Here is a 70,887-nt window from a genome sequence, read left to right as displayed (position 1 = left end):
TTAAAACATGGTTCTAATGGACGAGTAAAAATTAATAAGGTTGAAATGGACACAAAGAAAATAGTAAGAATGAATTTGGATTCAAACTTAAAAAATTGCGAGAGTGAAACGTAACTGGATGCATCCGGATGTAAATTAAAAATAGAGAAAATATTTGAAAATGGATAGGATAAAATTGTTTACATCCTGGTTATTTTTACATTCTCGTCCATCTAAACAGTATTGAATTTTACATATTTTTTTCACCTAGTAATTGTCATTATTGGGTTAATTGACCAATTTTGATTACCGTATACTACTAAAATACTCCAAACAAAAATCTAAATGTTTTTTTTCTTCTAATTTTCAAAGCAATCTCTATAATGGCCAATTGCAACGGTGGGCTGAGCCAAGTTGATTCTTTGCTCATTGAAAAAAATAAGTGTGAAAAAAAAGGATCACTAGCCAGCAGCCACTATGGATTAAATTTTGCCATCCGTCTTCGATGTGTTCGCTAGTTATACAGCTTGGTTTGAATTTGCATAGTCATTGAGAGAAGTTATTTTTCATGATTGCTAATTGAAGTACCAGTTAATCGGCAGAGTACCAACATATTTCCATTTTAGATGATGTTTTAGGATTATTTTTGTGTTCGACAATACTTGAAGGTTTTCATATTTTTCCACAAAATTTCCAATGACACCCTAATATTTTATCTTGGAACTGTAAGTTTATTTTTAAATGCACTAATAGTAATTAATGTTTGATGTCTTTTCTCAAGGGTATAGATGGAAAATATTCATTTCTCTCCATTTCTTAATCTGCGTGAAAACTCCAAAAACATCATCTAAAGTGGAATGGAAGGAGTATATAATATAAGATAAATCGAAAAATGCTTTGTTTTACAAGGGGTGTTGTACTCTCCTCAGTAAGCCGATACCTCCATTAGCAATGTTGCTATTCTTGGCCAAGCTTGGCGGACGTTTTCTACTGTCGTAGCTTTTACGTTGAGGGCTTGTATAGTCGGTAAGAGCAACTGCAGTGGACGAGCAAACCTATAATTATGGTCCAGGGACGAGACGCAACGGGACGGAGTAAAGACTAAAATCTGGACCAAAACCAAATTCCAGACCATATTTGGTCTGGGACCAAGACCAAAACTATATATAGTGGAGCGGAGGTATAATCACCGTTTGGCATCGGGCGTGTGTATAATCTACGCCCATTGTGAAACGTACGTAAAGTCACCGCCCCATAAAGAGGCGTGTATATAAGTTACGCCCGGTTCAGGCGTTGATAAAATGTTCGCCCGTTGGGACGTTGCTAAAGTTTACGCCCCACGTCAGGCGTTCATAAAATTAACGCCCCATTCAGACGAAGATTATACAAACGCCCCAGCCCGGCGTTGATATTCTTAACGCCCCACACCAGGCGTATATATAGTTAACGCCCCACGCCAGGCGTTTATATAGTTAACGCCCCAGACAGGAGTTGATATAATTAACGCCCCACTCCAGGAGTTTATATAGTTAACGCCCCAGACAAGCGTTGATATAATTAACGCCCGACGCCAGGCGTTTATATAGTTAACGCCCCATCCCGGCGTTGATATAGTTAACGCCCCACTCCAGGCGTTTATATAGTTAACGCCCCAAGCTTGAGTTTAAAAAAAATAAATAAAATACTTAGACAAAATTGATTTTGAAATTTTTTTATACCGTTGGTAATTCGAACGTTGAAGAAAATGGAACGTTGGATAATTTGGAACGTTGGAAAGTTTGGAAGACATTTCGGAACGTTGAAAATTTCGGAAGAAACACCTATATATACACATGAGATCCTGTGACATTTTCCCACGACTAAATACTTCAAACTATCCACACCAATAAGAAGAAATATTGTTTCTGCTTTCAAATCAGTTGGAAAATTTTCACGGATTCGCTTACAATGGCACCAAGAGTAGCACGAGGTCCAAATTTTACGACAATCGAAGATGTAACAATGTGTAAAATTCATTTATCTATATCTCAAGATTCTAGTGTTGGAACTGATCAATCAGAGGCGACGTTGTGGACTCGTATCAAGGATGATATTGAACTTCATTTACCTAATAATCCAGAGCGGTCTTGGAGTTCTTGGCAAAAACGATATCAGGGAATAAGTAAAGATGTGGCGTTATTTTCGGCAAAAGAGGCAGAAGTTGAAGGTGAATATCATACTGGATGGGGTCCTGAAAAGAAGGTAAGCATTCTTGATTTTTCGAACAATTGTTTTCTAATATTTAATAAGCGCCCATGTACTTAAGTGTTTTAAAAAAATTAACAGCTTGAAGAAGTTAACAAGAGGTTCAAGGAATGCAACGATGGGAAAAAATTTAAGCACGAAGAGTGCTACCCAGTTGTGTTAGAAAATATAAAATATAATCGACGATCGACTTTTGTATTCGATACGACGCATGATTTGGACACTCATGAGAATAACGAGGAAGATGATGAAGGACCGCAAACAAAAACTCAAGGAGAGACCGGTAACGACACAGATGGGGGAGACATAGAGAACACATATCTTTGTAAGATGGGGAAAAAAGCAGCAAAAAGATTGAAGAAAACAGGGAGAGAGAAATCCAGTCACCAAGAGGAATTGATGGGAATAATTATTAAAGAACAACAAAATTTCAATACTCATTACCAAGCACAATCAAGATTCAAGATGGAACAAAGAGTAGCAGAGTTTGCAGCAAAACAAGCTGAACATGCGGCAAAAATAGCCAAGCAAGCTGAAGACGAAGAATTTCGCATCATTATGATGGATCTTGAAAAAATGGAACCTGTACAACAAGAGTACTTCCGACTTCGCAGGGCGGACATAGTTCAGAATAAAAGAAACCAATATTAACACAAAGGCGGAATAGTTCAAACCTTAATTATTTCTCCTATTTAGTGATTAGTAGTATTATTAGTATTATTATGTTATAAATTTCTTATTATCTGAACAATTAGCATTATTTTTATGTAATTTTTGGATTTTAAATTTAATTCCGTTGATATGAATTAAATTTCTACTTTTTTGAAACATACGACCTTAATTAAAACTTGAGGATGTTTAAAGAGATAATAGAAAGGAAATGACAAACGACAATTTTTAATTCCCATATTCTGCCTATATATATTAGATCAAGTCATCACGCAAGCGAATATGTGCATCTTTGTTACGCATTGCACGTCGGCGTTGCTGAGCTCTAATTTGGGAAAACTCGTCACTATTGCCTCTTAATATATTAACCGGTGCTGCGTTGGTACGTTGTTCATTATAAGTCTTTGCATTAGAAAAGAAAAAATGTCCCAAAACATACATGAAAAAGGCAATTGCTACTCTATGAGCAAGGGTTCTATCATTTTCAGCCGCAACCAACTTATCTTCGAAGAAATATGACCTTAAATATTTAATTGTAATTTAATTTGAAACCCACGACGGTGCTTTTGGACAGAGCGTGACATCTTGGATATCCGGAAAGATATGCTCACGAACATGTTCAAATTGGTACTTCCCCGAATCATAAGGAACATCAGGCCCATCACCGATACTCAGTCCAGTCAACATGAGCCAATCTAGGGGGTGAATCCCATCTCACCAAATGGGAAGTGAAAAGTGTTTGTTGTATCCCAAAACCGCTCAGCAATATAATCAACCATTGAATGGTTGGTTTCACTACATTGTATGTCCAGTAAATTTTGCCATCCCGCTTTTTCAATAATATATTTAGCTCTAGGACAGTGTTGTGAAATAGTTTGATAGTGATGAATTACCGATGCCAAAGATCCACGATGTTGATACTTCAATTTGTGCTCCCCTGTAAATGTGATGTCCGTAGTAGCGTGCGGTTTATCATCTTGCAGTATAGGAAACCTCCCTAACCGGGGAATATCAACCTCCTTAATTGTACCAGTATCGATTAAGTTATAATCCTCTTCGGCTACAGATTTTTGTTTCTTGTTCGTCTTCATGCGACCATTGAAACGCGCTGTGAATTTGTTCAACATCTGTGCACACACAATATAGATGCAGTTACATTATTAAAAGACCAACCCTCATTAACGAATATTTTTATTAGTCCATCACCATTTATATTCCAAATACTATAAATCCTTAACACAAACCATATCAATTCCAAATTCTATAATTCCAGAAACACAAATTAAATCGTCACCGATGCATTTCCAAAATCATTACAAGATTCCACAACCCATTTTAATCACTTCAAGATTCCATAAAAATCACTAAAAAATCAATTCCATACTCACGCAATTAGCTCTTCTACATATGTAACTCCCAAAATTTACATAACTACAATTTACATAATTAAAATTAATCACCTCAAAATTCAATAAAAAACAATACAAATTCAATTATTGGTAACCATATTCACATACAACATGCAGAAAACCAATAATTAATCCAATAGTTTACATAACTACAATAATTTACAATAATTTAAAATTAATCCAATAATTTTAAAATTAATCCAATAATTTACATAACTATAATTATTGATAACCATATTCACTAAAATTAATTACCAACAGACAACATGAAGAAAAACAATAAAAGGAAGCTCTCAATTGAAATGGGTTGATTGAAACAGATGAAGGGTGAGAACTATTTCCCACATAATCTACATAACCACGGATTTTTACAATACCCAAAAATTATAAATCAAATTTTTACAATACCACTGTGGAAGCTCTAATAAATTTTAGTGAATAGATTATAAATCAAATAAAAATTTACAATACCCACAAATCAAATTTTTACAATACCCACAAATAAATTTTTACAATACCACTGTGGAAGCTCTAATTAATCTAACTATTTTAAAAAAAAATTTAACCAAATTTACATAAGCATCAAATATGGTTTTTTTCACATACATATTAATCTCTAAAAAAACATAAAACACACATACCCAATTAAATTTAACCAATTTCATATTCATATTTGTTCGTTAAAACCAAATTTTAGATAAACTATTTTTAACAAATAAAACCCTAAATAAATTATACAACAATATGGATAAAACAAAAGAGATTAAGAAAAAAAAACATACCTCTTTTGTAACCCGGGTTCATCAAGTATCTCGTTTTTTTTTTACTGCTCGTTACTGTGATGTGTTGGTTTAGAAGCCCGTTACTGTGATGGGCGGTAGAAACAAAGAGGAGGTAGAAAAGGAAAGAAGAAGACGGAGAAGATTAGGGTAAAGGAAAAGTGAACACGTGGGCTATACGTGGTGGTTAGAGATTGTCCGGGCTTTAATGCCACACGTGCTAGATACGTGTGTTAATAGAAGTCCAACACTATACCTACGCCTGCCATGAGGCGTTGATTCCTTCATTCGCCTGAGTGAAACCAAGCGTTGATTATACGTACGCCTGAGAGAAGAGTGAGGCGTTGATTATACGTACGCCCTATCCCGGCGTTGATTATACGTTCGCCTGAAACAGGCGTTGATTATACGTACGCCTCAAAACAGGCGTTGATTATACGTTCGCCTGAAACAGGCGTTGATTATACGTTCGTCTGAAACAGGCGTTGATTATACGTACGCCTCAAAACAGGCGTTGATTATACGTACGCTTCATTCAGGCGTTGATTATACGTTCGCCACACCAGGCGTATGATTATACAAACGCCCCTTCTCCGAGCGTGAAATATATGTACGCCCCACAACAAGCGTATTCTTTACCAACGCCCCACAACCAGCGTTAACTATATCTCCGCCCGGCCCAAACGAAGATTATACCAACGCTCCACATGCAAGCGTGGATTATACATCCGCCCGACTAAATATACTCCACTGCCTTAACGTGACACTACAGACTAAACTCAAATTTGATCTTTGTTTTGGTCCTTGATCTTTGGTTTTGGTCGTACCACTGTGGACGCTCTAAAGAGACTATAGTTTGTTCATAATTTTGCACATAGTCCAACAATAAAGATATTTGGTCTACCTCCAAGGTGTGGTCTAGGCGTCTAGCTATTCTGTTAAAATCAATAAAAAATATTGACATTGACGAGTGGGTCAACAGAAATGAAAACAAGCTTCTGTCGTTTTCATTTTACTTTTCCCTTTATAAAACATAAAATTGGTTAAAAAGACCAAAATCAATAATTTCTGGATGAAAAAAACATGTAAAATTTGATACTGTTTAAATGGAATTTTTTTTAAAAATAGCCAGGATGTAAACAGTTTCATCCTGCCCATTTTCAAATATTTTTTCTTATTTTTAATTTACATCAGGATGCAACCAGTTTCATCCTCGCTCTTTTCTAAGTTTAAGCCAGGATGAATCCAGTTTCATTCTTCCTATTTTTTTTTGTCCATTTCACCCGTACTAAATTCTACTCGTCCATTTGAACTGTGTTTTAAAAATATTTGGACAAATGACCCATTTTCCGTTTATAAAATGAGGTTTCGTAGAATCTGCCGTTTTCATTTTACTTTTCCTTTTATAAAATGAGGTTTCGCAGAAGACGGATTCAAAAGAAAGCGCAATCGGGAATATGGAAACTAATTGGGGATATAGCTACATGACAAAATAGGGATCCTAATATCAAATCGGGTCACCCTTTATGTAATTATTTTTTTAATTCCTAATCTAGTCCTCACTAATCAGGTTTAGTGGTTAATAATAATTAGTAAAATCTTAAGTATTTGGGGGATAAATTAGTGTGTATTTTTATTTGAATTTGTGTGAGTGAGGTGAGAGTAGAAGGAGGGAAAATTATTTTCGGGTGGAATTTTTTTTGTGAAAATGAAAGATGATTGTGAGGAGAGAATTGCAGCTGCTGAATCTTTAGCTCAACTACAACAACAATCATATCTTCAATCTTCGGTTAATGATAACAACTCACAATTGGAGTTATATGATGAACCAACATCTTTGGATCGTGATTTTCGTGAGCATGAAGTGTTTTTTGAAGAACCAACCCAAGAAAGTAAACATGTTCAACATACAAGCAACCCCAACACACAGGTAATGCTGCTAAGAGGTCGAAAATTTGAAATTTGTTTTTGAAACCGCCATATTTTCTCTGAAAAAGCTTGGTGTCGGCATACACGTAGTATGAATACTACGCCGGAACTACCAAAACTGGCATGGTATTCATACTATTTGCATGCCGGCGCCTGTTATTCCCCATTTTGAAACAATTTCCGGCGTTGTCTTCAACCAAAAAAACCATGTCGGCACGCAGTTAACTTTTTACCTACCACCGAATATTCCCTGGAATATTCAAACCGGCATGGTTCTCTCCTAACTTTCCATGCGGTACCACAAGAAAAACATCCATGAGTTAATTGAATTTTGAACATAGGTATCGGCGTGGTATAAAAGGTATCGAGCACGCCGACACTAAATCCCGACATGGTTTGAAAATTAAGTATCATGCCGGAAATGGCTACCGGCTTGGGACCTTACATATTCAAGAATGCCGATACCACTAAAAAAACATTTAGAAATCAGTCATTTTGGTAGTAGTTTTCTGGCTTGGTGTTGAATTTATCGAGCATGCCGGCACCATGTTCCGGCTTCAATCCTTGTGGATCGTGTATGTCGGTATTATCTTTTCCGACATTAATATTCTGGAAAATACAATGCCGGTAGTTTTTAAAATTAGGTCCTCTTTTTCAAGTTTATTTACGAAATGCCGGAACATTATTCTTGAAGGCCGGCACTTGTTTCCGGCTTTGGTTATTTTGGCGGAAGTGTCGTCGAGCATGCCGGAACTAGTATAGTAATTTAATTTTTTTGTGAACTAATTCAAATTTCTTTTCATTCATTCCTTAGATTGTTCCCTACATTGATTCTAAAAATTCCAAACCGCTTGGTCCGGATACGTCCGAATACTATATAATACCTCCGGTATGTTACCAAACAATACTTTTCACCTGGTCTTTAAAACTTTATGTGAGGATTGCTTGTTATGAACCTTATAATCTTCCATTGTTGTCCTCATGTACTCAACGTTCAGATTATCGTTTTGAGATGGTTTGCGAGAGAAGTGGGAAATACAATAAGAAGGATAACCATAAGAGAAAGGGTTATGTATATCCAAAGAATACTAATAGGGTATACAAGTCTCATACGAGGAAGGATGATTGCCCCTTTAAGTTTGTATTCTATTTAAGAGACAAAAAAACCAATGAAAAGGAATGGGATTGTATGGGGTGATTTGGACGTCATAACCACCGGGATCCGAAAGATTTTGTTGGTCACTCCCTAGTTGCGAAGCTAAAACCTCATGAACTCGATGATGTAAAGAGAATGACCAAAGCATGTATCAAACCACGAGTGATTCTCAGAGGCTTCAAGGAAAAGGATAAGACGAATGTTTCTTCTCTAAGTACAATCTATCGCGCGCAAGCAATCATTAGAAGGGTGGAATGGGAAGGGAGGATCGTTATGCAAGAATTTGAGAAGATAGCTTGGGATCACAACTACACGCGTATCATTAAAAGAGGACCGGACAACAAGCCACTTCAAATATTCATTGTGCATCCTTTTCTTTCACAATTGGCTCATACATGTTGTGGTGTTCTTATGATGGATTGCACCTACAAGACAAACAAATACAACATGTCGTTTTTTAACATCGTGGGGCAAACATCGGACAAGGTATCATTCACATTGGCTTGGTGTTTAATGGAAAACGAGAGGGATTACAATTATCATTTGGCATTATGACAACTGAAATTATTGTTCCCAGAAAATCAATTTCCGAGGGTCATCATAACCGATCAAGATGACGCACTAATGAATGTTATATCCGACGTATTTCCGGATGCGCAAAATTTCCTATGTACGTATCATATAAGTCCAAATGTGACAAAACATTGTCATGCTTTGTTTGAACCCTCTAAGGAAGATATTAAGAAAAGAATGATTGCTAAACTAGAGGAAGATGTTCTCAAGAAGAAACTATCACCCGAACAAGAAGAAAATGAAAGAGGAAAGATTAAAGAGAGAGTGGACAAAGAACACAACGAAAATCATAAAAAGTGGTTGGAATTTCTAAAGGATTGGGAGAAAGTTTATTGGTCTCTTATCGAGGATATGTATGAAAATAGATTGAACATGTTTAGTGCCAAATATAACGAAGTGTATCCAAGTGTCGTTTCGTATTGTCAGGATACCGTGTTGTCTAAGTTCAAGGAAAGATTTGTGCGTGCATGGACAAATCGGTATAGACACTACGGGAATGAAGCAACTAATATTGTGAAGTCCGCTCATGGAAGATTTAAAGATCACATCAAGTCCGGCCAAGGAAACGTGGTTATGGTCACCGAGGCTTTTGAGCAATACTTTAAGTCAGATTTCGATGGGATCAAGAAGGCCTTTGTAAAAAACTCAATGGAAAGGATGACATCACATCTTCGATATGATTAAAGAAACATGTTTTCTCCGCACCGTCCCACCCATCAAACATGTTTTCTTCGTTTTCTCGTGTTTAAGGTTTTCTAAAACCAAAATAACAACTATTTAAAGCTCGAGCCGTACTATCTGTGCGCATGTTGCAGAAGGCATTTGATTAAATAAAAATGAACAAGTAAGAATTTCATTTTTAATTTATGAGATTATTTAAAATATTTTGTTGGGATCTTTGATCTATCTACAACATAATCAAACGTTTATAATATTTGTAAATACTGTATGAAATTTTTCTAAAATAACTAAATTAATTTTACATCTTAAAATGATTGATGATGATATTACTAGATTAAAAATGCTGAAACAATGCCCACATCTATTTCATTCTCACTCTGAAACTTTAGTCGAGCATTCCTGGTCAAACAACAAAGAAATTAGCTTTTAACAATAATTATAAATTCATTTGCTAAATAAAACATATATCCAAATTAACCAAACTGATTAAATGTTGTTTAATGTCTTTTAATTGTTGATACCGGTGCTGATAAATAACAAAATCACTTGAACACTGCTGATAATTATTCAATCCTCATCTTAAAATCCTGTTCAATTATTTTTGATCTAGTATCATCGCAATCAACCATTTATTATACTCGTAATGGTATAACATTTCTTAAGTAAAAAACCTGTCCACATTATACTCGTAAGGTTAAAATATTCCTTCCGTAAATAACCTAATGCCAAGCACTATGGTGAGGTGTTTCGCTACACTATCCTCTAATTGTAGCGAAATCCAACCACTATGATCTCCCATATGCCTTTAGAGAAGGGATATCCTTTAGCTACATTTCAAAACTAGACAGATCCGATAGACTTTCTAGCGTAGAGAAATCACACGGATACTGAGTATCCGTTTGATTTTTCACTTTACGGGAACTCAGTTTCCGTTTTTCAGTTAAAACGGATATTCAACATCCGTGACTTTTTTACACGGGAACTGACACTTAGATACATTTCAAAGTTGGAAAGATCTGATAGATTTTGTAGCGTAGAGAAATCACATGGATACTGAGTATCCATTTGACTTTGTAGCGTAGATATATCACATGGATACTGAGTATCCATTTGACTTTGTAGCGTAGAGAAATCACACGGATACTGGGTATCCATTTGATTTTCACTTTACGGATACTCAGTATCCGTGACTTTTTTACGCGGAAGCTGAATTCTCGTTCCGTAAATTTTATTTGTTTGACCTTTTTTCGTTTACACTCCACTCACACCAGATCATAACCATCCATAATTCTGACCGACTATTTTTTATTGGCCGTCGGATCCCAACAGTTATTTTTTCAAAATTTGAGAAAAATGTCTATATTTGAAATAGAAACTTATTTTTCTTATCAAACATCTTCCTACAACCATATTTTTTCCACTTAAATCTCTCAAATTTTCTTCTTTAACTTTAAAAAGTTGTCTTTTGTTTATTTTCTTGTTCATCTCTTTTGTTTGTAGACAGTAATGTCGCAACACCAAAAGGAGAAATCAAAACCCAGAAAGAGTTTCAGTATTCTAGAAGACCATCATATTTGTACTACGTTTTGTGCTCTACAGGGAAGGGAAATTTCCGAATATGCAAGTCCTTTATGTAAAACTTTTTGAAAAGTTTATCGTACCCTGTGGTGGAAATCCATATAATCGTACTACAAAAAGTGTCCGCAGTCGGTTTAGTATATTCGAGACAAAATGGATAAATTTATGAGTGTATTGCAAGAGTCGGTGCAATTAATCTGGGCTTAGACTCTAATATCCGGGTATATTATCAAATCATGTTCACAACACTTGTTGGAATCGTACAACACATCTCATTGACCTAAGATATCAACAGTATCATGAAAATCGAAAAAAAAAATTAACTTGAAACCCTAAAATTAGGATGACGTACCTACGATGATTTCGTGGATGGAATTCAAAAATGGAGGATGCATGGAATAACCTTTGAATATGGATCAAACACTTTTATTTTTAACCATAGAATCACACGAAATCACCATGAGAATCAAAAGGGGGAAAAAGAGTTTGGGAGAGTTTGAAAAGGTTTTCAGAGAAAGAGAAATATAGTGAAGAAATCAGTGCGTCTCCTAAATGTTTATACTTTAAAAACGTCAAGTCAAAGCCTTGAGACCCATTTCCTTAGCTCCACCAATTTACTTCTCTCAGGCACTGGAGTTTGCATTGGTTTGATACTAAGATTAATTTTGATGCTAAAAATTGTTTAATATTTATATAGTTATACTGTGGAAAATCTGGAAAGCACACTTTAGTGCTAGCATGGAAAACAAGCGACAATGTCCCGTCGTAACTATCCATCAAATCCAGATTTTGTTAGAGTCCCTGACTCAAACACAGAAGATTTATTTGAGTCTTCAGAAACCTTTTCTTGCTACTGAAACTACCTCTAATAAGCATCGTTTTCATTATTCAATGGTGCATCAATACCCTGACACTTGTTTAATGTTTGTAGATGCTTCATTGGGGAAATGTTCTTCTTCTGCAGGCTGTGGGATTGTCTTCTATAGAGCCAATGGTCGATTTGAAGCAGCCAGATACTGGAAAACACATGCGGAATAAATTCTAGAAGCTGAAGCTCAAGCACTGTTGACGGTTGCACAATGGTCTCAAGATATGCATGCTCAGAACATCAAAATCATCTCTGACAATCTTGCGCTTGTTAATGCCATCAATGGTAATCTTTCTATATCCCTTGGACACTTTTCTCTTATGTTCAGGATTGTAAAAACGGATTAACTTTATTAGGTAGTTCCCTATGTAAATATGTTTCGCGTAAAATAAATGAATCAGTAGATATTTTGGCTAAGTTAGCTAGGAAATCCCATGTAACTAGTGTTTGAGATAACACACCCCATGTATGTATTTCAGATAAGCTGCTTCCTATCTTGTAATCCCTGTACTCCTTTTTTGGTTTGGTTTTAATACAATGTTACTTTCAAAAAAAAAATAAAAAATACATAAGGTATAGTTGAGGGAAATTTGCAATAATGGAAAGGGAAAAACTTATCCTGTGCATGCAAGTTAGGAATCATGATAAAATCATCCACGTCTGCAATGCCTATGTACCAGATGAATTGTTTCAGAGTCCCAGTGGCAGTGACAGAAAGCATTGATAAAATGCAGTAGGATTTTTTCTGGGGGAAAAATGAGAATGGAAAAAAGGGGTTTTTCTAAAGGCTTGAATTGGAGTTTGTATACCAAACAGTATGAGAGGAATGGGATTTCTGAACCTAAGGGAGTTTGACTCGGCAATGCTAGCCAAAGTTAGTTGGAGATTGTTGAAGGAACCTAAAGGCCTGTGGGGGGCAATTTACAAAAGAAAGTATTTACTAGAGTCCAGTCTGCTGAACAAGAACTAAAATGTTCCGACAAGGATTCGTGGGTGTGGAAAAACTTAAGGAAGGAAGTGGGAAAGATAAGAGATAACGTTGAATGGAAGGTGGGGGATGGCAAAACTATCAGAGTGTGGGAGGATGTTTGGTACAAGGGGCAGCAACAACAGTTGGTAGAACCATTCCATCAAAACCAAAAGATCGTCTATGTGGAGGAACTAATGGATAAGTCGGGAGAGGAATGGAAGTGGGATACAATGAAAGTGGATTTGTACTTTGAACCACAAGTGTGTCTGAAAATTAAAGAAACAAAGATAACCTCAGGGAGAGAAGATGAAATAACTTGGAAACTTGAAAAGAATGGGAAGTTCAGTATTAAGTATCTGTATAGGAAGATAATGCAAAGGGGTCAACCAGAAGATATCCAAAGGAAACAATTATGGAGTAAGGTATGGAGAATGAACACAATACCAAGAGTGAAGACATTTGTCTGGAAATGTATCCACTACATACTGCCTTTGAACGAGAGGATTGCTAGGATTCTACCGTATATCAACAAGATCTACCCACTGTGTGGGAAGCAAGAGGAAACTCTCACACATATATTCATGAGTTGCGATTTCAAAATCGATGTCCCCAGTCATATGGGAATTAGACTCAATGTCTATACTAATAACCAAACTACCTTCCACTGCTGGATGAAGGACTGGTTCAATAGAGGTAGAAGTAACAGATTATGATCCATTGAGTGGACTGACTTCCTAGCAATTACTTGCTTGGAAATCTGGAAGAACAGATGCGACTTAGTGTTTAGAAAAGTTAAGCTTAACCCTAAGAGAACAGGTATGAGTATTAACAACTTGGTAAATCACAATAGAAGGATTAAAGAAGTAGAAAACCTGAATTCTAAGGTCGAAATAATAGACAATTCTAAACCCATAGTCATCAACATATTAGCTGTTAAGATTAGCATAACTTTGAGTATCAGTAATAATCACTTGGAAGGAGGAATTCCCCTAATTCTATCAGATCATACAGGAAATATTTCTGAAGCAAGATGCCAGTACCTTGAAGCAGGTACAGAAGAAGATCTAGCAGATGAAGCAGCTTCCATGACAATCCGATGGGCTCACCAGCTGAACCACACGCAGGTAGAAGTTGAAGAAGACAATGAGAAAGTCCCTGAAACAGTTAAGAATATCAATACCAAGATCTAGCCGATGAAGCAGACAATACAGCTTCATACACTGTTTCTAAGGGGTGTTCCCTTTAGGCTTAGTCTTATGGGATAGATTGGATGGAGAGATTGGGTGAAAAGTGTTGCAAATTCTGATAAAGCTGTTGGGAAAGTGTTGAAGGAAAATATAGATAGTTCTCTCTCCTAGCGATTGCTCGCAGGTGAAGTAGCTGCGAGATAGAAACGCCGAACCATTAGGCGCTCAAAAAGTTCCCCAAACGCCGAATGAAACGGCGCTGAAGGAAAATTCTGAAAATTAACGCTGGATGGTTCGGCGTTGGACACCAACGCCGAATGGAACGGCGTGGAAGCCAACGCCGAACCGTCCAGCGCTTGACCTTTTTTTTTTCCCCAACTCTTCCTGAACTCTATTTACGTTATGTTCCGATCGTATTTTGTTTCAAAATTTGGAAATTTCGCCTATGTTTTCCAGAATTCGATTTATACATTGCAATTTATTTCAATCGTATTTTGTTTAAAGAATTGGGTTTGTTTCAATCGTATTTTGTTTCAAAATTAGGAAATTTATGAAAGTAAAAATAGTCTTTTGAGGATTTGTAATCTTCCATTACATTGTAAAACAATGTTACAATTTTTTTTTGACATTAAAATCCGACTAACTTAAAACATAAAAAATTACATTTAAATTGAAATCTTACTAGTAAATAACTTAAATTATCACTTTAGTTTAGGGGATAGGGTCCAAACCATAACGGGATAAAATCTCGTTCTTCTATATTTTGTAGATGGGTCTCTCACATTCTTGTAATTCATCCAAGGGTTGTTGTAGGATTTTCATTTCCGAATCTCTTTGCTGCGTTTGTGCCAAGATTGTAGAGCTTTCCAAGTTCTTCCTTAGATACTCTTCCTCTCTTTCATATTTGGCCTCTCTTTGTGCTTGTGTGTTTTCAAGAAGATCGATGAGTTTATCCATTTTTTCATCTGATTTGTGCGATGCTTTAGCCTCATGAGCCCTTTTTTTTTGCTTGATCTCTACCTTCACTTCTAACATCATCAGTTACTTCAAAAAAGCGACTTCTGTTTGATAAATCAGAGGATTCAGAATTAGATGAACTTCCACCAAACCTTGCCATATTTTGGAAATCTTGATCCAAATTATCATCTTCATTTTCTTCAGTAGCTTGAGTTTGTTGACTAGGTTGCGTGGAAGTACCGACCCCATCATCATTATTCACCGCGGGGTTGTAATCGGGTTGATAAGTCTTCAATATCTGGAAAACCGAATCGTACTTCCAAAGTTTTCCAGTCGATGCTTCATAATTCTGTTTTCCACGATGATACTGGGAAAATAATAAAATGAAAAACTTAGAGAAAGAAAGAAAGAGAACAAAATGGAAGAAAGAAAACATTAAAAAACTATCATTCTTACATAATCCGCCTCGGTCATTTCCAGCCGATAACATTAAAAATTATAATAAAATGATACTGCGCTCCATTTCCGGCCGTTGATCCACTAAAACCAAGTTCTCGAATTCCCAACGCCGAACCGTTCGGCGCGGTCAATATGGTTGACCAAATCAAGCGTCGAACGGTTCAGCGTTGGACGCCGAACCAAGCAGCGTTCCGCTGCGGTTCTAGCAACGCCATAAGACTTAATAGCTCTGCCTGGGTGAGCTGGATGACCAATCTAGCTGCTAGATTGGCCACCCATAAGACTAAGCCTTAGAATAGATAAGGTGATTGGCAGGTGAAGCAAATATTTCCCGAATTTAGTAATTTAAAATTCAAAACATCCCACTTGCACCGTAAATCATGTGAGACAGAGTTTTTTCTGACACATAAATCCAAACATATATTTTCTCTATCCTAATAAGAAACGAGTCATCAACTTCTCTGTCATTGCTGTCACCTATCCATCCCCGTACTAGAGTACTTAAAACGTGTCAAACCACAATTAGATCTACAAACCAAAAGAACCGAACTCTATAAACCAGCATCCATTGGATCAAAAACCAATTGGGATTTCTTCTGGTTCCAGCTATAATCTACAGGGAGAGAAAACAAAAATATAATAACGGTTCACAGTTGTTGGTGGGGTTAGGCGATGAACGAATCAGATTTGGTCTTACTATTCATACAGAGCGGATGATGTTGAAAATATAAAGCAAGCAGGAGGTTTTGGGGTTTCAACTTTTCATTCCAGAAAACCAAGAAGAAGAAAGAAAAAGAGAGATTGAACCTATTTTCTTTCCTGAAAATTCTCACGATTTGAAAGAAATTCTCGCAGAATCCGTTAAGGTACGATCTCTCAATCTCTCTAAAATAGGTGTTTCAGTTTTGTACAAATCTTGTCTGAAAACCATGAATATCTCCTGTTTTATCTCTGTATAATCATGATTTTGACCTTATCCGTTTTAACATAAACTAGGTTAATTATTAGGATTTTTTGTGAATTTTTTTTTGGATTTCTGAAATTTTGTGATTCTGATCCAATTCCAAATGTCAATCTATGGATGGAAAAATTGGGTTAAGAATTATTCAAATCCCGGATGTTGATTTTGTGAGGTTTTATGGTAACAAAGACCAATTTTTGTGTACTAGGATGTTTTGAACCATTAGATAGGTGATCTGGAAAAGTAAGGGATTCAGATCTTTTGCCTTATCCAGAAGACTTTGTCCTTTTAATCATTTGATGTTAGACTTTGGGATGTTTTTAATGTTTAATGTCAGAATGAATGGATTCATGTGATTCACAAACATATTGGAAGTATTGAGATTAAAAGAAACTAGTGGTGTTAGTCTGTCTATCTTGTTAATTTGATGCTGCTGTTGAGCTTGTGTAATCTTATATATACTGACCTATCAATCTTACTAGATACGTCGAAATGGCTATGACCTCCATTCAAGTAATGGGAATATGATGAATGTTGTAGGATTAGTAAAGAATTCCTCATAATTTTGCGTATTATGGAGCAGTTTATAGGCCCAATTCCAGGTTTATATTCCCCGAAACAATTAGTCATCCGTATAAGAAACGAAAATACATCATTCGGAAGTATGTGTGCAATGTTAAAAGTGATCATAATCTTATCCAAATGTATCTAAAGTGGTTTACTTTCACAAAATTGGCTATGACCTCAGATTTCAACTTATGGAAATATGGTCGCTGTTGAGATTAGAACAAATTTCCTCGTAATCTTCTTTTATGCGGTATTACAGAGCATTCTTCATAAAACCAATTAATTGTATCATTAAGGGTAGACAACTCTGAGTTTAACTAAGTCCTGGTTAAGCTTCGTGCTAAAGTTGCTCTCGGGTTGTGAAGAATTTCACTTTTACTACTCGTTAAGTCATTATGGGTGATTCATATTAGCATTCAACTAATTATTCTGGTTACTACAATAGAGAACTGGATTTTTGAGTGCCTTCAGTTTCTCGCAGGGGTATTGGTTAGAGCTCTGTTTTTGGGCATAGAGGAGATTAGCTAGAGGCTCTACTTTATGTTAGTGAACCCTCCTTCAACACCCTGTTTTTTGCATTAATTCTATTATTTCTTGGTACTGAGGACTTTCTTTTAGCCTCCTCTTGACCCTTATCTGTGCCGAGAGACAAGTTTGGGACCTGTATGGCATTGACAGTTTTTTATAGATGCCAACATCCCTTGAAGTTTGCTGGCTTCCATTCCTCAAGCTGATGTTCATGTACTGTATATACATGCCTGGTCTGATGTGTCTTTGGGTATTTAGGTCACTATTGAAGTTGCTATTTTGTATACGACATCTACTGTTAGGAAACATCTAATATATGGAATTTGTATTGGTTTAGGAAATGGACTATTGCCTGAGATTTGTGTTTCTAATATTAGAGTTTGGTCTATAAATAGAGGGTGCACCTTAGAAAATTAGGGGTGACTGCAAGTTGTATCGTAGGGTAAAAAGAATTGAAAGTTGGGAGGTGTACAAACCCCGAGAGGATTATGTGAGCAAAACAGAGAAAACAAAGGATTGAAAAGGAGTGTGTAAATTCTAGTGTTGATGTTAGTGGAAAATAGTTGTTCACCAGCGGTGAACGTAGCTGTTGAAGTGTGTGAACTGTTCTTTATTTTTTCTTATGTTAGTAATTGTCATTCAAGTTAGTAGATCATGGGTATACAAATTGTTCTCCAAATATATTTTTTTTGACATGTAATTACGGTCTTTACTATTGTTGCTGAACTATTTGTGAATTGAACTCTCGTGTCTACAGGACAGAGAGTATCGTCATTGTATGGATACCAAATCACCGTGCAAAGTGGTGTCATCCAAGGAGCTGACTAGGGAGTCGCTTATTGCCATCTCCGAGTCCATTCCTGATCAGACCGAGTTAATTCCTGATCAGAGTCTGCCGACTAGGGAGTCTCTTATTGCCATCTCTGACTCCATTCCTGAAAACGATTTTGCCTCGAAAATTTCATCTGAAGACTTCACAAGACCTGAAATTTCATCTGAAGACTTCGCAAGACCTAATGGGATTGTCGTGAAAGACGGTGATGGGGCTGATGGTTATAGGTCTAAGCTGATTTCATTATCTTACACACCGTCACCAGATAATTAAGGTTTTCCTGTTGCAGTTGGTCACATTGAAGATTAGCCACTCGAAGTAACTCATAATCTATGTTTTTATTGTGCTTGAACCGTTTAGGCATACACTTGATGTTTGGTTATAAAGCTGGTCTTGGTGTAAACAAAGACATTAAAATAAAACTAATCTACAAATGTATAGATGTATGATCTTTTATAAGACTTCCTCAGTAGAAAATACATCAGATTTGTTAAACTTGGATCGATTACTTTCCTTTGTTTATAGTCTTTCATGGATGTTATTGCTCTTCAAATTTCTGGGTGAGCAGTCCTATTTATATATAGTGATCTGTGGCTGCAATGAGAAATTCATATCCATATTCAAATTCATTCTTTCAGAGTACGTTCAGTAGAGTTTTATCAGCTATTTTGCATTTGTTCCGCTTGATTAAGCCGATTATCACTGTCACAATTGATTAAGCTGAAGTTACTTAGACTAGCTAATAGACTCTGGTAAAACTACAAACACAAGTTAGAAGGTTTCTGAATTGAAACAATAAACTAAAATGTGCACATTACTGGCAAGAAAACAAGCTAACTGTAATTTCAAAAAGAAGTTCATGAAAATTTCTGTCCAATTAATTCATCTTACTATTCTTCAATTTCATTTGGAAGTTTTTTCTACACATGCCCCGTTAAATTACTGTTCGTGTATGCCCCTTCTGAATTTTTGTTCTGGATTGGACTCAATCCAGTTTTTCTACCAACACCATAAACTGTTTTTCAATGATGATTATCACCGTTATGAGCTTCTTCATAAGTCCCGGTGACCTTTTTCCCTTTTCCGTTTTCTTTCCAGACGTCGTTTGTGTCTTTAATATCTTCTTCCCATAGTAAGTGCCCGTATTAAGGGAAACTAAGCTCTCTACATAAGTTGCTGATTCCAAAACTCTCCTATAACAACGCCCATTAGGGCTATTACAGAGAATGTTCACCTTTCTAAGCCCTCCTACTTCCTTTGGCTTGCATACAACAGATTCCAAGATATTGTTTGCAAGAATATCACCATCCTTAAATGCCAAAACAGGACACCAAATAGCTCTCGGCATGTATTGAATAATTGTAAACTGTTTAGTCCAAGATTCTATCGCTCCATAATCCTTCATCACCCATACATCAACAGTTTTCCAAGCGTCTTCACTATAGACTAAACAAAGACAACCTTCCAACAAACCCACATTTGCCCCCACCTCACCGGTCCTATCTATTGGGTGTGGCAGTGTTGCTTCTGGTAATGGTATTTCCACGATTCTGTCATTGCTTAGATTGAAAGACATGATAACCTCAACAGAGCTTTCTTGGACTCGCCAAACCAATGAAGGGCTCCTTTAAAAAGCAAACCGTTACATTTAGAAATAGAGGGAAACCAGTAAGGCAATTTTTGCACATTATTCCACGAATCTGATTCTAATGTGTAGACTTGAATGTTATAATGATTTGATTCTTCAGTCTCGTGGATCTTTACCAACTTGTTGTCGTCATTAGCACCATCATAACCAAACCCATACACGGCATCCTCAATTTTCTCAGAACCGTCGTTTATAAATAATGGTATTTTCTTATATTCTCTAGTCGACGGATTCCATATACAAATAATACGTTTATCATAATCGTAATGGCAACTGCAAGATGAAACTTAGCTTATATAAAGACAACTTTCTTTATTGATGTTTAGAAAATCTCTCAAAACTAAACACAAGCTCTAATCTTGCTCATATGATCAACCACAACTTTGGTGATCATATATATATATATAGAACTATGAATTCCTTTTCCTAGTCCTATTACCTTATTACATGTCTTTCCTTTTCTTAGAACTAGATGACTTCTAATTCCCTTAGGATTACATCAATTTCCTAATCTTGTCCTAACCAGCTTGTTAGTGACTTCTATGTTGAAGTTTAACCAACATTCTCCCCGTTAAGCTTCAACCTTACCCGTGACATATCTTGTACTCCAATCAATTGTCTCATTTCTTCAAACTTGATCCGAGCTAATGCCTTTGTCAATATATCTGCTTTCTGCTCAGTTCCTGGTATGTGTTCAACGTTGATGATCTCCTTCTCGATACATTCTCTTATGAAATGATACCTTTTGTGAATGTGTTTCGTCTTCCCATGAAACACTGAATTTTTAGTGAGTGCAATTGCAGACTTATTATCAATCTTGATGAGAACTTTTTCAGGTTCTCTTCCTTTGATTTCACCCAACAGTTCTTGAAGCCATATTGATTGTTTAGCTGCTTCTGTTGCAGCCATAAACTTAGCTTCACAGGATGAGAGAGCTACAGTGTCTTGCTTCTGTGAACACCATGTAATAGGTGCTTCTCCTAGATAAAATATATGACAAGTTGTACTTTTTCCATCATCTTGGTCAATATTATGACTGCTGTCACTATACCCAACAATTCCTTTTGATCCTCCTCGACCATACTTCAATTCATAGCTGATTGTTCCTCTTAGATATCTCAATATCTACTTTATTACATCACCATGAGACTTGCGTGGACTCTGCATATAACGACTTTCTACTCCCACAGAGAAAGCCAAGTCTGGTCTTGTGTGTAACAAGTATCTAAGGCATCCAACATTTCTTCTATAACTCGTTGAATCAATCTCTGCTTCTTCTTGTGCCTTTGAAACTTTAAGTCCAAACTCCATTGATATCTTAGTTGGATTAGAAGTTTCAAGTTCTGCTTCTTTCAGAATTCTCCTTGCATAAGCTTCTTGTTTAATCTGAATCCCATTGGTATTGATGATTATGGGTCCTTTGCCTTCATCAATTACTTGACCCCATCTCATGTGAAACATTCCTGGATCCGTACTTGGTCCATCATTAGTTTCTTTCCAGTTCCAGTTTGTTTTTTCATCGAATACCACATCTCGACTCACTATTACTCTTTTCGTTGTTGGATTGAATAATCTGTAAGATTTGGATCCAGACTCAATTCCTAGATTCACAAGAGTCTGAGATCGATCATCCAGTTTCTTAAGAGTTGCAGAATCAACTTTTGCGTATGCTTTGCAACCAAACACTCTTAAATGATTTATGTTTGGTTTTCTCTTTCGCAAACTTTCATATGGAGTCATGTCTTTCAGAGCTTTCGTAGGTATCCTGTTTATTAGGTATGTGGAGTGTCGTACAGCTTCTCCCCATAGATAATTAGGTACCTGCATAGCCTTTAAAGAACTTATTGTCATCTCCATTAGAGTCATGTTTCTCCTCTCCACCACTCTGTTTTGTTGTGGTAGCCCTCGAACCATCTTGTTCTGAGACATAGTTTTTAAGGTTCTGAAACTTATGTGTCCTAACCTTGCGTGCCACTTCCATGTCTGATCTTTCGCTCTCATATTCAGACACAATGGCCTTCCAATCATGAGACTTATCTTGTAGAGTCTATTCTGTGAGCGTGAGACTCTAAATAAAAGTCTTCCACTTGGGTCATGAACTGTTAGATAATCTTGTCGCATTCTAACATCACATCCAACTTCTGTAGCTTGTACTAAACTTAGAATGTTGCTTTGTAAGTTTGGGATGAAGTAGATGTTTGTGACAAGCTTCTGTTCTCTGGTCTTTCTCTGAAATAGAATTGATCCTTTCCCTTCAATTTCTACAGAAGATCCATCCCCAAACTTCACTTGTCCTTTGATTTTCTCATTGAGTTCAGAAAAGTAGTGTCTCTTACCAGTCATGTGATTGCTGGCTCCATTATCTAAATACCATACTCCTTCTTCACTATTCTTTGTTTCATAGTTCTTTGGTATTAATTTCTCTTCGTTTAAGAATACCACTTCGTTCATGAAAAGAGCAGTATCGGCTTCCCTTGTTTCGTTCTTGTTTGCTTCTTCCATATTTTGTATTCTTTCAGGGCATACAGAGGAGAAGTGTCCTGGTTTATCAAATTTGTAACAAATAATGTTTGATCTATCCTTGTTTTCTTTCCCTTGGTTTTGATCATTCTGACTTGTTGTTCTATCTTGTGAGTTAAACCTTCCTCCCCTTCCTCGGCCTCTGTTTCCTCTACCACCTCTTCCACGACCTCTTCCTCTTGTCGCAGAGTTTTGTTGGTAAGAGTTTGTGTACAAGAGTTTTCCTTGAGTTTCTCCATTGTTTTCTTCATCAAGGATTCTCTCTTCATATGCTTTCAATCTTCCAATTATATCTTCATAGCTAGTCTTCTTTAAATCTAAGACTTGTTCGAGAGAGGCTATGATATGAATATACTTGGATCTTGGTAAACTATTGAGAAACTTATTTACCAATTTATCTTCATCAATGGATTGTCCAAGTGACGCAGCTTTTGAGGCTATCTCTGATAGCTTTCCTGCTAAGCTATCAATAGTCTCATTGTCTTTCATCTTCATTCTTTCAAATTCAGACATTAAGGTTTGCAGACGGGCTTCTTTAACTCGATCAGCTCCGAGATTACGTGCCTTTATTGCATCCCAAATTTTCTTTGAAGTTTCCTGTTCACCAACTTGTAGAACAAGACATTCTGGTATTGCTTGAAAGAGTAATCCAATGGCAACATTGTTTTTGTCTGAGTCCAATGTACCAGGATCAATTGTTTCCCAAACTTTGTAGATTTTCATCAGTACCTTCATTCTCATGGCCCATACTGTGTATTTTGTGGTGTTAAGGATTGGAACTTGTATTGATGGTGGAGTGAATTGTTTTGCACCCACAATGGTGGTTTCGTTTTCCATGGCTCAGAAACAAGCTCTGATACCAATTAATGGCAACTGCAAGATGAAACTTAGCTTATATAAAGACAACTCTCTTTATTGATGTTTAGAAAATCTCTCAAAACTAAACACAAGCTCTAATCTTGCTCATATGATCAACCACAACTTTGGTGATCATATATATATAGAACTATGAATTCCTTTTCCTAGTCCTATTACCTTATTACATGTCTTTCCTTTTCTTAGAACTAGATGACTTCTAATTCCCTTAGGATTACATCAATTTCCTAATCTTGTCCTAACCAGCTTGTTAGTGACTTCTATGTTGAAGTTTAACCAACAAATCACAAGTACCAATTATACGTAGGCAGATCAAACCATTAGATGAACCCAAAATCCTAACATAATCAAGTTCCTTGATATCTTGGAAAGGGTAATCTTGTGAAAGATATCTGATAAAAGAACCTTCTGAAAATATCCACCATGTAATGGTAAGAATTCTAATGATGATGTCAATGATATCGAAGCAAAATCTGAAGTGCGTTGCAAAAAATCTGAACTGCGTTGCAAAAAATCGTAAGGACGGTAACAATTAACCAAGAGCTTATACTTGTTTGTTTGAATACTGCGGTTAAGGTGATTCTTAACAAATTCAGAGGTACAAATTAGATTATGCCAAACTTGCATACACACTTACAACGTGAGATTGACTTCAGAGATAACTTTAGAAAGGTCTCTATCTGGATATCTTCTGGGAGTAGGTCTGACATAACTGCTGCTGCTGCTGCTGCTTTGGGCTTCATCTTCATCTACGAAATTATGGTTTTTAAGCATGCAAAGATGGATTTCATCGCCTTTCTACTATTTACGCTCTTATTTATATGATAAATTCTATACCAACTTTATTTATAGAAATATTTCAATTTTTTTTGTTTTTTTTTGTTTTTTTGATCGGCTATATTCCAAATTCTCTACAAACCCTATTTACAGAAATATTCCAAATTCGCACTCATTGATCAGGGTGCCCGGCCGATTGGTTTCTCTGATTTAAGATAATTTTTAATTGGCTTTAAGCACCGGAGAAACTTTAATCATATTTCAATTCATGCACAAAGTCATCTGATCTCATACTTGGCATTAATTAGCAGACAACATGTATTACAAGCGACTAGTACTTACTCTTGGGGTCTAATCGTTTAAATTTCTCAAATATTGGATTCAGGAATCTCAATTGAAGATTGTTTTTGGTTAATGTAACCTGTTAGCTATGTTGTATTAGGCGCACCTAAGGCGGCCTACGCGCCCAGAAAAAAAGAAAAGGAGCTTAAAATTACTCACACTTTTGCGCGTTTTATTAGCAGATTTTCTTCTTCCTTTTAATTCCAGCGCCAAGTTGACTATTTTTTTGGTACATTGCCAAGTAGTCTGCTTGCATGCTGCGGAAGATTACAAGTTGGTTAGCTACAAGTTTTACCACCTGCATGGCGTTGAAGCAAAACCTGCAGCGCATTCAAAATCTTTATGAACCAGCTGCTTGGCTGAGATGTAATAATTAACCAAGAGCCTATGGTTGTTTGTTTGGATACCGCAGTTAAGGTGATTCTTAATAAATTCAGAGCTACAAAGTAGATCATGCCAAAGCTTGCATACACACTTACATGTTAAGATGGAATTCACTGGTAACTTTAGAAACATCTCTGCGTGAATATCTTCTGGAGTAGCTCTGACATATATATATATATATATATATATATATATATATAGCTGCTGCTTCGTGCTTTTTCTTCTTTAGCTCGTAAGAGATTAAGGTTTTCAAGTGAAAGATTCATTTTTAGCGTTTCTATCTCTTATTTATCTGCTTGAAGTGCACAATATCACAAGTAAAAAACTTTGGATACCAATCCGCAACAAGTTTGAATTCATAGTTTGCCTAAGAAAAGGAAAATTCTCTTTGTTCGGTTTTCTCACGGATTTAAAGAAGGTGGCTCTATTTCCATTATCAATTAAATTTTGGTCATCTGGATAGGCTTGAGAAGAAGAAGAAAGGGCTTCGTGATTCGTAAACTCTAATGTGACATATAAAGATCAAAAATACCAGTCGTTAAATTATATTTGCCATAGAAAAAAAAGCGCTGGTTATGCTAAAGTTGCTCTCGGGTTGGGAAGAAGCACTTTTACTAGTCGCAAAGTCATAAATCATAATCGGTAATTCAAATTCCACCAGTTATTCTGGTTATTACAATAGAAAATTGGATTTCGAATGCCTTTAGTTTTCCACAAGGTCATTGGCCAGCTTTGTTTTTTGGGTGTAGAGGAGATTAGCTAGAGGCTCTATTTTATGTTAGTGACCTTCCTTCAGCACCTTGTTTTTTGCATTAGTTATTTTATTTCTTGGTTCCAAGGACCTTTATCTATGCCGAGAGACAAGTTTTGCGACCTGCATGGCGTTGACACTTTATGGTAGATGCATGCCAACATCCCTTTGCTGGCTTTCATTCCTGAAGCTGATGTTTGTGTACTGTATATGCATGCCTGATCTGATATGTCTCTCGATATTTAGGTCACTTTTGAAGTTGCTATTTTGTATACGACATCTACAGTTAGGAAACATCTAATATATAGAATTTATATTGGAACCGGAAATTGACTATTGCCTGAGAATTTCTATAATTAGTTGTGTTTTCAGTCTATAAATAGAGGGGTAGCACCTTAGAAAATTAAGGGTGAATGCAAGTAGCATTATATCATAGGGTAAAGAGAGGTGAAAGCTGGGAGGTGTGTGCAAACTGTCGGAGGATTAAGAAGAGTGTCCGTGAAATTAAATGGTGATGTTAGAGGAAGATAGTTTTTCACAATCGGTGAACATAGCTGCTAAAGTACGTCAACTGTTCTTTATTTTTTGTTATGTTTAATTGCCATTCAAGTTAGCATACAAATTGTTCTCCAAATATATATTTTTGACATGTAATTACGGTCTTTAACTTCTTCTTTACAGAACAGAGAGTATCGTCATTGAATGGATACCAAATCACCGTGGAAGGTGCTGTCATCCGAGGAGCTGACTAGGGAGTCGCTTATTGCCATATCCGAGTCCATTCCTGATCAGATTCTGCTGACTAGGGAGTCGCTTATTGCCATCTTTGAGTGTATTCCTGAAAACGGTTTTGCCTCAAAATTTTCTTCTGAATACTTCATAAGACCTAATGGAATTGTCGTGAAAGATGGTGATGAGGCTGATGTTTATAGGTCTATGCTGATTTCATTATCTTACACACCGTCACCAGCTCATTAAGGTTTTCCTGTTACAATTGATGACATTGAAGATTACTCGTAATCTATGTTTTTATTGTGTTTGAACCGTTTGATATACATTTGACGCTTGGTCTTGGTGTAAACAAAGACAATGAAATATGTATAGATGATCTTTTATAAGACTTCCTCAGCCAATAGGCTTTGTTATCCTCAGGCAAAGGAGGACTTATCATGCATCAAACACCAAACAGATATAAATGAACTGTAAAATCTGGAACAACAAATTTTCAAGACTTCATTCCAGGAATGAAGTCTACCAATCATCAAAGAGTTAACATGGTATACACCTTCATTATATAGAATGAACTCATAAATATATCTAACTTGATTCTACTAACTTGATTCTAGAAAATGAACTCCGACAAGATATACCCTACTTATAACTGAAATACAACTTCATGCAGACAGCAGAAAAATTGGAATATAAACTGAATCAACAACAAACAAATCAAATTTCAACTTCAGAAGATCAAAATTCAACTTCGAATTAGTGTTTTTTTGTCCCTTTCGCCGGTTTCTTTACTCTTGATTTCTTTGTCACTAGTTCTTCTTCTTCTTGAGTATCTCCTTCAAAAACAACTAATTGTTTGTTTCTTTATTCAACTTGGTCGTCTGAAGATGAATCTACTACTACTTTCCTCTTCGATCTTCTCATTTAGGGTTTTGATTTCTTCAATTTTTCTATGGTTTTTTCGATTTTTTTGGTTTGATTTTCTGATTTTGAAGACTGTTTTGATTTCGACGTGCGAGATTTGAAAAGATTTTCGACTTATTTCGATTGATTTCTGGTGGTTTTGAGTTTGATGTTGTTTCTCTGGGTTTTCTCTCTAGGTTTTTGAAGAGAAAAAGATGAAGACATTTTTGTTTTCTCTGAAAATGAAACTGAAAATGAAAAAAAATAAGGAGAGAGACGGTTAATGCGTTTTTAGGAGATCGTTGACGGTAAGTTAGGTAAGGGTATTATTGTTTGTTTGTTTTTTTGTTAATTTAATGAAAAAGGTAAATTCTAAAAGGACCAAATTGTTGTGGGCCCGGGTATAAAAGGACCAAATGATATTTTCCCTTTATGGATTAGATGGGAGGTTTCACTGGAACTTAGGGGTGTGCAGAAAAACCGAAACCGTGATTTTCACCCGCAACTGTCCGCAAAATTGCGGGTGAAAACCAATCCGCAAGAGTCTATGGATCGGACACGGTTGAGTTTTCAAATCCGCAAGGTTTAGCGGTTTGGTTGCGGTTGGACTTTGAAATCCGCGGATTCACCCGCACCCGCAAAAATTGAGTTTTAGATTTTAGATTAGATTAGATATCTCTAATTTAATTTACTGGGAATAAGAGGTTCGTCCTCTTCAGAGAACATTTCAAGATCTGCATAATCTTCTTGAAGAAACTGAAGGTTTTGAAGCTTCTCGATGCTTGCATGTGATCCACTCCGTGCGTTGTGAGAACTACTGGAAAAAGAAGTTGTGCCCTCCTCTTATTACTGAATATAAACAAAAAACAAGGTAGCAGTTAATTATCCGCCAAAGGTGGTCTAATGTGGACAAGAATCCTGCTAAAGCACTAATCCAGGAAATTTATCCTGTTGTTTGCCAATTCATAGAGGAAATTAAATTCGTTTTCAAAAACAAAGGGCTACATCAAATGATTAAAGATCACTACACTTATCAGTTGCAGTGTTAATTAAGATTACTACTTAGTAAGTATATATTGTACTCATAATGTTGTGCAACAAAACTTTGGCATTTGCTTCAAAATTATTAATTTATTATCATGGGAGTGAGATAGTGAGTTAACATAAATAGAGAGATCAACCATACGAAGGGATTTTCAAAGATAGGCAGACTTTTTTTTTAATTCTAAATCCGCGGTTAGTCTGCATCCGGTCCGCATCACCCGCTAATCCATGGATGTCAAATCCGCGGGTGATTGGACCGGTTACGGTTCAATTTTCCAAATCCGCAATTTTGACGATTTGATTGCGGGTGACCCCTAATCCGCAACCGTCCGTCCGTTACACACCCCTACTGGAACTTATTCTCTATGCCAGTTTGGAATCATTTTAAGAATGCAGCGTTCCCAGTCCCATGCTAAACGGCATCACTACTATTGCATGTAAAGGGTGGATAACTACTAATTGTATACCGGCCTTGTTAATTAGTTACAACTCCAGTCGACACAAATAATTATGTTTATTTAGTTGTCTTAATTTGCTATGGACATGAAACTGTTTTTTTTTATCTTATTCTTCTAGAAATTAATTTTTCTTACATTAAAAACAACAAATCTTATTCCCAATATAAAGAATTTTTGTTTTCATTCAAAAAAAAAACAAACAAATCTTATTTCCAATGCAAAGAACTGTTCTTTTAATGAACCTTAGCATGTATACGGATATACAAGTTAATATGACCCAAATTTATAATACCATGTTTTTTGTCAATAACATTTTGTGTCCGACAGGTTTAAGTGAAAAATGTTCTCAAAGTGTTTGAGAACGCTCAATTTTATAGGTGTGAGCAATTCAACAATATTTATTCAATGAGTGTCGTACATTTATTCAGATGTTCGTGAATTACAAATATTACGGTGGAAAAAGTGTATTACAAACATAAATACAATGTGTAGAGCTACATAGAAAGAAAATAAGATACTTTTCAAAATGATTTTACAATTAGCACCTTTTTAGCATATGGAAAAAATAAAAAATTCAAAGTTTGGGGGGAATTTTTTTAAAAGAATGTAATTCAACATAGACGGTTAATAATTGCTTACCATCATCCCCTTTTAGTTTTCTCCATATATCAGCTACGTAAGTAACCTGAGGCCCAATGACACCTTCCATTCATTTTCAATGCCTTCACGCTTCACCTACAATGCAAGCAACAAAAGATTTTAATGTTATCAAGTAAAAGTAATTTAGAATAAAAAAAAAATATGCTACTTCATTTCCTTTTCATTTAGGAAAACCATATAACTAGTCTGGCACGACTACTTTATTGATCATGTTGGGATAAAAAAAAAATGTCAAAACATTAGTAAATGCAGTGCCATACATTCGGTAGTTTGATATATTCTATAGCTTTGTGATGAAACTGCGCATTTAACAACTGAAGCCTACTATAGATGTTTCAAGAGTTCTGAATATCCTACTGAAGTCATAAAACTAACTGAAATTCCACATCTCCTATATAAACCGGAGTGTGTGTCTCTGTGTCGCACAGATTCCGTGACAAACCTACTTGGAGAAGTTGGTGTATCACATCAAGCATGCTCTATATCCAAACAAACACAACACCAGACGGTTTGATTCCACTAAAAAGATAATTAAGTTTTCTTGAGACTTAATCCAAGATAATCCCATGGATCAGTGTGGTTGAAGGGTTCCATTTTGTTTGAAAATTAGCGAGATTTGATTTTGACAGTATATAAAATGCTACAGCATGGCGTTTAAGTTCCACAATGTTTTCGATTTTATTCACTTTATTTTATCGATAATAGGGACAGAAGTACACATCATCCATTGGATTAAGAATCCATTGAAAGGACTAGATAGTCTTTTTTGTAGGTACCATTTATCGTTAAGAAGCCGAAAAATGGTATTGTTCTGCTACTTTGTTGTGAATAATCATTCGGTGGATTTACACCACACTTACACCATCACCTTTATATCTCCTTCACCACTCTTAGTCTTCTTGTAACCTCCGTCTTTATTACATGTTAATGGATAGTAATGGTTGCATGCCATTATCTCTAATACTTAATGCCATTGACCACCCATTCTATTGTATGACCTATAAATAGAGGTCCTTATATAATTGTATTTTACACTAATTCTATTAATGAAATGCTCTCTCATATCTTTTTTCTCTACTTGTTTATGTTTTAGCATTTTCTAATTCTTTAGTTTACAACACGTCATCAGCACGCTCTACATCGAGCTTCGAAATTTCTAAGAAGAAAATCAACAAAGGAGAATTGGTGTTAAAAGAAAATTTTCTTTCTAATAATTTATATTAGTATTTGGTTTTTAAATCTTATACTAACTTATATTTATATTTGCTTGCATGGTATAATTTAATCTTATACTAACTTTTGTTCTCATTTTGTATGTACTCTACTTGGATGGACTAATACAACTTTGATGCATTAGTAAACAGAGACGATCAATGGTATTGTTGGTTTCATTGCTAACCCATTTTCTTTTACCAATTTTGTTAAGGTATTTCTATAATATCTTTTAATATTTTTCTTTGGATGGTAACTACATAATTGATTATTGAATCAATTTGGTTAGCCTTATATGGCATATTTTTGTTTTGATTTATTAAAAATAACAAAACCCATGTCTATGAGATCATCAAATAAGTTCTCATTAGAAGGATTCTTTTTCTTTTATGCGATGGATTTCATATCTTCGCTGCACCAAATTTAAATTTTTTGGTGCAACAGAATTAAATCTATTGATTAACTCTAAAGAGAGACGGTCCATATATATATATGGGACGTAGGTGATCAATATTAAAAATTGATTTCCTTTCTTCTCTATTTTATTTTATAAAGAGAAATAAAAAAGAACCACCGAAAGATGGTGTATAATTTCTACTCCTTTAATGAAACTGTAATCACCAAAAATTGGTGTTATTGCAATTTAATTACTTCTCTGGTAACTGATCACATGCATGGTTGAAAAACCTAAGTCCAATTTTTTGGTATCTTCATACCAAAGTGGTTTTTCCCTTTGCGATAACTAAAACGGTAATTTTTTTTTTTACTTTGTCGATTCGAGAGCTTGATAAATCGTATAAACCAATTGGTGATAATTTTCTCCATCATTTCTATAAAATGGAAAATAAATTGGCGTATTTTATAAATTTGTTCCAATAAGGAGTGATTTTTTTTTTGCCGACCACATAATGGATTTCTTCTTCTGAAGAATATAACGATAATGATTTCTTTCTTTTTTTAAAGAAACATTTAAACCAAACAAAATTGGTTTTCCTTATCGATCCCAAAATGATAGATCGTTATTATGGCAGACAAACAATTTCAAATACCAATAAAATGAGGAATTGCTTATTCTTCAGGGATATCTAGCATTTTTGATTTTCCTCGTGGTATTAATCTACAATATTGGAACCATTCCACTGGTAAATGGAATATGGGCGGACATAAAAGATCAAAGGGTGTGCACCCAGTTAGGGCTGCACAAGGGCAGGTATAGGCGGGTATAAGCTAAAACCAACCTCGCACCCACAGACTGCGGGGTTTTTTTCATAACCAACCCCGCACCCACAAACAGCGGGCGGGTTTTGTTACTCGCCCGCTACGGGTTGGGCGGGTATGGGTTTAAACGGGTTTAAACCCGCTTTATATTCAAGTATTTAGAGTAACTTCTATTCTCCTTGATTAAGTGAGAAAAAAAACAAAACACCAAAAATATTCATACCTAGGAAGTTCACAGATGAAGATTAAGTGTTGAATCTGTTGATTTTTCGATTGTTGTCGATTTCTGGTGAAGATTCGAAGTTGTTGTTGTCGATTTCTAGTGAAGATTTCTGGTAATTGTCGTTCGTAGGTGAAGAAGAAGAACTGAGGAGGAAGAAGAGGAGAGGCCGAACAGAGAGAAAAGTGTAGAAAGTGAATGAGGGTTATCAGTTATCCTATCTACTAGTATTAGGGTTTCATAATGGACGACTAGGATTAGTTTTATCTAATGGTATATAATTTGCGGGTTTTTTGGGCGGGTATGGGCGGATATTAGCTTAAACCAACCTCGCACCCACAGACAGCGGGTTTTTTTTTCATAACCAACCCCACACCCACAACGGGCGGGTATGGATTAAAAACCCACGGATTTAACGGGTACGGGTGGGTTTGGGTATCGTGGGCGGATCTTGTGCAGCCCTACACCCAGTTAGCTAATATTACTAGTCTTCGGGAAGACTATATTGACGTTGGTATAATTTTATTTTGAAGATAAAACACTCATTCTTTTCTACTTCTTCTTCATTCTTTTTCTTCTTTCTTCTTCTCTCATCTTCTCCTTCTTATGTTCTTCGCCTCTGGCGATTCTCCGAGACTTCTGAGGCTGTGAGGTTACGAGAGTTATACTAGTTACCAAAGATGGTGGCTGGTGGTGGTGATTGATGTTTATTGGTTTGGAGAAAAGAAGAAGAGATGATTTTTGAAGGAATCAGAGGTTTAGGTTTTGAGATTAATTCGAGGTAAGTGGTAAATTGATGGGTTAATCGGGCTGTTGGTGGATGAGGATTAAGAGGGTCGATGTGATTTAAAGCTGTAGGGTAGTTCTGATGATTGAATTGAAGAACTAGGGTTCCGCCATGATTGAATCATTTGTAGTTTTAGAAAAGGGGTTTGATTTGGAAGGTACAGATTGAGTTAGATACGGGTTTTGTGTTAATTTAGCATTTGTAGCTGTTGTTGATGAAGAATCGGTTAATTAAGGTTTTCTGTTAGATGAACTTGGAATTGAATTTAACAGCAGCAGAGTTGAATCAAGAGTATTCGATGATTGATGCTGCTGGTGCCAGTGAAGAATTCGAACAGTTGAGAAAAGGTAATTAAGTTAGTTTGATTTGGGGTTTGTATTCTTTCCCAAATCAGAAATTATGGTTTCTTATAATTGATTATATTTGTATAAAATTGAGTATAAGATGATGAAATATTAGATGGGTTTTGTTGAATTGGTGAAGGGGTGTTATTTGAGTAGAGCTGTTATGGAGGTTTCTTGGAGTTGGAATCACAAGTGATGCTGTATTGTGAACATCAGTTGCAGGGAATGGCTAAGTTGAGAAATGGTAGTATAGGATTAGGAATGGTGGCTCAGTGGTAGCTTGGAATTACTGCAACTGCAGGTAAGCTAAGATTGTCTTTGTAATCAAATTATGAAGTTTGTATGAAGATATTGATTTGCTGTTATGGTTGTGAATGAGTTAAACTGAAAGAATGAAGATGGTGGTATTGAAAGATGATTAAGCTAAGTCTGGGTTGCAGATGTAGTAATTGATCTGATGAGGGAATATGTTGATGTTGTTAAGTGACTTGATGGCTAGAGATGGTGATACCGTTTGTGTAATGAATTAGAGCATGATCTAACATGAGAATTTATGTGACTGAAGTACTGGAATGAGGGTTAGATGATTATATGGAGTTGAACCTCTCTTGTAGAAGTTTGTAACTGCAATCGCAGGTAATATGAATTGTGATTAAGAATTCTCTTGTGAAGTTTACTTAAATTCAATGTATTATTGTAATGTTGTGTATAGTCTGGTAGAATTAGTAAAGAATGTTGCCATGAGATACACTTGCAGTTAAAATATCTAGTGTGTGGTGCAGGCCTGTCTTGTTTTGCAACATGATGGCACAATAGAATTCTTTTGGCCTGTGCTTTGGTTCACCCTTAAACACTTCTGTCCAGTAGATACCTGACTGAATCTGTTCTACCTGACTTAGCTATCTGACTGAGTTGGTTTCTTTGACCATTGACCCTGGACGTTGACCTTTGGCTGACGTAGACTATTAGTTGATTTTTGACCGTTAGTTTGACTGTTAGAGACCGTTAGTTGACCATAGTGGACCAGGACTTGTGTAATGGGCTTGTTTATGTTTAGTGGACTTGGGCTTATGTTTAGTTTCTCCTATTGTTGATTGTTGATGTATTGGACCGTTGTGGTATGATTTAGACTTTGGTTCCTTCTACAAAGTTGTGGATATTCGTAAGACTTAGCTAGTGGACTATAGAACCAACGTAATTCAATTAGTAAACCTTAGCTATGCTAAAGATAGATAAATAAAAGGTGTAAAACCATAAGTGGGCTTAGAACCATTAGTTGGACTTGTGTGATTCTTGTGTGAGCCATTTTGGCTAGTTTTTTAGACTTCTTGTGTGATTAACAGTTAGACTATATTAACAATGATCGATTCAAAGGACGAACCAGTGGATCGTGGATCTCGAGGTAGGCGTGGCTTATCATCAAAAGAGGTGGGAATACTTTTGACTCTCTTGTAACCATTGATGTTTTCTTTTACAAAGATTTATGTTTATCAAATTCATGCATTGTCTAGTTATGCATTCCATGCTTTGTTTAAATTGCATTATGATAATTCTGTTGATTCTGTGAATCTTTCCATTGTTTGGAAAAGACTTGTAATATTTGTTTGTCATATGAATTGTTATGGAAAATACGAATTTCCACTTGTGGTATATAGGATACGCTCCTTCACATTTATATTTACATGAATTCAGCTTTTATTTCTTAGAGTGGGTCATCATGGTCTTGGTGATATCAATAGATAATGAGTGTGGTTAGCACGAATATTATACATTGTTTGAAGAAGGAGTTTGTTCATATACATGTTTGTTTATTTCAGTGACTTGGTCACTTTTTAATGTTTGGGAAAACAATAAAATCTTGCCATGATTACTTGAAAGTTAAATGTTATTCCTATTGGGAACCCCTTTATGGGATGATGTGCTCACCCATTCCCACTTTCAGTTTCAGAGACGGATCAGAGTTGCGCAGTGAAAGCTTCAACGGTTGATTTCATTAGTTGGTTAACTTTTAATATGTTTATCACAATGCATATTGTATTTGTAAACCAAATGACTATAGTATAAGAAGTTCTTGTATATATATATTTCTGAGCGGGGCTAGTTTTGGGTTAAGTTTTGTAAGATTTCGTAATTGAATGTTTAAGTAAATGATTTAGTTTTTAGTGCCTCTTATTTAGTTAATCTCTTGGATTAGTCAGCTGCTAGCTTAGGGGGCGCTACAAACATAGCACAGGAAAAGTACTCAGTGAGTCTTATGTTAATAAGTAATATAGGCAAGGCGCCGAAATTTACAGATCATCTGGAATGGTTGCTTCATTCGCCAGTCTGGATAAATTTCATGTAAATGTATTGAGCGGCTCAATAAATATGGCAGTGGAGAGTTTGACACTCATGAATCCATTTCCTTACAGAGTGACGTCACATCAGATGTAAGGTTTACGATTTTAACCCTAAGCTAAAAACCACCGTCAACACTAGGCTTCCTCCCTTTCTACATGAACTCCCTGACAAAACCCGCTCTCGCTTCTTCCATATGGAACCTCACCGGTGTTGATGAAATTTCTTTGTGAATAAAAAATGCCTAGTTTCTGCTTATGTGAATGAGAAAATCGTTTTTCTCATTCAAACCACCGTCACAACGGATGTGAGTGGTCTTGGAAATTTTATGAGTTGGATAAGATTAGTTGATGATTGTGGAAAAAAGAAGAAGAGTACGATGATCAAAAGGCTTGTTGGGATTGTTGGAAAAAATGGGTTTCACAAAGGATGAATGACACAGAGAAGAAAGTGTTGCACTCCAAAACTTTCAAGGCTTGTATAAATTTCTTTTAGACAAATATTTCTACCCTCCCAATAACAATTGGCGATTACAACAGGTATGCGAAATATTGCCTTCAGGATACAATGAAAGCCCTGCAACGAAAACTGAATTCAAGGTTTGTACCCCTTGATTCAATCAAGAACACACAAAGAGATTTCTGATTTCTGATGATGCTTTTTGAAACAGAGAAAACAGATTGATTTTTCTTATATGTTAAACGAAACTGGGAGAAGCTATTTATAAAGGGTTTTGCACCTGTTGGGAATAGGTTTTTTATTCGCCAACAGGTTTCTATTCACGAAACGTCAGGTTCCTTCATCAACAGACATCAATGGTGTCTTTTGGATTCGAAATTTTCGAACAGGCTTTTATCGGCCAAATAAAACCTTCAGTTCAAAAAATTCTTCCGGGGGCGTTGCCCCCTTGAAACCCCCACCAGGGGCGGTTTCCCCTGGACCTCCACGACCTGACCCCCAGGACCCCCCTTTGGTTAGCGGCGTTGAAAATATTCCAACATTCTCCCCCTATTTTCAAAAACCATAAAACAAAGTTAAAACTTTTAAATCAGAGTGACTGCATCACCGAAGTGACTGCCTACGTACCCGAGTGGGATCAAGCCAACGTAGTTCAAGCACAATTGAGACTAAGCATCATCGTTGAAATCAACACATAAATGATAGGTATTTTTTGGATTTGAACCTTCACTTAGTGTAAGAAACTCAAAGCCTTATCGAGGTTCTATGGTGAAACCAGTCTTGAACCAAGTACCCCTTATGATAAAACCGGAGTCTCCACACATATTGATTTCATAAAATCATGTGTTCTGTAGCCAAGCACGTTAATGGCCATGTGCTTATATCCTTGTTCATGAGTCTTCTTTAGAGAACGGTCTTCTTCTCTTAGGAAACGGCCTTATTTCCATACTCATATAGGTAAGTCTCGAAGGTGTTTCTGCGATACACCTTTTACTAATCATAGACTCATTAAGGATTTACATCCATCCTATTTTCTTGCAGAAACCAGCACTAATAAGAAATGGGAAGTTTTTATATTAGTGCTCCATAATCCACATCCATAACTTGTTGGTACCACATTGAACCTTGTTTATCCTTTTCAAAACATAGGTTGGGTTTCTGCTATGGGAGATCAAACTTCCTTCACAGACCTTAGTCCCATTTCTTTCCTTTTTATTGAAACCACTGAACTTGGTAGACTTTTCGTAAATGGGTCTGCCAAATTCCTCTTTGATTCAATAAAGTTAACCGTAACTACTTCCCTCTTGAGTAGTTGCCTAACCATGTAGTGTCTAAGACTTGCATGTCTAGACTTTCCATTATAAGTCTTATTAGAGACATTATAGATTGTAGCTTGATTATCACAATTAATCAAGACCGCCGGAGTTGGCTTCTTCCAAAAAGGAATTTCCATAAGTAGGTTTCTAAGCCAATCTGCCTCCTTACATGCATCAGTTAAAGCTATCAATTCTGACAACATTGTTGAATCAGAAATACAAGTCTGCTTCTTGGAACTCCAAGACACAGCAGCACCCCCTAATGTAAAAATCCATCCAGAAGTTGACTTGGAATTTGATTCTACATTGTTCCAGTTAGCATCGCTGTACCCCTCTAGTGCAGCGGGATAGCCTTGGTAATGCAAACCAAAATTTATTGTTCCTTTCAAGTAAGCCATAACTCTTGAAACTGCTTTCCAGTGTTCATATCCTGGATTACTTGAGAAACGACATAATATTCCCACGGCTTGGGCTATGTCCGGTCTTGTGCAATGCATAGCGTACATAAGACTCCCAATAACACTAGAATACTCAAGTTGAGCATGAGTACGGACGGTGTTCTTCATTAACTTGATAGTATGGTCTAAAGGAGTAGGTGCTGGATTGTCATCAAAGTGACCATATTTCTTGAGAAATTTCTCAATATAATGAGATTGAGTTAAAACCAACTCATCTCCCTTTCTTAGGATCTTAATTCCCAAGATTACATCAGCCTCTCCTAAATCCTTCATATCAAAGTTAGAACTAAGAAACTTCTTTGTTTCTTCCACAACAGATATGTCAGACCCAAAGATTAACATATCATCAACATACAAACAGAGAATCACACAACCAGAACTATCATGCTTACTATAGATACATTTGTCCGCATCATTCACCACAAAACCATATGACAAAACTACTTTATCAAACTTCTCATGCCATTGCATAGGGGCTTGCTTCAAACCATAGAGAGATTTCACTAACTTGCAAACTTTCTTCTCTTGGCCTGGTAATATGAAACCTTCAGGTTGTTCCATATATATCTCTTCTTCTAAATCCCCATTTAGAAAAGCAGTTTTGACATCCATTTGATGCACAACCAACTTATGAATAGAAGCAAGTGCAATCAAGCAACGAATGGATGAGATGCGGGCAACAGGAGCATATGTATCAAAGTAATCAATACCATGTCTTTGTTTATAACCCTTGGCAACTAGCCTTGCCTTAAACTTATCAACTTCACCATCAGCTCTCAACTTTCTCTTGAATATCCATTTACTTCCTATTGCTTTAGCACCAGGAGGTAAATTTACTAATACCCAAGTCCCGTTAGTCAAAAGCGAATGCTTTTCATCATTGATGGCTTCTTTCCAGAAATTTGCATCTCTAGAACTCATGGCTTCAGCATAAGTTTTAGGGTCATCATCAGTATGCATAACATACTGGTTAACACTAAGAATTCTATTCTTATTTGCCTCTACAAGGTAATAAATAAAGTTTGGATCAGGCTTTTTCTCAATCCTTCCTCTCTTACTCCTTCTAGGTTCGATATCTTCAGTAGGCACTGAAATATCATTGTCATGAGTAGGAGAGGGATTTTCATCATTGTTATCAATCTCCATAGGTTCTAGATCAGGTAACAATGGATTCTCCATGGGTTGCATTTGAGAACTGTTCCTATTTAAGTTCTCAAAGAATTCCACATCTACAGATTCTATAATCTCAAAAGTGTCAAGGTTTATAAATCTGTAGGTGATACTATTAAGAGAGTATCCCACAAAAGCACATTTATAAGCCCTGTTTCCCAACTTTGGTCTTTTGGGATCAGGCTTTCGAACATATGCTAAAGAAATTTAAGTATGATTTTAGGAAATCCGTGTTCGATTTTTCAATGTGGAAATGTAATTGAAGTTTTAAGGGTTCTTGTGAAGGTTTTTGGGGTCTTTATAAAATAAAATGATTTTGAGTTTTTTTCAAAAAAAATAAAAATGCAGTATTATACAAAAATAAAATTAAAACAAAAAACTTGAAAAATAATGACATATAGCAAATCTCACGACTCACGGTCTAAAAGTGGATGCATGTTTATTGCGCACTCGAATGTATTACAACACTACTATGATTTCCAAATATAAAAATTCCAAATTCTTTTGGCCTCCCCTTTACCTAAGGATGTGTTTGATAACAAACACAAGAAACAATTTCATATAATATGTTTTCTAGGGAAGGCAAGAAAAGACTCTCCATAAAATTCCATGAAATTATGTTTAAGAGATACTTTAGACCATACTTTTCTATTGACAACTCCATGGAAATTAAAAGATTTTTGATCAAACCATGGAAAACATGTTATTTTCGTGGAAAATGGCTAGTTCGATATAATTAACTCATATCAAACAGGGCCTAACTGTCCTTGCATTGGAAACAAAACCCAATTAAAACCTAATTGAGTGGGTATAATTGTATTTGGGATGGGTAATATTATCCCTCCATTTGTCAAAAATGTAGTCGGGCCACTTGCATTAAGTACGTGGCCCATGTTTATTTTCTTATAGTTTTTAACTTTAAAACTTGTCCCTTCTCAATCCTTGTAAAGTAATTACTTTTGGAGAGAAAAAAAATGAAAGTTAAGAAAAACTATTTTAGTGAAATTGTGACGGATTAGAAAATTTTCATTCCCAATGGGTCGGTTTACGGTCCATTTGGAAAGCTACGACTCTCTGATACGCTGCTCAAGTAAAATTATGTTCATTGATAAAAATACATATCTCAGTCGGTAACGATCATTTCCTTAAAATAAAAAATTAGTAGTTTAAGTAAAATAAAAAATTACACAGGTAAATAAAATATATACACATGTAATTTTCTTTTTATGTTTAGGCTTGGGACATCAATTTGTGCCCGTGTCGCGCAGGGACGCACATCTAGTAAAATATGGTATCAGGTTGAATAGAGATAGGTCTATGGTTTTTGGATTCCTCTATTTCTGATGCTTTGTAAAATTAATAATTTATTATCACAAATAATTACTCGTAAATTACTCAAAACCATATTGAACCCAATTTCATGTTTTGGAAGATAAAACTTTTAAAACTAAGTATGCGACTTTCGTAGTTATACAAAAATATAACCTCCTTTTCTTATAAAATACCAATAATCGAAAAACTGTCAAGAACAATTAAAATATAGCATTTTTTGAAGAAAAATCATTAGTCACGAGTAGCACAAATAATAAAGTAAATACGACTGTATAAGAAGTAACATTTTGAACCGATTTCTAGGGTTCCTTTATCAACTCCTCCGGATACCTTTAACACATTACTGGGGGTTCCCTTAGCCAAAGTTGGGGAGCCTTTAGTACCTTTCTGAGTGCCTTTAGTAATATTTTGAACCAATTTCTCCGAAAATATTTCTTTTCCAAAAATACCTACAAAGACATAAAATACCAAAATAAGTACAAAAATGGTTACTAACAATATAGAAAATCGAGATCAAAGTAGACACATAAATGCGTCTATCATTATTCACCTCACAACTATTAAACTTTTGGAATCAACAAAGTTTGAAACGAATAAATTTTTGATGATTTCTATCTAGATGATTGATGGAGTAAGCTCAACGATCGATCAAGATCAGGATACTCGAGATATCAAGATAAACAATAGTTGGACCTGTCTCCACGAATCCCTATGAAGTCTTTCTAGTCGTTAAAATCTAAAAGGGTTTTTTGAAGAGGAGGACTTTAGTTTACAATTAGGACACAAAAAGTAGTTTCGGGATTCAAAGATCCTAGTTGCTTGTGGTTCCCATTTTATAGACTTTCAAAGAATAGGTTGCTTTAGGTTTAAGCTAAGATAGCTTTGGAACCAAGTAATCAATATCCATTGTTAGATGAATATTTGAAATGTGATTGCCATATCAAGATATACACTCCGGTCAGGATGAACTGTAACCGACCAGTGTATAAAAATAACATTCATGAATAATTTTCTGAGACTAGCCAACTGAACTATAAGCTTGAGCATTTTCAAATACCACTTAAGACTTAAATCTTGAGTCACAATCATGTGATCAATTAAGTCTATAGTTTTTTAGAGATTGTTTAAATGCTAAATATTTCACAGAAATAATTTTATGTGTATCTGAAATATTCGACATGGAAAGTTCATATACTTAAACCTTTTTCGTGAACTTATTTCTCATGGTACGTATACTGGGTATGTGTACCCTTAAGAAAAAATAATGTTCTGGAACATACATAACTTTTCCAGTATGTGTACCGGCCACACCGGTTCCAAAACCGACAGATCTTTTTCAGTACGGGTAATAGTTTGCATATCGTTCCGGGTTTGCGAGTTCACGGAATTTTCAAGGTATGGATACTGGTATCAGTGATTTACATACCAAAAAGTTGATGTCAACATATAGATACTCTGGTACGTGTAATAGGTACATGTACTACGGTTCTAGACCTATAAAAATTCTCCCAGTTTGTAAGAATGGTGTGCATACTTTCTCATATCCGAGAATAATAGTAGTTCTATATTTCTCTCTAAAAAATTCGAAACATTCCCAAATAACATCAATGACACATATCACTCTTCCAACCTATTATCGAATGATATCATAATTGGATTACGAACTACAGATTGTCCCTAACCTAAATTCATCAAGTATGAAAAAATGTTTATTAAACTTAGTCATATATATTTCGAGAACTAATTACTAAGATAAACTTGAATCGAAATTCTTGATATGATTATGACAGTCTAATTAGTTACGCGACATCGTCTCATAGATAGAAATATGAATATAACTTGAGATATAGGTAGTTCAGTCTTCACTTACCTTTTGTTAAATAAGTTCTCCAAAATCTTCGGTTGATCATCGCATTCAAAGGTAGAATACAATGATGACTTCCGTAATGTCTGTTTCTCAATAATATCTTCTATCTTAATCTGATACTTGACTAATTGTAGACTAGATATTGAGGTATAGTTTTGAGAACTAAATTTGACAAAAATCTTGAGACAGTATCACTTGTTAGTTCGACCGATCAATGCTCTAACACCCCTTTTACATGCACTCAAATTTTTGCAACGCGCTCGAGGTTGAGGAGTTTTAACATCAGAAGGGGTAACTTCCATAAATCTCTTATTCTTTTGAGTTATAACTCTAGAACCATCACCTTTTGGTTGTTCCCTAATACAAAGACAAAAAAAATAGTACATTAAACATACCAGGTTCATCTAATAAAACAAGTTCGGCTTTAGAATACATAATTTGGCTGATAATTCTATATTTATGAACATACAGAGAAATGTTCGTCTCGTAACCTACCACTACCAAAATCAGCCGAACATCATTGAGTTTTTGAAATTATTCAAAAGTTCGTCTCAAAATCTAGCAATATCAAAATTAGCCGAACCTCATCGAATTTTTGAACCTATTCATGTCAAATGTTCAGCAAAAAATCTAGCAATATCAAAATCATCCTAACATCAATGAATTTCCGAAAACCTACCAGAGTCGAGTCAGACGAACCTAATATTTTCCTAAACATTAGCCTATGTTCGGATCAAAATATATTTTCCAAGAAAAAGTAAAAACGAAGCACATGTCTAGGTTTGTCTAATAATTTTGTGTCGAACCTTAATTTCATCTTCTAAATCCTACTCAGTCGATCAAATAAAATAAAAAATAAATCAAAAACAATATGGGGTTGCTACAAATAAGTTCTAATATACATCTGAAAGCAATCGGGGTTCGTATTTTGGACTTCAACACTGCTCACTTCGATTAGTGCTTGCTTTGCTTGATTACTTGCTTGATTGAATTGGAACCCAACATGCACGTCTGGGAGTAGATCTCTAGTGAAACTTTTTGTTGTACTCATGATTTATGGTTTTCATTTTGATTTTAATCGAAGATCAAATATCTTTCATCTAACGATTAATCAGTGAATGAAAAACTGAAAACGGTTTTGGAAGAGGTAAGTGGGTTCGACTGCTCGAGAATTGAAGAATAAATGTGTTTGACTGATATTTTTTCTGATTAGTTTAATTTAGGTTTTGAATTTAGTTAAAGGGTATTTAAGTCATTTAATTGCTTTTAGCTTAAGTTTTTAATTAAGCTGAAGGGTATTTAAGTAATTTAATATAGTTAAAGGGTAAACTAGTAATTTCATCACGGGTAGAAATCCCTTATAATCATACCCTAGATGGTATATAACATCATTAAGTAAGTCTCAAAAATAAGGAGTATGCCTCACAACAAGATTCAATTTTATGGTGGAATTTCATCTTTTATTTTTCATACCAGCAACCATTGAGATAAATCATGAATGCACGTATGTAATGTTGAATGTTACGAGAAACAATGTTGTGGGTCATCTGAAATGATGTTCCTCGAGTATAATATTGAGTGGTAACCATATTGATTTTAGGAGTCAAGAAGATTGACCGTTTCTCTCAGATAGTTCTAAAATTGTTTAAAGGTTAACATGGTGTGCTTCATTTGGGTTGACCTGTTATTGAAAAATCCAACATTTTTTCGATTGACACATGACATTAATTGAATTTCCGCTTTCACATGGTTTCAAGTTCTCCTCTAAGGAACCTTGGAACGTCGCTTGGAAAAGCATGAGATAACCCTATTTAGAAGTCACTTGGCTTGGTATTCCTCATTTTTTAAAACTCGGAGTAATTTGGATTCTATCATAAAACTTGCTATATAGATGTCCACATATACTATTTACTTGGACATCTAAATCAGGGATTTAGTCTTACTAGTCTAACTATCTGTATATTTTATCCCAAAATTTTTGTTAGTCCACACTCGATAAAAAGCGTTAAAACTTAGATTATTAGAAATTTAGAAAGTGCATGTTTAGTATAAATTCAAACCCATTTTTATATATTCAGTATTATGTTTTCCCACTAATAATGGAATGCGTTCCAAAAATATTATTACGGCGCCGGCCTCCGTGACTATCACGCGCAACAAAGTCAATTTGTTAACAAAGAAAAATCAATTGATATATCGACAGAGTCTTAATCACTTGGATTTATATTTCTGGTTGTTCGGAAGTTATTTGTAGGTATTATTGTAGAATAGGAGGACAATGGAATAAACAAGAACTTACGTCATATATCTTAGAAGAAACTAGGAGTTATTCACAAGTACTATTAGAGAAAAACCAAAGGATAAATATAGTTTCTCACCGACGGTAATTCTATCGCTCCTTCATCCCAAAGAAGGCCTTAAGCAACTTTGAAATTCGTTCAAATTTAATCGCATGCGACTACTAACATTCAATAACAACTTCTTGGACGAGTTTTTAACACTACATGACTATTTATATTTCAATACCAAGACTTATTTGGTTACAACAAGATGATTCGATTTCTGAAATAAATATTTCCGAAAATAGTAGATATTCTTGGTTTATTATATCTACATAAATTACTCATTTTGAATTAACATACGTATATTGTTATTCATAAAAAATTCTAGAATATACACCACCTTATTACTTGAGATATCGTACTAGGATTATAACCATATTTATCTAGTTTGGAATCCATATACTTAGGTAAATAAGTAAACTAGACACGTGCAATGTTTTGGGAAAGGAAAGAACATAACTACGTACAAATACTATTAATATATAAAATAAAATCAATTTTGAATATTAGTTTCTTCTAAAATTTTCAAATAACAACCATAACTTTAATACATTTGTCACTAACTTTACGAAGTTACATAATTGACATGATCAAAATATATACAAGATTTCAAAATTATGTGATAAATATGAAAATTGGATGGATGTGGGATCTATCCTTGAGTATCGATGGAATGAATATGAACAATGATAGATTAGAGTTATATTTCGTGTTGAATTCGACGAAATTAGGAATGTTAGAATCAAAATTTCATAAACATAAAAGCTCGGTGATTAAGAAAGATAAAACAGATAAATCGAAATATGTAGTAAGTAAGACAAGCTTGTCTCGTTTAAGTCTTATGTTTAGTAGAATTATCAGTTTTTCAAATGATTTTAGTTATTTTTTGGATTTTTTTGATACGTTTTGGAAATATCAATCTTAATCTAATATGTTTTAGTTTCTCTAGCCACTTCATCGTTGTTGTCTATTAAGAAGTTTCTTCGTACTTTTGGTTTTCATTAGCATTAACGAGTTTCTAGGATTGATTATGACTGATAGTGGTATTGTAGTTTGTAGTTTGATGTTTGATATTTTTTATTTAGCTGAATTTGTAAATTTGAAGAACACATTCCTCATTTTACATTAACATTATGTGTTATATTTGGAAATCAATATTAATCATATCCGTTTCAGTTGCCACCCTTGTTAATTTGTTTGTTAAAGTATAAAGACGATGCTTCTAAGAGAAGACATCAACAAGACTTCGTTACAAAATTCTCTTAATCATCTGATTATTCATGGATAAAAGAAGTCATTATCACACCGTGCGTACGTAAATATAACATGTTCGATAAAACCTTCTTATTCATGAAATTAATTCTCCTTTTTATGAAATATAACATGTTCGATAAAACAAATGAAGGGAGTTTTTTGGTGGTACAAAATTAATTAAATGATAAATCTATATGCCTTATGATGCAGGTATAGTTATTTATTTTTTATTATAAAATATGTGAGACAACATGTTAGATTTAAAATTCAGCAAGAACATAGTTTACATACATATTTTATGTAGTATCATTAATGTTTCAAAACATCGGTATCGCAAATATACAAAATACCATATCTATGAAACTGGCAATTACATCAGCATTCACTCACAGCACCAAGCCAGATTACTTCAACAATCCTTTGTTGTTTGACAAAAATTCATGGATTACTTGGTTGAATAGGTACATGTATTGTCTTTCATCGAGAATATCTTTCACAAAACTCACGACCACATCCATCTCCATCAAATTGAACTCATCTAGCAAAAACTCAGACATGAATTTCTTTACGGATTTGACATTGTTAGCGGAGAAGACATCCTAGGGCCAGAGTTTAATATCTTTGTCTACCAGGTCTAAAATGATGAGGACTTTGATGCCACTGAGCATCAGAATGAACTTGATGAGCTCAGTGTCAGGGTATGTTTGGCCAAGTAAATTAGCTTGTTCTATTTGATGTGTTTTTTCTTTATTTTTTTTTTCACTTTTAAGTGTTATTGAAAATGATTGCATGTTTCATTTATAAAAATGACGTGGAGTTCAGGTCCATGTGGCTGTTTTGTATGTTTAAAAGTTTTACATTCCGGTACTAAATGGAACCAGGGCCTCCGTAAAGTTATATTACTTCTTTTTACGAGTTTGTAAGCGGTAGTAGTTAATGCACAAGAAACTGACAAGAAAAAACAAGAACTTAGATCATAGATCTTGGAAAAAAGTAACGAGTTAGTCACAAGTACTATCAAAGAAAAATAAAATCATAAATCTAGTTTAGCACCAACTTCACTTTTAGCGCTTCTTGATCCCAAAGAATACTTTAAACAAGTTTTCTTTTCGTTCGAACTTAATCACGATTACTAACAATCGACTATAACTTTTACAAAACTTGGTGTGTGCTTGAATGAGTTTGTAAGAAAACAAGATTCTGATATCATAGTGCTAATATATACCAAGGGTTGTTTGGTTATAATAATTTATTTTGTGAATTGAACATTTCCAGAAATAATAATTTTTTGATATTCTTGGATTATTATATTTACATGAATAACTCATTTGCAATTAACATATACCATATACTAGGATTACTACCATATTTAGCTAGTTGAAAATTTATATTTGAGTAAATAAATAAACTAGCTTATCAATCTCTCGGAATGGAAAATACACAAATACCAATGGTATCTCTATAAAAAACAAACCAATCTCAAATATTAATCTCTCTGGAAGTTAGCAAATGACAACTATAAATTTAGATATGTTTGCTACTAACTTTTCAAAGTTACATTGTTGACATAATCAAAATGTAAACAAAATGTCAACATGACGTGATCAATATAAACACATGATAGAAGGGGAATCTATCCTTGATTATCAAAGAAATGAACATCAACAATAATATATTAGAGTTATATTTTCTTGTTCAATATTCCATAGCATTTTCACTTTCAGTATCATCGGGTCGATTAATTAAGAAAGATAAGACCGATAAGACGAGCTTGATTCATGTACATCTTATATTTAGTAGGATCAATCGTTAGTTTTTCAAATGATTTTTTTTTTTATCTAACTTTTTTTTAGTTATTTACGATACCTTTAGAAAAAATTAAACTTAGTCTAATTTGTTTTAGTTTCTCTAGTTATCTGATTGTTATTGTTTATTGAGAAATTTCGTTATACATTTGGTTTTCATTATCTTTAGTGAGTTTATAGGGTTGATTTTGATTGATAACAAGATTGTAGTTTTTGTAGTTTGATATTCTTTATTTAGCTTAATTTTTATATTTTGAAGAACATATTTCCTCCTTTTGCCTTTAAGATTTTGTGTTGCTTTGAGAAATCAAACTTAATCCTATTTGTTTCAGTTTTTCAATATCGATGTTGTATGTTGGTTAAAGTATAAAGATGATGTTTCTAAGAGAAGCCATCCGCGACTTAATTATCAAAGCCTCTGGTTATTCATGAGATTAATTATGGAGAATAGAAGTCATTATCATATCATACATAAGTATATATATATATAACAAGTTCGATGATATATTTTTATTAATGAAATTAAATTTTCTCATCGATCTATGCTTTAATAACAAAACCCCTAGAAAACAAGCTTCATCACTACGATTTTCTGCAGAAACAAACCAACAACAGAACCAATCACCTTTTAGTTGGTATTGAAACAAAAGACTGGTAAAAGAGAAAAAAAAAAGGAAGAAGATTGGAGCTTTGTGTATATATTGGTTAAATTTGGGTTTCGTATTTTTTATTACTATGAAACAATACATGGAGGAAAAATATGGTTATAAGAGTCGAAAACAGGATAAAAAATAATCGCGTAAAAGTTAAGAACCATGAAAATATTAACTTTCTTTTTTGATGGAAAAAAAAAGAAATAAAAAAGGGCCCACATTAGCGGGGAGACAGAGTGTAAGCCTGTGAGGTTCAACTAACCCTGATATGTCATCAACCATTAAATATACTTTTTCATGTTAAAAAACTTATAAACTTTGTTAATTATTGTGTTTTCAGTATATGAGATCATTGTTATAATCAAGTCTATTAGTTAAATGTCAAATATTTGGACATGTTTTTAAGAATACCCCGTTAAGATAATATCTTTACCCAAACCCGATTGAAGAGTATTATATAGATTGTTGAATTTATACCATGTAATACATAAACTAATATCCACATGTCACTATATAGTAGAAACTCAATAGGAATCAGCTATAGTTAAACGTTGTTTTTCCTATTTTCCATCCACATTAATTCTCATCTACAATTATCCTAAGTACCATCCATTTTTTTTAAACTCTAAATCCTATCTTTTTGTGTTTTGACTTTATTTTTACACCATACATATTTTTGTCCACCCGACACGCAAAAATCCTAAGATAATAAATCCTACTCTCTTTTTTTCCATCACCACTGCAACAATATTCTCTTCCCCAGCGGAGCACCTTATTCTTTCCCAACCTATCGTCACCCTGAATCCTTTTCCATTCATCTAACCATTAATCTATGACATAAAGGAAAAGTAATCCAAAACTCAAATTTGATTTGATTTTTTTTCAAGGATGAGCTAGTTCACTTCAAAAGTCGACTAAAATCCAAAAAACAAGGGATATTTCCAATTTGGTGCCTATAAAATGGTACATATTTTCGTTTGGTACCTAATTTAGTCCAACTGTGAGTTTGGTGCGCCATCAACCGATTGACTTTGTGTGACCGTGTTGACCATCCATTTTAGAGTTAAAATTACGAAATGACCAACGAAAATAATATTTTTCAAAAAAGTACATGGCCACGCGTTTGACCGGCATTAACGGCGTTAAGTATTTTTTTATTAATTAAAATAAAAATTAAATTATTGACGGTCAACAAATGATGTATTGTAGATGTCCCATATCGATATTGAAACACCATGTATAGTCCATCTTAGAAATACTTTGAATATACCGAATATTCCCTTGGTACTATTATAAATTATAATAGATGAGGTTAGGGAAGGAAAACTTGGTTTTAGAATATTTGTGTGAAGAATAAGAGGTTCTCTTGTTTCAAACCTAATTTTTATCTCTAGGGGGAATTAGATCATCTAATTATAGAGTATCAACTAGATGCCTCTCATAGTCTTATGATTTCCAATTTAATTGGATAGAAATCATAAGTTATTTGAGAAGAATCTCCATTTTTAGGTTCTTCCTTTATTCAAAGGGTAGAAGAAACTAATTTGGTTGATTATTTATCCTTTTCAAGTTATTAATTTCAATTTATTTTAGTTATAACCGTCCGCTTCTCATTATTTGGTATCAGAGCTTTAATTGGATATGCAAAGGAAGGTGGTGAAGATACTTGTTTTTGAGGTGAATAATTCTAATCTCTTTATCAAGTATTTTGGGTTGATTTTTATGTTCTTTGATAGTGTTTTCAAATTGGGTTTTTCTATCTTATGTTGATTTCACTATGGGTTCAAAAGGAATAGTCAATTTGGATATGATTCATTCAAAAGATGTGTTTATGAAAGTTGTGCATGAAGTGTTTGATGATATGTATCAAAGAGTAGGAGAAATTGGTGAAGAATATTATTGGAAACTTCAAAGACTCCATAACCAAGTGAGGATTGTGCATAATGATTATGATGATGTGATGGAACTAAAGAGATCAATTTTCTTTGATGGGTATGAGCATCAAAAAAGTTACCCAAAAGGTGTTTGATGAAATGCCACCATCAAGATTGGATTTCTTTATAAACTATATGGAAGGTGAAGTTGCTCATAAGGTGTTTCATTGAATGTGTCCACTAAAATTTGACAGTTCTTTGAGCCAAGGGGAAAATAAAATAATGGGTGATCTTCTAATCTATTAAGAGGGCATGAATGTGGATCAAATATTTGACTGATTTACTACAATGGAGCAAGTACTAGCATATAGAAGTCAAAAGAAAGAAGAACACAAACCATTGTGTCCAACATTTGGTAAGGTAATCAATGATGGTAAAATAGAAGACTTTGGTGAACCATTATATGATATTGAATTGGAAGATACTAAATAGAGGGTATCTCGAGAACAATTTCAAATACGTGAACTGATGATTACCGGAAAGAAGTTCTCGCTTGAAGCTACAACAAAATGGGGAATCAATATATATATTGATCCAATTTTGGCGTTAATTGAAGACAAGATTTATGGCTCTAGTCACTGTGCAAGATTGAGAGAATTAATTGGTGTTTCTTTATTACTAGGGGATGCTCTTAATTATGACCACAAAGTGCTACATTTGGTGAATAACTACAATGGAAGGTGTAGAGGTAGAATCGTCTTCAAGCAAGGAAGAAATTCAAGAACAAATGGATAATATGCTTTGAAGAATTCGAGGACGAATTTGTTTAAAGAAGGGAAGGATGATGTATTGTGGATGTCCCATATCGATATTGAAGCACCATTTATAGTCCATCTTAGAAATACTTTGAATATTCCGAATATGCCCTTGGTGCTAGTATAAATTAGAATAAATGAGGTTAGGGAAGGAAAACTTGGTTTTAGAATATTTGTGTGAAGAATGAGAGGTTCTGTTCTTTCAAACCTAATTGTTATCTCTATGGGGAATTAGATCATCTAATTCTAGAGTATCAATTAGATGCCTCTCATAGTCTTATAATTTCCAATTTAATTGCGTAGAAATTATAAGTTATTTGAGAAGAATCTCTATTTTTAGGTTCTTCTTTTATTCAAAGGGTATAAGAAACTAAATTGGTTGATTATTTATTCTTTTCAAGTTATCAATTTCAGTTTATTTTAGTTATAAGCTTCCTCTTCTCATCAACAAGTTATCTGTTAAGTTAACCTTTTGACCGATACCTACTGGGCACCAAACTCAAAGTTGTACAAAATTATGCACCAAACGCAAAGGTGTACTATTTCATGGGCGCCAAAGTCAAAATATCTCATAAAATAAACATCCCTGGGTTGACACATGAATTGATATTTTATTCGAGACACCATTAATAACGGTTAAAACACCCAGAAATTGCAACATGCTATGGAGATTGTACTATTTATTCTATATGTTTTTGTTGTTACTGTGAATAAAGAAACAAATTTTAAGTTATTGTTTATGAAAAGGTATGGACAAACATTATTTATGATTTGGGCTTCGTCGTCCATATTCAATTTCTATCGAGATTTTCAATGATGGTCAGTGAAAATATGAGATTAACGAAGAAAAAGACAAATAACATGGACCATAGTCATAGTTAAAAAATATAAAGTCAAAAGTAGATTGACTCTAAAAATTGTGAAGGGGATAATAAATAGGAAAAATGGGATGAGAAATAGGGAAAATCTTAAATATTCCCGAGGCTATTAACAAAATTAAGATTTTCATTATCAACTCAGGTTATGGCAGATTAAGAAAATAAGGGTAAACATGAATTATAAATTCCGGTGGCATATAACATTAATATGCTATTATAGAAATCACCTCCTAACCGTCGAACGAATTATTATCAAGAACTGTTGTATAGTGGATACAAAAAAAAAAGGAAACTATTCAGAAATCACATTTTTATTTGTTTGAAAAAGAGTAGCATATTTATTAAGTAGAGACTTTTCCGGGGTATGAAATCCCCATTGAATCATTTGTTACAATTACACTGAGGAAGTGTGGGCATGTATTATCCCAAATAAAAGACTGTGTGTTACCTCCCGGTTGTAGTTGTTGTTGGTTAATAGCACAGTTTTCCAACTTATATGCAGCTCTGTTTTCCTCCATGTAGTTGTGTATGAGTTTGACCTCTTTAATTTGTCGCAGATGTTGGTTTATTTGTATGACCATGTTTCTAATGATCCAAGGTGTTTCGGTGTTGTCATGTTGGATTAACTGCATCAAGACAGTTCAGTCTACTTCAAACCAAACGCGGTTCCATCCCTGTGCCACTGCCATGGAAGTAGCAAGATGTAGCGCCATGTTTCCGCCACCAGAGTTGTTGTTGTTCCTATATGTACAACTATTTGTCCCCTGGGTGTTTCGGAAAATCCACCCAGGTCCTGGTATCTCTGGTTGTTCATTTGGTTGCCGTATACTTGCACCATCAGTGTTAACTTTGAGCCAATTCAGTGGTGGACGTATCCATTTCACCCATATAATTATTTTTCTTCGTGTTGTTGTAGGGTTTCCCTGATTGTTTAGATCTCTGGTTTTAGAGGTGTGCTGGTGTGCCCACAAGTACTCCTGTAACAACAATAATGCTATCTGGAATGTCTGTGTGTACACATATATCTCACTATCGGACACGTGTATACAGAAAGGTACGTGGAAAGCATGCAAGCCAAGACATCAAAACACGATGTGTCGCGAAGCACCAAATAAACCCCTAGGAGTTGCTTTATCTCATCCCCAGAAAAAGAGCTAAGATCAACGGTGGGGAGAAAGTCAGCTGACACGGACTGACAGGGGCAGAAGACACTTGTCTGACACGAGCAGACCCCTCAACCACCCGCATTAAACACTCTGAGCAGTGCAAGTGTCGACCGACCTATGGAACGAGCGAAGATGCCTCCGCGGGATCGAGGGGGAAACGCAGACCTCTGCGTGATGGACACAAGACACAAGAAGATAAGATTCCAACGGTCTTCAGAGATGGGTCCCACATTCCTACCTTATAAATACCCAATCTCCACAAAGGGGGAAGGGGATCGAAAAAACATAAGGAAAGAGAGAGAGAGAGAGAGAGAATAGCAAAGGTAAGGAATCCCATAGTGGAGAGAAATATGTAAACCCCAAGTCATTCAACTATTCGTGTAACCGTGAATAATATAGCAGAAGAACAAACCCCGTGGATGTAGGCCTTAGTGCTGAACCACGTAAATCTTGGTCTTATTTACATTTCAGCACTTTACATTCATTTAGTTCCGCATGCATTTGCTTGTATATGTTGTTTTCCTTTTATATTTGTACCCCATGCATAATCGCTACGCATGGGGAAGTTGGAGGAGGCCATGATAAACCCGTGGGTTTTGAGCCAATGAACCCACATCAGGGTATCATCATCGTAATCTCTTTAGACTTTAACAATTGATTGCGGGCATTCGGACCCCACGTAGTTCGTGTGTCAACAATTTGGCGCTAGAAACAGGGACTTCGTCCCGGTAAAAGATTTATCTTGTCCTGTGATTTTATTCTAATTTGGCATACGATTGCTCCGATTTTATCAGCTCTACTGTATAGATCATTCGTCAACAGTATTATATTCAAAAAACCACCTTTTGCCTTCGATAAGAGTTAGGGTTCCAAGCATGGGTTATTGTCCTAATCCGTCAAATTTACAATTTTCATAGTTTTTTTTTATATACTAAAGATCGCCTTTAATAAACCCGCTTTTGAAAAATTGTATTTCGACAACTAACCCGCTTCACGCGGATATTCCCGTTTCTGTTTGAATAAATTTATACAGAGAGAACGTGTTGTGAGTAAAGAAGGCGAGTTTACGCTAGATTTCGTCAAAAAAAGGCACGTGATGGAGAAGACGCAGGAAGCAGGAAAATCCAAAGCTTTGTCAAAAGAAACACCCCGGACAACCCCGATCATCACCCGAAGCAAGCAGAAAGGAGATAAAACTAAAATGACCAATCGAAGGCAGGATACCACTGAAATCACTTCACCCATGAACGCTAATTCTGTTGCAATGGCGGCTCTCAGAGCAGCAACGATAAAATACGGGGAAGCCGCGGTAGTCCCGAAGGCTGCGGAGGCTAGCAATACCTTCGCCATGAGTCAACTTAACCAACCAAGGGAAAGGGTGGATGAATCCAGAACATTCCAACCCGCGCATCTGCTAACCTTTGGAATGCCGCTAACAAATAACCAGAATCAAACCATACCGGCGGCTCGGGCACCGCAGAGGGGCGCTCACTCCAATTTGGAAACACCAGCAACAGAAGTTGAACCCCTGCCACCTTTAGTACAGACCATGGAGGAGGGCGGCGCCACGGCTGTAGCGGCACGTGCGGGGACTCCCAATCAGGGGTCCAACCAATCACACCAACTAATGGCTGAGCTCGAGGAACTGAGAAGGAACCAACAGGTTTACGCAGAAGCTGTAGCACTTTTGGCCAGAGAAAATCAAGATTTAAAGGAGCGGATTGCTCTAAGCACAAAGACCAACCAACAACTTGATGAAGCAAGCTCCAAAGCACCAGAGCCAAACCAAGACTGCAGAGTCGTCCTAGCGACTAATGAAGACGCGACAAGGAGACATAGCGTATCCGACCCGGATTATGACGATGGAGAATCAAACGGAAATGATCTGAAGAATTTAGAACACCAACGCGCAATGGAGGAACTGCGAGATGAGATGATGGCAGAGATCAGGCAATTGAAAAATAAACAAGGAGGGGGAAGGTTAGAAGAGGTTATGAGAGAAGCTAACTCCACGCCCCTGACGCATCGCTTGGCCAACACCCCTATTCCCCTGAAATGCCCTGTCCCGACGTTCGAATGCTATGATGGGTCCAGCGACCCTGCTGCACATGTTCGGTACTACAACCGCGTCCTAGCAAGATGGGGACAGAACGACGCCGTACTCTGTAGATACTTCCCGTCAAGTTTGAAGGGATCGGCGTTATCATGGTTTGATAATCTGCCACCAAACTCCATACACTCATACGACCAACTGGCAGAGAAATTCTTAAGAACATACATGTACAACAAGACTGTAAACACTGGGATGGATAAGCTTTTTCACTAGCAATCGGCTACAAGGAAACCACGAGAATACACAAACAGATGGCATAGGATCTGCCAAGCCATAGGAAGCGTGGACCCAGTGGTAAGCATCAATTGCTATAAGTGGGGCTTGGACCGAATGAGTCCCCTATTTGTTGAAATTCACGGGAGCGTGCCCAAGACAGAAGGCGATCTCCGAATAATTATCGAGAAGCACGCTCGACTTGAAGAAATTCAACGGGAAAACCCGAGGGCATATCCGCAGAGGTCTCACCGCACCAATTCAGCAGAACAAACCAATGGGGCCAAAAGGGGTTCCTCAGATGAGAGACCTCACGAAGATAGAAAGGAACGGAGGGATGAACGAAGAACAGGCGACCGAAAATTCGAAGACCAAGTTTACACGAAACTCAACGCTAGCTATGCTCGTATCCTGCGGGAGATCAAAGGGAGGGAAAACTTAGAATGGCCATGGTCTAAGGGAAAGCAGCCCCCAAGATCCGAAAGTCTAAAGATTACTGTGAGTATCACTGTTTCAACGGACACCAGACCGAAAAATGCAAGAACCTTAAAATAATGATCAAAAATTAATTGATGCGGGAGAGCTCAAACATTACATACGGAAGGAGGTTACCGAGGACAGATCCAAACGAACCAACCAGTCCAACTTCCGGAAGAAAACCGAACAATCAACACCATCTCGTGTTCCGAAGCCACAGGACCCTCGCTCACAGCACAGATTGGAAAAAGGTTACGGAAGCAATTCGAAGATCGCTGCGAGTTATATAAGGTCGATGGGATAACAGTGGACGAACATGAAAAATGGATGGAATTACCTGTCATCTTCGATGCCGAGGATATCGAAGAAGATATGGAAGACCATAACGATCCCTTGGTCCTGACATTACCAATAGCGGGATGTAACCTCAAAAAATCCTCATAGACGGGGGAAGCTCTGTGAATGTCCTATTCTATGACGCATTCAAGCGGATGAAGCTCCATGATGAACAGTTGATGACCTCTTATCACACCATCTACGGATTCAATGGAGCGGCCACGAAGCCCTTGGGAGACATTGTGTTACAGGTTAACGCAGGGCCCATGAAACTGGATACCCGATTCAGTGTGGTGGATACCCCTTCCCCCTACAACGCCATTATTGGACGACAGTGGGTACACAAGCTCAAAGGAGTTGCGGCAACATACCACCAGTACCTCAGATTTCCAACACCTGAGGGAATTATGGAGATCAAGGGAGATCGAATCGCTACACGAGAATGCCAGGCCACTCAGGATCATATCAACAACGAGCAAGAAGAACAGCGAAAAATCCGAAGAGTAAGAAATCAAGAAACCACGCAAGAGAAAGCCGTAGAACTATTCCTTAAGGAAACCACAGGAAAAGGCTTGACGAAAGAGGGTAATGTCCGAGGCTCGGAAACAAGTACCTCAACAATCAACAAAGAGCAGAAACACGCCAAATAGCAATTAAAGAGCGCCCCAGTCCTCGGAAACCCAAGCCTATGTTCACACCCGTGGAACCCACTAAGGAAATCAACATAGGAACGGAAGAAGACCCGAAGAGGGTCAAAATCGGGACCATCATGGGCGAAGGGAGAGAACATTCCTTAACCAAATTACTTAAGGAATATGCGGATGTGTTCGCCTGGAAGTTAGGAGATATGCCAGGGATCGACCCAAAAGTAATCCAACATGAACTACGCATCAAACAGGGCACACCCCCGTTCAGGCAGAAAATACGAAAAGTGGCTCCAGAATATCATGAGGCGGTAGAAACAGAACTTCGGAAGCTACTAGACGCAGGATTTATCAAGGAAGTCAAGTATCCTACCTGGATATCCAACATGGTCATTGTTCCTAAGAAAAATGGAGGGGTTAGAATATGCATCGACTTTACTAATCTCAACAAGGCGTGTCCAAAGGACAGCTATCCCCTGCCGAGCATAGATCAACTGGTTGAAGCAGTTGAAGGGTACGAGGAGCTGTCGTTTATGGACGGATACTCTGGTTACAACCAAGTAGCCCTGGCAGAAGAAGATCAGCAACACACAGCATTCTATACACCACATGGCCTTTATTGCTATACCAGAATGCCTTTCGGGCTCCGAAACGCAGGGGCAACATACCAAAGGATGGTCGATGCTATCTTCAAACCATGGATTGGAGGAACCCTAGAAGTCTACGTGGACGACATGCTCGTCAAAAGCAAGCTGCGTAAAAATCACCACCAGGACCTGAGGAATATTTTCAATGCAATGAGACACACATCACATGAAAGTAAATCCGGAGAAATGTACTTTCGGTGTCACCTCAGGGAAGTTCCTCGGTTATCTGGTGACGAAAAGGGGCATCGAGGTAGACCCAGCTAAGATTCAAGCCATAGTAGAGATGCCGTCACCAAAGAATCTAAAGGAAGTGCAGAAGCTCAATGGGTCCATAGCAGCGTTGGGCAGATTTATTGCACGGTCTTCGGACAAGTGCAAACATTTCTTCAATATTCTTAAGAAAGGGAGCAGGTTCGAATGGACCGCCGATTGCGAGGAAGCATTCCAAAAGATCAAAGAACATCTAGCTTCGATCCCTATCCTGCAGAAACCTGACCCTGATGAAGTTTTGGCACTGTACATAGCAGCAACGGAGGACGCAGTCAGCGCGGTATTAGTCAAAACCAATACAAAGATAGAACAGCCTATCTATTACGTCAGCAAGACACTCAATCCCGCGGAAAGAAATTATACTAAGATTGAACAACTCATCCTCGCACTGGTATGGGCTACCCAAAAACTGAGAACCTACTTCCTAACTCACTTCGTCAGGGTACCATGCAGAGCACCATTGGAAGCAGTCCTCAAAAGCACAGGAAAAGTGGGCCGAATAGCCAAATGGAACACCCATCTGGACCAATTCAACATCATTCATGAAATTCAACATTCTCAGAAGTCCCAAGTTCTGGCAGATTTCTTAGCAGACCTCCCTCTAGACAACGACGAAGAGATCAAGGGAATACCAGAAGCCGAGGAAGCAATCAAGGATCCAATGGATATCCTCGAACCTGCGAGTCATAGACAATGGGAAGTCTTCGTCGACGGATCTAAAAATAAGGAAGGGGCAGGAATAGGTATTGTCATCATCCCCAACTGGAGAAAGGATCATACAGGCACTTAGATTGGAATTCAAAGAGCATACCAATAACATTGTTGAATACGAAGCTGTCATACATGCCCTACGTATAATAATAGAGATGGGGGTAACCGATGTAAGGCTGACAAGTGATTCGCAGCTGGTCATACGGCAAATCGCGCTCGAATATAATGTGTACGATGACACCCTTTCAGCTTACATGGCATTGGTCCAAACATTGGCTTCACAAATCCCGAACATTAAGTTCCGGCACTTATGCAGAAGGGACCTCAGGCATGCGGATGCCCTAGCATACATATCATCCATGTTGAGGGATAAAAATGCCGAAGGTATTAAAATAGCAAGGGTATACGAGCCTTCGATTGCATCTCAATTCTCCTTCGCTACCAATCAAGATACGATGGAAGAATATATTGAAGACCAAGTAGGAGAAGACATCCATAACGACTTTGATGAAGAAGACATCTTGTCAAAAGCAAATCAAGACGAAGATTTCAGCAATGAAGATGACTGGAGGGTGACAATACATGCCTTCCTCGACAAAGGAAGCCTACCTGCGGATCGGAAGCAAGCTAGAAAGACGCTCTCCAAAGTGGGAAGATACGATCTTCGGGACGGGGTCCTATATAGAAAATCTTTCCTCGGACCATTACTACGCTGCTTATCCCGAAAAGAAGGGCATCGAATTCTAAAGGATATCCATTATGGTGACGCAGGGAATCATAGCGGTATGAGATCACTAGCTGACAAGGCAAAAACGCAAGGATATTACTGGCCGACCATGATACAAGATGCTGCGAGGATGTCCCGACGATGCGAAGAATGTCAGCGCTTCGCGAAAAAAATCCACGCGCCGGCAACATTGCTAAACTCTGTCGATAGCCCGTGGCCATTTGCAAAATGGGGAGTAGACATCGTCGGGCCTTTCATCGAAGGATCCAGGAAGAGACTTTTTGATAGTAGCCACGGACTACTTCAGTAAATGGGTGGAGGCTAAGGCCTTGGCCAGGATCAGAGACGCGGATGTGTTCACTTTCATATTCCAGAACATCATTTGCAGATTTGGTATACCTGCTGAAATTGTGTCTGATAACGGCAAGCAATTACAGGGAAAAAATATAGACATGCTCTTCGACACCTTTAAAATAAGAAAGAACAAGTCCCCCCCTTATACCCTCAAAGCAACGGACAAGCGGAAGCTACCAACAAGACCCTCGCCCTTATACTCAAAAAACAATTAGACGAGCATAAGGGAAGATGGTGCGAACAACTGCACAATGTCTTGTGGGCATACAGGACAACACGAAGGTCCGCTACCGGGAATCCCCGTTTCTTCTTACTTATGGAGCTGAAGCAGTCATACCTACAGAAATCCTCATGCCAACCACGAAGACTGAAGCCTGGGAGAAAAACCTAACAACAGATATGATGTTAGAAAGGTTGGACGACTTGGAGGGAAGAAGGGAAGTAGCATTGCAAAAGATGGAAAATTATCAACGAAGACTAGCAAGGGAGTACAACAAAAAGGTAAAGCTACGAAATTTTGTAGAGGGACAGTATGTGTTGAGAACAATCCCACGATATCAGCAAGAAAAGAAATGGGGAAAGTTAGCACCTACATGGGGAGGACCGTTTATGATCCACGACATTGCGGGTAATGGTTCTTACTACCTTCGTAATCTAAAAGGTGAGGTCCTCCGGCATCCTTGGAATGCTAAATGGCTCAAACCATACTTCCCATAGAAGCAACGCAGATTTGAATCTGCTGGGAATATACCAGAAGAAGAAAGGAGCCTCCCCGCCCAACATGTTTCTATCTCTGGAAGAGGAATTGCAGACCTCAACTTATCAATTAAACAAGCTTTCAAATTATCAAGTCTGTGGAATCTACCTACAATATTGGGGAAAGTAGTTAATCTACAATCTCTCAGGGCTCCCCCATCAGTGTCCATAAGTGTAGGACCAGGGGGAAGGCACCCAGCAGAAAGAGATACCCAACCAATCTTAAGGCAACGGGTCGACGGAATGGGTGCGTACATATTTTACGCCCCATATCCTAGAACGTTGCCCCGGCCCCCACCGTCTGGGAATCCTCTGGCCCAGGATTTGCCAGCGGGGTGACAGGTCTCAAGACGATCACGAAGGTACCTTCCTTTCGTATCGCACTCAAAAACACTTAACTTTTGTTTTGATTTTTCACAAACTTAAAATACAAAAACATTGTAGGTATATCAAGAAGAGATTCATTTCATAAAGGGTGATTACAAGAAGTGAACGGCCAAAGCCAAGGATACACAATCAAAAAACATTCCTTTTACATCGTTACAAAAAGCACAATTATGCCGCGGACCCTACAGAACGCTGCCATCTCTACCTAGGTGGCGGTCCCGTCATCCGGATTTTCCGACTTGATGGGACGCTCCCACCAGAAGAGGGGCCCGAGGAGCTGGGCAATGCAGCAGGAACGGGACGACGAGGGTAGTTCTTCACGAGACCATGTTCATTCCTTAGGCCAAGCTCTATCCTCTCCAGCATCTTGTTCGTCTCCTCAGCCAATTGACAACGAGCCTTATGTTTAATAACTGTTGTCCGCTGTTGGGCTTGGGATAATAACGAGGATAGCCGATTCACTTCTCTGGAAGCAGCACCAACGGCCTCCTCGCGGGTGGCTGCTAAATTCTTGAAGTGATTGGTTTGTTTCTTGCTGTGCTAAGGAAGATTGAGCCTTTTCAAGTTCTTCATTTGTGACGCGAAGCGTTCCTCGAGCCCTGAAAAAGACAACACCACGGAGTTAGCGTAGAAAACAAACAAGATCACACTCGATGAATTGGGATTATACCTTCGACACAAGCCGAAGCCTCTTCATATTCATTAACAACCGCATCTCGCGCTTCATCAAGATGATCATATTCCGCGGATAATTTCTTATAGTCTAGTTGAAGGTTGGTGAGAGTAAATTGACAGGCATCTAATTCTACCTGCTTCATCGAGTCCATATGACGAAGGTGGTCGACCTCTTTATTTATCTCTGAGACCCCTTTGCTGAGTCTATACATGCACACTTCAAGATTCCTCTCAGACTCAGCAAGACGGGCTACATCGGCACGAGACGCGGAAAGAGCATTGCTGAGAGCATAGACTTCAGCACGAGCATCATCTCGTTCCCTGGCAAGACCAAGCATATTATCTTGGACCCCTGAAAGAGGAATGGACCGCGCCGTCTGTAATTCTTCTTCCAATAGCTGAATCCTAGATTCCAACAAGGAAGTACGCTCGCGGGATTCCCGCAGATTATCACTGGTCCACAGCAGTGTGCCATAAATAAAGCACGATCATGGTTGTACAGATTTTGCATGTCGACCATCTGAACATGCCGCGCGCGCCATACTTCAGCCCGAGCATCCCATTTCCTAGCCTCACTCTTAATCTTCTCAACCAAATCTCTAATACGAGATTTTTGCCGAGCTCTTTCGTTTCGAAGCCATACCAGCTCGGGGATGCCACCCACTGGACATAGGGTGGGGAGACTCAGACAGAACAACTAAGAAAAAGAATGACGAAACGGCGAGGAAAAGAACCAAACCTGTGAAAGTGGAAACTTGGCTACGAGTTTGCTCTAACTCAGCGCGCACTGCAATAAGTTCTGAACGAAGATCAGCCTCTGCTTCACCCAGTTTTCTTTCTCCTTAAGGCTTTTCTTCAGCTCTTCTATTTCCACCTCCGCCGCAGATAATTCCTTTTCCCGATGACGAAGCTTAGCCTCGAGCTTCAGAGATTTTGCTTTAAAGAACTGATATAGCACGTGGTTGCAATGCTCGCTCCTCATCATCTACACATCAAAATGACAAAACATTATTCAACCGAAGCGTCCTATTCTCACGAACAAGAATGTACGAAAATTTACCTCCCACACGCTGTTGCGGGAAGCCATATTGATACCCGTCGGCAATAGCCATCATATCGGCAACAGAAGTAGGAGGCTCCGGCACGAGGGTAGCTTCGGGAACGGTCAACCTTTTCCCCAGGCTTCAGACACCTGCGCCTTCGAAGACATCTCCATCACGACGGGTATACGCGGTTGATTCCTTTTCCCCAACAACCACAGGAGCAGGATGAGAGACAAACAGAAGATTCTTCTCCTTAAACCAACTCATGATGGCATCCTCACCCTCAGACATCGGCGACTGGGGAAGACTATCGGCGGGCGCGTCAACAACAGATTTTCCTTTGACCGACTCGACCCCCTCAGCATGAACGTTGGCATGTTCTCCCGCGCCTACATGCACAGCAGGCTCCTCCGCACCAACACCTTCTACAGCAGCATCACCATTACCATCACCACCAAGAACATCCCAATGTCATTAGGGGAAAGTAAAGAGAAGTCCTCGGGAAAATCGAGGGCTTCGTCAAAGAACTCCCCCGTGGAATACATCCGATCGAAAGAAAATTCTTGAGAAGTGGGGAGGGTATCCATGACATCACCAGCAGGGACGGAAACATCCTCGATGACAACATCATCCGCCACTACACCCTTGTTCCTTCCTCCATCACCGCGGGACCAGCGAAGACCTCTTCTTCGGCATTGATAGGGGAGGTACCAGTACGTTCCTCCCCATCTGTAATCTCGTCCTCGGCAAACTCTTCGTTCACAGGACTAGTAACTTCCTCTTGGGCCTCAACCTCACCCACCACCATAGTAGAAGACTGCTTCGGCCTAATCTTTGTCTTCTTCAATACCTGAAACCGACACCACAAAGGAATTATTCTTCCCGTCCGATGGAAGTTATAAAAACGAAACACACCTAGAATCTGCGTACCTGAGCAGCTGAGATATTCTTCGATGGGATAATAGCACCGGAACCATCCTCCTCGTCTCCCTCTACGACATCCAGGGCATAAGGAAAATTCATGCCCGCAAAGTTCAGACTCCAGGGGCAGAAATCTCCATAGCGAGCGGGAGGAGATTCGCGCGGATTACTATTCTCGGTTGGCCTCCATCCACGAGAACCGGGAATCCAACCGTAAGCCCACGGACCTACTATCTCAATGACAGTGGCGTGCCACTCGTAGTCATGATCACGCTTGATCCTTTCTCGCGCGGGGAAGAGCTTCCGACGATTGGACGCCTCCGTGCCAGGAACATACTTCAGCTTGGCATCGCTGACCTCATTTAACAGACGAATCTCGCCTCGAGGAGCAGGAAGATTCCGAAGGCTGACACTCCACGGCTTGCGATTCCTGCTATTGACGTAATCACCGAAGGAGTTATTAAAATTCTCAGGAGTGTACCATTCCTTCTCCAAGGGATTGGGGACGTAGCAGGTCATCGACGTTTCCCCCTTACTCCGCAGATAACATTCCTTCAGGGCGCGGAGATAATTCCCCGATAATTGGGATACGGAACGGCTATGAGTATTTGTGGAAGAACCCTCACGACTAGCGAGCACGTCGTAGTAGAATGAATCACCCGATTGTACAACGGCAGCATCAGACCAGCCTCGAAGGCCCCAACCGTCGTTAACAAGTGAAATTCATCGAATTCGTACTTAGAGATCAGCTCATACGTAATATCATCCTCGGGGGCATAAAACGAACCCCGAAGGCTTGGAGCTCATGCTTCTCCTTGAATATTTCAAGATCGATATGCTTGAAGGTTACTTTTCTCCTGCACGAAACATTGCGTATCAAGGGAGCAGCCTCTCCTCCTCGGGCGGGGCCGGATGAGCTAACAAACGCTTCAAACGCTTTTCTCTTAACGGGGGGATTCTTGAAGATCCAGCCGCAGGAGCTACGCCCTTTGTATTCTTCCCTTTCAAAGTTGGAGAAGACCGTGGATGATGCTCGGGCACTAACGAACGTAAAGGAGGAACGTCAAAACCAACAGCGGGGAGGAGCCTGCGTACTCCGAGTCTCTTCACGAGGACGCACCATTGAGTGATTAAAGACTCTCCGTGAACCAGACGGAATTATCGGAGGAATCTCTTCCCGAGAAGACGAGGCTCTCGCTCCGGAAGACACTCGACTCCGACGACATCATCTTGAGACTCTCGACGCTGAGGAGATCTCGACAACCTAGAATCAGAGTCAGTCTCATAGGTAGGCCGCGGACGGTCAGACATGGCTGCGGAAAGAATAAAATCAAGAACAGGTTACACACAATAACCAAAATCAAAAAAAACACATTCATAGCAATACAACCACAACAACATAGCAACCCTAAAATTAGGATACAATCTCAATACTCCACCCCCGAAGTAAAGGCTGCCTTAATTCAGATGAAGAACAGGGGCAAACTAGTATGCAAGCATCAGAAAGAGTTCTTCATCACAACAGGAACAACAATAGCAGAAAATTCACAATTCAACACGGCATAAAACAATGAAATAAAGAAAGAAAAACTCACCGGCAAAACAGCAAGTAGAAGAAACGAACAGGGGAAGATCCCAGGTGCAACAAAGACTGACAGAAGTTAAGATCACAGGTGCAATGAAGACTGACAAGGAATTTAAGGTCACAGGTTTAATGAAGGCAGGTAGGAAACTTAAAGGAAGAATGAACTGAGAGAGTGTTTAGGAAGAATGAAATTAAATTTCCTCTCTATCCTTAAAATACCCGAAAGAAAAGAGGAAATTAAGGGAGAAATAGGAAAACGTGCCCGTTACATAAGCAGTTAATGCACGAATAAAAGACGTGCCCAAGTATCTAGGAGAAGTTATTAGGAGTGAGAAGAATGTGCGACGATAGTTTTTTCTTCAAGGCACCCATTAGTCAGTTAAACCTGAAGAAAAGGGGCAAATTGTGTACACATATATCTCACTATCGGACACGTGTATACAGAAAGGTACGTGGAAAGCATGCAAGCCAAGACATCAAAACACGATGCGTCGCGAAGCACCAAATAAACCCCTAGGAGTTGCTTTATCTCATCCCCAGAAAAAGAGCTAAGATCAACGGTGGGGAGAAAGTCAGCTGACACGGACTGACAGGGGCAGAAGACACTTGTCTGACACGAGCAGACCCCTCAACCACCCGCATTAAACACTCTGAGCAGTGCACGTGTCGACCGACCTATGGAACGAGCGAAGATGCCTCCGCGGGATCGAGGGGGAAACGCAGACCTCTGCGTGATGGACACAAGACACAAGAAGATAAGATTCCAACGGTCTTCAGAGATGGGTCCCACATTCCTACCTTATAAATACCCAATCTCCACAAAGAGAGAGAGAGAGAGAGAGATAATAGCAAAGGTAAGGAATCCCATAGTGGAGAGAAATATGTAAACCCCAAGTCATTCAACTATTCGTGTAACCGTGAATAATATAGCAGAAGAACAAACCCCGTGGATGTAGGCCTTAGTGCTGAACCACGTAAATCTTGGTCTTATTTACATTTCAGCACTTTACATTCATTTAGTTCCGCATGCATTTGCTTGTATATGTTGTTTTCCTTTTATATTTGTACCCCATGCATAATCGCTACGCATGGGGAAGTTGGAGGAGGCCATGATAAACCCGTGGGTTTTGAGCCAATGAACCCACATCAGGGTATCATCATCGTAATCTCTTTAGACTTTAACAATTGATTGCGGGCATTCGGACCCCACGTAGTTCGTGTGTCAACAGTCTGAGCCGATGTATGAATAGTTTTTTTATACACCCTTTCATTCCTTGCCAGCCAAATTGTCCAGATCACGAAACAACATAAGGTAAAATTGGATTTTTCTTCTGCCATCCCCATCAGTTATTCGAAGTTGTTTGGTGTTTGGAATGTGGTTGTTGGTGGAACCCGGGTGTTCGTCGTAGGTTGTATCCGTTGTCCAGCATTTCCCATATTAGCTGTTGCATCTCTTGTCTGACATATGGTGTTTGGAATTGGGTATGGTGGCAGTTGCAGTTGGTTACATGGGTTTGTTGGCCTGATATTGGAAATGGTATTGATGTGTACACCCATTAATTCCCATGTTTTTTTATCCTGGGGGAATTCAAAGAGGCAGTGCTTCCCAGTTTTTGTGTTGGTATTGCATGCCGGAGAGTTGTTGGAGGCAATGATGTGTCTCATATGAAGTGCTTCAAAAGTTGGTAACCCATTGTGATTGACTTTCCACAATAAAAGTCTAATTTTTGGAGGGAAGTCTGCTTTCCATATCTTACGAGACAACCTGCATGTTAGCTGGGAAGTTGAAATGTGACTTGCCGGTGTGAAAGATGCCTGACTCATCAGCACAGCATACCACTATTAGCTGTGTAGTTTCCTGTTTTAGAGTGTGGCCAAACCATTTTGTCTTGAGTAGATGGATTGGGTAAGTGGATACATCTCACCACATTCACAATTGTTTGGATAAAAGTTTCCTGCAGAGCATCATAGTTCCATGTAGATATATGTGGAGTAACTAGAGAAGTGACCAAATTGTCAAGTGTGTTACCGAGAGTGGAGACCTGAGCATGTTTTGGCATCCAGTGATCTTTGATTTTGGTTGAATTCCCATCACCAATCTGCATTCCACTATGCTCCTGCACAAACATAGCAACTTTATATATGTTTTTCCAGTTAGCACTTGCTGATTCTGGTAGCTTCGGCATGGTTGGGAAGGTAGCCTTTCCATCCAAATACTTAGCCGAGTACAAAGTGTTGCAAGTTGTTGTCGGCTGGGTATGTAGCTGCCAAACTCTTTTCCCTAGTAATGCATAATTGTGGCTCCTGCAATGTCTAATACCCATACCTCCTTGTGTCACCAACATGTTTGCTTTCTCCCATCCAATGATGTGTAATTTCCTCGTGTTCTTATCATGTCCCCAAAAGAGGTTTTGGGCAATCTGATCCATTTTCTGATGTACATTGACTGGCATCAGTTGTGTTTGCATGATGTGGTTTGCCGTTGGGATTAAAGACGTCTTGATGAGTACCCTACGTCCAGCTTGATTGACTCATTTAGCTATCCATCGTCTGCTTTTCCTTTCTAGCCTATGCAGTAGTTGCGTGAACATCCTTGATGAGTTTGTCCCTTGCTTAAACTGGATAACTAGATAAGTAGGTGGATTGGGAGTTGTTGAGATGGCAAAGATGTTAGCTAGCCAGTCCTTGGCTTCTTGCGGAAAATTGGGATGGTTGATGAGAGTTGACTTCTGTTTATTGATTGTTTGGCCTACCGAAGTAGACTGTTGAGGTTGTCACAGGTGGATTGGTCCGCTGCACATGATAGAAGATCATCTGCATACATCAAATGTAAAATGGGCGGTGCATTTGAAGATATTTTTAGTCCTTTCACTTTACCCTGAGATTCCAAGCGTGCAAGTTTGGATGTGAGTATTTCTACACATAAGATGAAGATGTATGGAGACAAAGGATCACCCTGCCGAAATCCCCTCTTTGGTTGAATTTTTCCGTGTGGAATGCCATTAACTTTCACAGAGTATGTAACTGAGGATATGCATAGCATGATAAATTCAACAAATTTATTTGGGAATCCTAGGGTAATTAAAGATTATCTCACAAATCCCAGTCTATGCTATCATAAGCTTTCTTGATGTCCAATGTTAGGGAAATTTTTGGTTTTTGGGTTGGTGGGGAGCTCCTAATATGATGGAAGATTTTATAGCAATGTTGTCGTGTATTGCTATGTTAGGGACAAGGGCGCTCTGGAATAAGCTTACTATGAATTGCAGTATAGGTCGCAGTCTATCCACCAGTAACTTGGATATAATTATAAACCACATTGCAGAGACCAATTGGTCTAAAATGATTTGGATTGGTTGGGTTTTCAGATTTGGGTATCAGAGTAATGTTTGTATGGTTGAAAGGGTTTTCTAGTTCTACATTGTCGAAGAAAATATGAACTAGAGATATTATTTGTTCTTTCGTAGTATCCAAGTAAACCTTAAAAAACTTACTTGAGTACCCATCTGGCCCTGGTGCCTTTTCAGATCCGATAATGGTTAGCGCTTGGTGGACTTCCAATGTTGTTGGTTGCCTTAAAAACTCACTACATTGAGTTGATGTCAATCTGGGTTTGCATCCAATTGAATAGTTCCAAGTCGATAACGGTCGGTGGTGTTGTGTATTGCTGTTCAAAATGTCTCAGCAACATTCTGGCGATCATTTTCTTGATTGTCCACCCAAATATTGTGTTCATCTTGGAGCCTGTGAATGTGATTGATGCTTCTATGGATGGTCGCCTTTGTGTGGTAAAAGGTGGTATTAAGATCACCATGCTCCAGCCAGTCAATTCTCGAGCGTTGTTTCCAATATGCCTCATAGTAGTGTTGTAACATCAGATGAGAGTTTCGTGTGTCTTTCTCATGATGTAGCCAGAATATCGGTTCTCTCCCTGTTGTTGTAGCACATTTTGACTGTGCTAGTTGGATATGGAATTTTGTCTCCTTAATAAGTGTAGGGAGATGACCAAATGTTTGTTTATCCCATGCTTGTAAAGCCGTAGCAGTATTAAACATATTGAGCTTTAGGCAGCGTGCTACTTTCACGTCTTCACCCTGTTGCCATGCCTCAGTAACTATCTCCTTCATTTGTGGGTGTAGGAACCATAGATGTTCCATTCTAAAATTATTGCTTGTGGTTCTTGATAACGCTTTATGATGGAGTAGTAGAGGTGCATGGTCTGACCCTATGCGTGGAAGATGCCTTGTCAATGAATGTGGATATAAGTCTAGCCATTTTTGGTTATCTAGTCCTCTATCCAACCTTTCCATGATGAATGATGGGATTTTTCAATGATGTTGTAGTAATAGGTTCGTTGAGACTTGTGAAAGCAAAAGATTCTAGATTTAATTTTAAGACTAAAAATATAGCAAACTAAAAGTGATATGAAAAATATGGAGAAGACTCGGGCTATGGGTTCCACTATTTACCAATATCAAAGTGATTTATATTCTCTAATTATAATCATGCAAATCATGCATTCAAATTGATTCTTAATATTGCAATAGTTGATTTTTTAGAAATAACAATTGTAAATCGAAAGTATGGGACATCAAAACCCTAGGATAGCATGCTCCATCAATTGAAATGACAATTGTTTAACAAAATCCATTTTATCAATTTATTTATCAAGGGAAATAATCATATAATAATTGCATAAATTAGAGATTACCACTTTTCATTGGTGAAATAGCTCCATCCTTCGCCCCAGAGGATAGGTTTAGCTCATCATTGTGTAAACACGCTCAAAATATTTGTTCATCGCTTCAAAAATTGTTTACAAAGATGAAATGGAGAGAAAATGATGAAAATCGGGTGTTTGCAACGTTTTTAATTGTTGCAAAACACTGTTACAAAGAACGATAAAAGGAAACTGTCGCTGTTGCTGTAGATTCTAAGACCCACGCCTTTGTGTCTTTAACACTGTTGATAAATGACTGTCTTGGTTGGTCTGTTATTCGTGTTCTTCAGCTATGCAACAGCAGAAATGGTAGCTCCGCAACTCGATTTTTTCTTTGCACTGTGGTGTTCTAAACTCTCCCAAACTCTCAGTCCCCCTCTCTAGTGCCCGAGCACCTATTTGATACTCAACAGGGTCATCCAATCTCTGCATTAACTCCGGAAATCTCTTCATAACTTGCCAGTGAAAAAAATATTCCCGGGAATATTTTCTTCCTTATATTACCTCCTCACGCGTTGATTATCTGCCAGCACACTCTGAATAGGTCAATACACGTTCCAGAATGTTGATCGAGTCATCAGAACATGTTCAAACTCTCCAAAACCCGGAAATATTCTTCCCGAGAAAATGTTGCTCTGTTTACTTCTACGCGAGAATCCAGCCAATTTTAATCGCTCAAATCACTGATGATAGTTTTGTTGGGACATATCACAACTACCTAACAAATTTCAGCCCTTTAATCTACCCAGAACTCCTTCAAATTTCGATCGAAAATCACACAGTTCTGTTCTTCATTTTCTCGCAAAAATGAAATTCAAAAGAAGAAGATGGGTGCTAAAGATGAATTTGGGCTATACATAGCCGTGGGTGCTGAGGATGAATTTGGGCTACACATAACCTTGGGTTCCCCTTAGCCAAATCTGGGGTCCGTGTAGCAAATGTCATCTGGGGTGCCTTAGCAGTTTTTCGAGCCGAATTTTCCAAAAATGTTTATTTCCCAAAAATACCTACAGACACACAAAACACCATAATAAGTACAAAATCGAGTACCAACATAGAGAAAATTGAGGACAACTTAGACACAAAAATGTGTCTATCAAAGACCCCCAAACTTATTATTTGCTAGTCCTCGAGCAAAACTAATCTAGAAAATAAAATGACTACACTTAGCACGTGCAACTAGCCGTTAAACCTCTAGGTGGCCCTAGCGGCGGAGTGTTGTCTCCGGAGGGTTTACCAGAGGTGTACCCACAAAACCTTTACTCCAGACCCTATCTATCTACGCAGAACCTTGGAAGGCACTAAAGAATCTCCTTGGTTGGCATACTCTCATTGACTACAGGAGGAAGTACCCTGATGCGAAATTTCAATTGTTGTACACGA

General features: G+C 37.4%; 1 protein-coding gene and 2 long non-coding RNA genes across 3 annotated transcripts; 2 read left to right on the top strand and 1 right to left on the bottom strand.

Annotated features, from left to right (window-relative positions):
• The first annotated feature begins 16,090 nt into the window (after positions 1-16,090).
• On the top strand, positions 16,091-18,847 carry LOC113302117. Its single transcript, XR_003336656.1, has 2 exons — positions 16,091-16,304; positions 18,252-18,847. It is a non-coding gene; the product is annotated as an uncharacterized LOC113302117 (long non-coding RNA).
• Positions 18,848-19,311: 464 nt separating this feature from the next.
• LOC113304993 (F-box/kelch-repeat protein At3g23880-like) lies at positions 19,312-22,476 on the bottom strand. The gene is made up of 3 exons (XM_026554111.1): positions 22,346-22,476; positions 20,095-20,247; positions 19,312-19,951 (listed from the first exon to the last, which is right to left on the bottom strand). The coding sequence occupies exons 1-3, from the start codon at positions 22,474-22,476 to the stop codon at positions 19,312-19,314; spliced, it is 924 nt and encodes a 307-aa protein (XP_026409896.1).
• Positions 22,477-32,609: 10,133 nt separating this feature from the next.
• Positions 32,610-35,318, top strand: LOC113301371. Its single transcript, XR_003336254.1, has 3 exons — positions 32,610-33,835; positions 34,574-34,627; positions 35,142-35,318. It is a non-coding gene; the product is annotated as an uncharacterized LOC113301371 (long non-coding RNA).
• The last annotated feature ends 35,569 nt before the right edge of the window (positions 35,319-70,887 follow it).

The sequence above is a fragment of the Papaver somniferum genome, chromosome 8 (assembly GCF_003573695.1).
Source record: "Papaver somniferum cultivar HN1 chromosome 8, ASM357369v1, whole genome shotgun sequence".
NCBI classification, from domain to species: domain Eukaryota; kingdom Viridiplantae; phylum Streptophyta; class Magnoliopsida; order Ranunculales; family Papaveraceae; genus Papaver; species Papaver somniferum.
Note: the sequence above shows the minus strand (reverse complement) of the source record. Positions and strands in the feature narration are given on the sequence as shown.

Bases quoted from the DNA above. Each gene is read 5' to 3' on its own strand.
- LOC113304993 (XM_026554111.1), bottom strand. From the start codon at position 22,476: ATGGAAGAAGCAAACAAGAACGAAACAAGGGAAGCCGATACTGCTCTT. The intron at 20,248-22,345 runs GTATTTAGATAA...TTCATCTTGCAG, and splicing joins AATAGTGAAGAAGGAGTATG to TTGCCATTACGATTATGATA. The intron at 19,952-20,094 runs GTTGGTAAAGAT...TGCTTTTTAAAG, and splicing joins GGTGCTAATGACGACAACAA to GAGCCCTTCATTGGTTTGGC.